This window comes from Hordeum vulgare, chromosome 3H (genome assembly GCF_904849725.1).
Source record: "Hordeum vulgare subsp. vulgare chromosome 3H, MorexV3_pseudomolecules_assembly, whole genome shotgun sequence".
Lineage (NCBI taxonomy): Eukaryota > Viridiplantae > Streptophyta > Magnoliopsida > Poales > Poaceae > Hordeum > Hordeum vulgare.
In genome coordinates, this window is record NC_058520.1 from 404306846 (window position 1) to 404378934 (window position 72089).

General features: G+C 41.7%; 4 protein-coding genes across 7 annotated transcripts; 2 read left to right on the forward strand and 2 right to left on the reverse strand.

Moving 5' to 3' along the window:
- Positions 1-6008: 6008 nt before the first annotated feature.
- Positions 6009-12466, forward strand: LOC123443994 (CTP synthase-like). Its single transcript, XM_045120585.1, has 20 exons — positions 6009-6471; positions 7402-7568; positions 8278-8328; positions 8423-8540; positions 8699-8755; positions 8864-8928; positions 9455-9538; positions 9648-9698; positions 9777-9839; positions 9953-9999; positions 10087-10165; positions 10300-10362; positions 10510-10599; positions 10689-10727; positions 10813-11040; positions 11134-11219; positions 11338-11386; positions 11486-11566; positions 11642-11735; positions 11832-12466. The coding sequence occupies exons 1-20, from the start codon at positions 6354-6356 to the stop codon at positions 12047-12049; spliced, it is 1848 nt and encodes a 615-aa protein (XP_044976520.1). The 5' UTR covers positions 6009-6353; the 3' UTR covers positions 12050-12466.
- LOC123443995 (membrane-bound transcription factor site-2 protease homolog) lies at positions 12453-17531 on the reverse strand. Of its 3 annotated transcripts, XM_045120587.1 has the most exons (11): positions 17451-17531; positions 17217-17282; positions 16688-16754; positions 15964-16038; positions 15788-15891; positions 15456-15603; positions 14477-14557; positions 13941-14402; positions 13679-13799; positions 13467-13546; positions 12453-13037 (listed from the first exon to the last, which is right to left on the reverse strand). In XM_045120587.1, the coding sequence occupies exons 2-11, from the start codon at positions 17246-17248 to the stop codon at positions 12867-12869; spliced, it is 1341 nt and encodes a 446-aa protein (XP_044976522.1). In that variant the 5' UTR covers positions 17249-17282; positions 17451-17531; the 3' UTR covers positions 12453-12866. The 3 variants fall into 3 exon arrangements, with proteins under 3 accessions (XP_044976522.1, XP_044976523.1, XP_044976521.1); XM_045120588.1 differs by lacking the exon at positions 13467-13546 and having other exon boundaries at positions 12453-13024; XM_045120586.1 differs by having other exon boundaries at positions 13467-13799.
- Positions 17532-17733: 202 nt separating this feature from the next.
- On the forward strand, positions 17734-22083 carry LOC123443996 (actin-related protein 2/3 complex subunit 2A). 2 transcript variants are annotated; one of them, XM_045120590.1, is made up of 10 exons: positions 17736-18050; positions 18132-18198; positions 18721-18928; positions 19637-19806; positions 20010-20087; positions 20351-20483; positions 20589-20680; positions 21023-21079; positions 21658-21729; positions 21823-22083. In XM_045120590.1, the coding sequence occupies exons 1-10, from the start codon at positions 17989-17991 to the stop codon at positions 21853-21855; spliced, it is 972 nt and encodes a 323-aa protein (XP_044976525.1). In that variant the 5' UTR covers positions 17736-17988; the 3' UTR covers positions 21856-22083. The 2 variants fall into 2 exon arrangements, with proteins under 2 accessions (XP_044976524.1, XP_044976525.1); XM_045120589.1 differs by having other exon boundaries at positions 17734-18198.
- An 11921-nt stretch (positions 22084-34004) lies between these two features.
- Positions 34005-34479, reverse strand: LOC123440050. The gene has a single exon (XM_045116643.1). The coding sequence runs from the start codon at positions 34391-34393 to the stop codon at positions 34145-34147; it is 249 nt and encodes an 82-aa protein (XP_044972578.1). The 5' UTR covers positions 34394-34479; the 3' UTR covers positions 34005-34144.
- Between the last annotated feature and the right edge of the window lie 37610 nt (positions 34480-72089).

Sequence of the window (72089 nt, forward strand, 5' to 3'; positions counted from 1 at the left end):
GGACGCAACCAACACATTGGATCGGCCCACTAGGGCCTACGCCGCCCCCAGTGATCTCCCAAGAAAATCCCGCCCGGCCGAACAAATCCTAATCGAACCCTCTGAACTATTCCTCTCAGCTCTCCTCGTCATTTCCGCTCCTTCTCAACTTCATCCCCTCCTCTTTGCGATGGCTAAATCCGGTGTCGGCTCCGACAGCGAGCCAAATCTCATAGACTTGGATGGCTTCGTCAAGGAGGGGGAGGTCGAATTTCACAGGGACACACCCGACGATGAGGACCTCGCACTCTGCATCGCCATTGAGCGGTCGTGCATCAGAACAGAAGGAAGCACGAGCTTGTCGCATCCCTCAGCTCATCTGTCTCTCGCCAGCATAATGCAGGCCGCGATCGCCCATCCAGCCCGCTCCACGTTGCCTTGAATGCACGTTATAACCTACACGTGGAAAACGGACTAAGGGCTATCGAGGAATGCACCGCTGCACTTGAATAGATGTCGCAGCCGCCCTCAAATGATCAGACATGGGCAGAAACATCATCTGAATCCGTCGCCGCAGAAGGCCCCTATCCTCTCACTCTGGTTCGGAGGGTGCCGCATCGGCAGACGACAGATCGGTTCTCCCTAGAACCCACATAGATGGCATCCAAATTGCCAATGAAAAGAAACTGGAAAATAATCATCAAGCCCATACCGCAATACTCAAGAACACCGTCGTCATCTCCGACACAACCACGCCGTCGAATGAGAACAGTCCGCCGAAGTCACGAAAGCAAGGATCTACACGAAAAAGTAGCACCAAACAAAGGGCCAGAAGCAGGACTCGTCGAAGCACATCGCTCCCATCAAATTGGCATACCGCGGTCGCCGTAGAGGGGTGGTTGTGGTGAGGCAAAATGACAATCGCGCCGGCAGACGTTTGGGAGCTGCAATTTATCAATCATGACTGTAGATGTTCTAAAAAGTTTTTGTGCATTGGATCGGTGCACCAACTTGATTCTTGACCACTAGTCCACAGGCTCGATTGTTAACGTCCTATCTTGTAGACCAGTGTGAAACTCTACGGACGTCAGAAGAGGAAAAGTAGCGTTGAAGCAAGATTTCGAGCTGTAAAAGTGATGGTTGAAAAGGAAAATTTGAGCAGCGAATTAAAGAGAAATAAGCCTGACCGAACGCCAGAGATTATGACTTGCTTCAAGCCTTCAATAATAACGACCATGACGCTTAGTCGGCATGTTTCAGCCTAGGTAGCATCGGGTACCTTTAAACAGGGTATGTCTATGGGAAATATTTACCACTCCCTTTTGTAATATAAAAACGTTTTGAACACTAATATAATGTAAAAAATACTTTTATATTATGAAACAGAGAGAGTACTACTCCCTCCGTTCCTAAATATAAGTCTTTTAAGCGATTTCACTAAGGGTCTACATACGGAACAAAATGATTGAATCTATACTCTAAAGTATGTCTATATACATCCGTATATAGTCCACTAGTGAAATCTCTACAAAGACTTATATTTAGGAACGGAGGGAGTATTTGTTATCATAGTAATTTTTTCTTGATGTTTCCTTCAAATTTTATCAGGCCCTTAGGTGCAACGGAAAAAACTGCATCCAACTGCAGAACAGCCTCGTGTCCACGCAAAAGAAGAAGAAAAAACATACACGGTTAGTTGATTTCACAAGCAAAACAGAAGAAGAAAAAAAACTTAATTTGAGACACTAGATTCTGCTCCTCTTGATAGGAGTTGAACACGCAAATTTTTCGAATATTTGTCAGATACCGTGTTGTGCATCTATACAGTTTTGGAATTTAACTCAACATGTACTGTAAAAAAGAGAAAAATGGATAAACTGGACAGCAAATTATATTCATGCCACGACACTAAGTTTTGACACAGTTCTTTTCCGGTGTATTGTTTTGCAGAAAGAAGGATGTTCACCGCCTCTACATCGAGCAATACACACAACCATTTTGGGTATAATTATAGAGCATCTATAGCCGGATCCCTTAAATCCGACTCAAACGTCCGGACGGCTTGTCCCTTCACTGACCGGTTACAAAAACTCGACCCAACCGGACCCCTCGTACCCATCTCAAACGTCCGGACTAACCGACACCCCTCGTATTCATCTTAAATATGAGGACGATACGATGCCTCGTGGATGTGCCTAGACACGTAGGACGTGACCCCACCCCGGACCATCCTTTATCTATCTTTATTCATTTTTTCTCTCTCTCTTCTTCTCCATCAATTACGAGCAAGTGATTGGACATATGAGAAAAAATATAAGAGGTGCGGCTGCACGGATGAAGAAATAAGGGTTTAAAACAGACACGTCCGGTCACTGACCGGTCGTGTACGCGGGCATTTGAGAGGCCGGATTTGCAAGGTCGTGTCTGCGGACGTTTGATGAGCCGGATTTGCAAATTTCGGTTGTAGATGCTCTGAGCAATTGTTATACCATACTTAAATCCGTCCTTCGTATGTGGTGTTAGTTCTTAGGCTATATATAAGAGGTTACTATGGCTCAGATGTCCTGCCTTACATTTAATTTCACTATAACTATGATCAATAAGAATTCTATTTACATAGTATACAATGAAAATTCAAATGTGAGTTTGAACTTACATGCTTCCACGTGAACAGTAACATAAAATAAAATGTTTTCCTATGATTATGTATGTGTGTGTTTTTTGTGAGAAAACATCCGATCTATTCATCTTCAATATTGGGAGTACAACGAACACCAAGAATAATAAATATTATATCCATATGCATAGACCATCTAGCAACAACTACAAGCATTGTAGCGAACCGAAGGCGCGTCGCCGTCATCGTCCCTTCGTCATCGAAGCCGGGCAAAACTTCTTATAGTAGACAGTCAAAAAATCATCGTGCTAAGGCCCCATAGGATCAACGCACCAGAACAACAATCACCGCCGATGGAGAGTAGCATCGGAAGGATCCAACCTGAAAATATACGAACGTAGACGAAAGACAAACATATCCGAGCAAATCCACCAAGGACAGATCCGCCGGAGACACACCTCCACACGCCCACCAATGATACTAGATGCACCACCGAAACGGAGGCTAGGTGGGAAAAACCTTATTCCATCTTCAGAAAGTCGCCACCATTTCGCCTTTCTGAGCAGGACACAAACTCTAACAAATTACAAAGACACATGTAAAAAACAGAACCCTCCCATTAGCAAGGATCGGGATCCACCATGTCTCCATGACCCTAAGGCCACCCAAGACGAGGCGGACCGGCGGCGGCGCCAGCAGGAGACAAAGAAGCCCTAATTGGGAGGAGGCGACTGGTATAGGAGAGTTACGGACGTGTCTTATCCTATGTATGTGTATTCTAACCGCTTGCAAATTTTGACATACATGGTGGTCTAGAAAAAAAAACTATGCTCTAAAGGATTTTTAGAGCATTTTTTTGCATGGACAACCATACCTGTCTTTTCATGACAAAAAAAATGAAAGTTGTTATATGTCATTTTTTGAAAAGGATGGCCTCATTATCAATGCGATGCATGCAGCCAAATTATTAAATGACGATCCAACCAAAGTGTGTATTGTCATACGAAGTCTCAAGTGGAGATAAAAATAAGGGGACAGTCTATACACACTTTCCAAATTGTATAACAAAGCCAAGTGAAGTCTCGAGTGAATATATCTCAAAAGTCACAACCGCTAACCATAGAACTAGATGCATAGCTACATATTCTATTGTTGGACCGCTATTCAAATTGGTTGTAGGTATCCCGCGCGATTGTCTCCTATCGGTTGCACCCATAAACCATATGCTTCTTGGCTTCCGCACATCTGAGTAAGAACCACGTACGGATCGAGGCAGTTGTCCTGTAGATGACTTGAAAAAATTGGTGATAGTATGCTTATTAAAAATAACGACATTCCTACAATTTCAAATGATCCAAAGTAATGCACATACTCCAACTTGAATATGTGTCACTAACTTAGGCTCTACCTCGTTTAGCCAAGTTTCAAAAAGGATGTCAATGTTATCAGGAGGATTACCGTTAAAAGATGCCTCGACCGTACGTCACCGTAGCTTAGCCAGGGGAAAGTCAATAAATAGATGTTGAATTTACTCACCTCTGTCACAGAAGCAACACCATTTACTATCCTTTCAATTATGTTTTACGATATTATCTTTCATGAGAATTATCTGTTTGTGAACAAACCACATTTTTTTAATCTTGAGTGGGAGCGTCATTTTCCAAATATGTAGAGAGTTTGGAATTGGCCAAGTATATCATGTCCATATACACATACTTCACTGAATTACATCTGACGCAGAAAGTTTTCAACGGAGTGTATCTGGTTCATCAGAGTTTAACCTACTCACAAGATGTAACCATCTATCCTACGTCGGAAGTACTCCTTCCATCCCAAAATAAATGTTTTTGATTTAGTATAACTTTAGTTTATGGCTAACTATTATATTTGACAGCTATAAGATTGACTATGATTTTTTTAAGAAAAGGAGAAAGACCCGGCTGTGCATCTGGGCGATGCATGCAGACACTTTATTAATTATTCACAAAGACCTTATAAAGTGATACATCAGTAAGTCTGAAGCCACCACATTGACAACATCAGTCGCTACTCCTATCCACTTGACGAAGGAGTGTCGATAGTCCGAGTCAAATACCAAACGGACCTTGCATTATAGCCTAACATCTAAAATCGAAGGGTCCAACTAAGCCACATTGTCGGGTCTGGGACACACACCGGTCCGGCGCACTCTCATAGGCCGCCGTCCCCGTCTTCCACTGATCCCTCTTCGAAGAGATGTATTGACACATCGACCTTGCCAGACCTAGCTGCCGCCCACAACGTCGCCATCCTGCACTCGTCCATCATCGCGCGCCCATCACCGAGACTCCGCTGCTCCATGACATCGAGACTCGCCGTTGTCGACGTGCCATATGCAATACAACTCCTCCTTCGCGAACACCACCCGTTGCCCCTGGTCCCATCCCCTCCGCTTGCAGTTCCTCTAACCGAGCACCCGAACGCCCCAAGCGGCGCCTCCAAGAAGGACACGACACATGCAGTGTCGCTCCCGCCCAATCTGAGGAGATTTTGGGTCTTCACCCAGGCATGGGGTCGGGTGGAGGGAAGGAACCTCGACGGTGCCTGCAAGGAGGAGAACGACGACCTTGGTCGTCACCACCATAGGGACGAGCAAGTCATCCAGAATTTCCAATTTCCTCCGTTCCGATGTCATTTCTACCAGCCCCCGCGAACGCACGAGGTCGACGACCAGGACTGCAAGCCACCAAGTGCAGTGGGAGAGAGCCTGCAACGGGGAGAAGATCCACCGACAACTCACCGCCCACGCGGTCAAGACGTCGTCCATCCATTACGAGCGAGCGTCAGCCAAGTATGTCATCGCCATGCCTATTGGGACCGTCGCCCCAGGTCCAGAGATTCCACGAGGACCGGAGCGACGAGATCCGCTGCCGCGTGATCCATGCCGTCGCCCAAGCCAACGTCGGGAGTTAGCCAAGCGCAGGCCTTAGCGGCGCCTCCACGCGCAAGGAGGCCCACGCAACCTACTATTGTAAAGAAGGGAGGAGCCTTCGCCGCCACCGTCGGCCGCCTGGGCTTAGCTCGGTGGCGTCCTCCGGCAGCTATAGAGGAGACGGCGACCCCGGGCATTGGATTCACCCGAGTCGACGGCAGGGGCGATCCACTTTTCCCCTGCGTGTCCTTCTTGTATTCTTCTTGTACGATTGATTATAAATGACATAACAATAATATATAACCAGCAGCTGCTATACTATTACTATTAGCCATGCTCTTACGACATAGGCATCCGCGTGAAGGTCACATGAATGAACCAAATCAGCTGCGTCACAAACGAAGTCGGCCCTCGCTCACCATTTCACAACTACCAACCGCTAGTCGTTGTGCATTGCATCCCTCTCCTGGACATAAGTCGAATCCAATCCTATGTCGCAGCGAGCCCTCGTAGTACTAGTGCCCAGGCTAACCACAAATTTCTCTTCTGATTATAGTTAAATTCTGTGGGAACAGAGGGGGAGTTTTGAGCCGAGATCTGTTCCCTCGTCCCCAGGAAGCCTTTATTTAAGCCCTCGTCTCCCTCAGCTAACTCCCATTCCATTCCAGCCTCCTCCGGCCTTAAACCTTTCGAGTCTCCACCGCAGCAGCCCCAGCCCCAGCCCCATCCCACAGAGCAGAGCGAGGACTGGAGCTCAAGCCCGCTTGCTCCTCCTCCTCCTCCTCTCGTCCCACGGCGGTTGGTCACACAGAGCCAAGAACGGTACACACGGGAGGGGGGACGGCGATGAAGTACGTGGTGGTGACGGGCGGCGTCGTGAGCGGGCTCGGCAAGGGCGTTACCGCCAGCAGCATCGGCGCCGTGCTCAAGGCCTGCGGCCTCCGCGTCACCACCATCAAGATCGGTACCCAACCCATTCATCTCTCATTCCTTCCCATCCCCCGGGCTTTCCCTCAAGGCCAGGCTCTACCTGATTCTGGCCTTCCAGCACAGAAGTGACCGCCGCGAACCTCGACACCCAAGGATTATTAAAAAACGATTTTTCAACGCGGCTTTGATCCATCCTGCCTCCCGCATGTCGGAGCCCAGAGGTCCAAAAACAAAACACCACCCTTGTTTTCGTCGCTAGAGTTCGTGCAACAAGCTGGTCTACCACTCCTAGTAGTAGTGTAATCATACCCGGATAAGGATTAAGGAGGAGGCAGCAGCATTCCCAGATGTCCCTGGGGCCTGCTCGGGGGCGCGTGGCAGCCACCTGTGCCAACGCGCTTGCTTGGTTGCCTTCAGTCTTCTCTTTTCCACAGGTGGTTCTAAAGAAAGCTAGCTGAAACAGAACAAACGCCCTTTTAATCTCGCTTTTAACAGCGCTCTTGTGTGCCAGCCTTTGCATTCTTCTTCTAACAATCGGTAGTTTTCTTCGCCGTTCATCTTGACTCAGCGGATACCCGACCTTTATGCCGGTGTCGCGGTCTTCGGGTTCCTTCCAACCCACGAAATCCTCTCTTCGTAAAGCCAACACTGTCATCTCATGCATTAAATTTGCCCGGCTAATTTCCTTGTACCTTTGCATTCTCCTTTTTTTTCTCCCTACGAAAAGCGCGGTTGTTTCGGTTCACTCGAGATGACTCGGCAGAGGAGAAGAAAAAATGACTACTAATACGTGTTGGCCTCTTGGTTCAGCTCAAGACTTTGGTTGCAAGGTTTCCATAATACAAGTTGGTGCTGAAAGGGGTTAAAGAAACCATTTATTCGGGGTTTTATGTTAGGTGGCCATTATTTGTTCTTGTTAATTTCCTCTCATCCTTGCTCATCTGCTGTGACCGCTCATCTGCAGATCCGTACCTCAACACCGACGCCGGCACAATGTCTCCCATCGAGCACGGCGAGGTCTACGTACTGGACGACGGCGGAGAGGTGGACTTGGACCTTGGAAACTATGAACGTTTTCTGGATATCAAATTGACCCGCGACCACAACATAACCACAGGAAAGGTCTATCAGGTAACTTATAACTAACTAACCGGATTCGTCAGTCCTAATGCATGCGCAGTTAGAGCCTCTGTGGGAGATTGTGATAGTATCAAGTTAAACAGAAAAAATCGTCTATACGTTCTTTTGAAGAAAGGGAAAAAGTGGTTTCCGGCAACTTTCAGGACATCCGCAGGTTATGTTTGAGCATTTGATTCACCGAATATCATGCATGGAACCCACAAATCCTTATCGATTCGCTTTATGTTTCATCGTAAGATCTACTGCGGTACAATCATATGCATGTGCAGAATCATCCGGTCCTCCACTCTGCCACCCTTGTCGGGGGCCGCTGATATAAGATTCAACCTGTCACATGGTGGCTTAATTGCAGAGACGATGCTCTGCAGGCTGCTGCTCCTGTCAATTTTACTACTCTAGTATAGCGAATAAAAGAATCTTTCCTCTGTTGACCACCTGAGTTTTCTACGGGTTTCACACATACAGTTGAAACCTACACCAGTATGACGGTTTAAGTTACCCGGCCGTTTACAGTTGAAACCTACACCGGTATGTTGTCTTAGGAACCAAGTGAAGTAACAGTTCCACAGCTTTCACACGTGATTTCCGTCTGATTGTTTGTATTCAAAAACTTTCCGGGGCTATTTTAATATCAAATGCAGGGGCTGATTCCATCTTCTGGATCTTAATAGCATTTTTCCTTGTAAAATCCTCACACCAGGCTGTCATTAACAAAGAAAGAAGAGGAGACTACTTGGGGAAAACCGTCCAGGTTTGTCCTCGGTATACAGTGTGTAGCTGGAGCATTCATCCAAAAAAGTACATGTGACAAAGATTACTGACTGTTGATTTATCTTCCTTTTCAGGTTGTGCCACATATCACAGATGAAATTCAGGATTGGATAGAACGCGTGGCGATAAAGCCGGTCGACGGTAAAGAAGGGCCTCCTGATGTTTGTGTAATAGAGCTCGGTGGCACCATAGGTAAACAAAACAATTTCATGTGTAGCACAGCTTGCAATGCCGCCTTCTTGAAGCATAGATGTGGAAGTAGTTTAGCCTACTAGTATAGCTGTGTAAAGCCTGACAGTGCAGGGACACAATCTTTTCGCCGCATAATGACAGTGGCGCTCTTGATGCAGGGGATATTGAATCGATGCATTTTATTGAGGCATTAGGTCAATTTTCATACCGTGTAGGTCAGTAAAGATCAGCTCTTCCCTGAATGTCCATATCTGTTTTGGCAGTTGTTTGCTTTTATGCATTTAGCTTGAGTTGACACATAATTTCCTTATTCTGAGTTGTAGGACCTGGAAATTTCTGCCTGGTCCACGTCAGCCTTGTTCCAGTGCTAAATGTAGTTGGTGAACAGGTATTATTTTCTCATTTGAACAAATAGCCAAGATAATGAGAAGTTGTTCCAATGCTTGCAGCTCTGTTGACGTCCATGTCATGTAGTACTGCTATATGCGAAATAGGAAACTTTTTTCTGAAAGATATGAACTATTGAAGTGTAATTGTACTTGTAGTAGTTTCTGCTGAGATGCAATTTGGCTTAAGCAAAGTGGCACTTTGCTATTATGGTAAAAAGGGAAGGAGGGGACGAACATAAAAAAATATTGAAATACTGATGGATCTCTCAAAACAGTCTTTAGCTGGTTGTAGGTTGTTTGGTGAGGTTGGTCGTGTTTTCCTCTCTTTTCTTTTCTGGCCTTGTCATTGGTGGGTGCGGTGCTCACTGCAAATCTTTGTAAACCATGGTCGCTCATGCTTCTTTGGCGCTTTCTTCTCAATGAAAATGAGATGCTCGGGGACGTGTTTGAGAAAAAAAACAGTTATCTGAGTTTATTGCATTCTATATTTTCTTGCGAATCATGATCTATTTTCCATTTATGCAGAAAACTAAGCCTACCCAGCACAGTGTTCGTGGCTTAAGGGGACTTGGGTTGGCACCTGACATTTTGGCATGCCGAAGTACCGAGGTGCGCAATCTAACCTTCATTCTATCATTCCTTTATAGCAAGCACTCTATGGTCCATTACCCTTTGTGCTCAAAATTGCTTCATTCGGTCATCTGTGTGCTTTTGACAGCCACTGGAGGAACATGTGACAACCAAGCTATCACAATTCTGCCACGTGCCGGTAATGATTATTAATTTCAAGGCTATTTTGAGTTTTGTCTCTTGCTGGCATGTGTTGACAAGGACCTATTTGCTGCAGATCTCAAGTATTGTGAACCTCCATGACGTTACAAACATTTGGCACATCCCCTTGTTGCTAAGGGTATGATGAGTTTCTTTGAAATGCATCTGCTCCAAACTTGAGTCTTACAAAATTACAACCGGCGCCTTGGAATTGCCCCTGGTTTAACCATGTACACTTGATTGTTTCTATAGGACCAGAAAGCACATGAAGCCATTCTGAAAGTTTTGGATCTTCAGCTGTATGTGTCTTTTATGTTATTCATCACCTGATAGTATGAAGAAACAATGGTGACATTTCAGTGTGTTTGTTCCGCTCATGTATGCAGTGTTGGCAAAATACTTCGAGAACCTAAGTTAGCTGAATGGACCGAAAGAGCCAGCAAGTTTGACAGACTGAAAACTCCGGTAGGACTATTTTTCTTTTTTTTTTTAGCTCATTCTCTTTTATTTTTGTGATGGGTAGCGTGTTGCATTTTGTCTATATACTTTTATTATACAGTTTTTGTGTAGCTGATAATTATTGCACAATTTGCTTCCAGGTAAAGATCGCCATGGTTGGAAAATATACCACCCTGTCGGATTCTTATCTATCTGTTTTAAAGGTGAAATTATCATATAGTACTCCCTCCGTTCGGAAAAAGTGACGCTGTTTTAGTTCAAATTTACAAATAGAAATATGTCCCTTTAGTCCTGCTGCTACCTTAGAACTATAGGGTTCACTAATTTATCTTGTTTGACCCTTGTTTCAGGCTCTCTTGCACGCATCAGTTGCTATGGAAAGGAAGCTTGTGCTGGAGTGGGTTCCTTCCTGTGATCTTGAAGATTCTGCAGCCAAAGAGGTCGGTGTTGTTGAGTATGGGCTTCACATCAGTTTGTTTTCCTCCATGAACCTACCACTGATGCTTTGGAGGTGCTTGCTTTTGTGTAGACCCCTGAAGCTCACCAGAAAGCATGGAAACTACTGAAGGTTAGCAGATTTGACATTCTTGACTACTGCCATGGTGCAATTCTTGATACTTCTGTCGAGTCATCTGAAGAAAATTCTGCCTCAGGGTGCGGATGGTGTGCTTGTTCCTGGAGGCTTCGGAGATAGAGGAGTTGAAGGCAAAATCCTCGCCGCAACATATGCACGGGAAAATAATGTTCCTTATCTTGGCATTTGCTTGGGTATGCAAATCGCAGTGATCGAGTTTGCCCGTTCGGTCATGAAACTAGGTGGCGCAAATAGCACGGAGTTTGACCCCGCTACAACATCACCCTGTGTCATCTTCATGCCAGAGGTAGATTGTGCATGCTAACTTCATACAGTTTTGGCTGTTCTTCTATGTTAAGCATCAGCTTTGAATACATTACTTTGGACAACACCTCAACAGGGCTCCAAAACCCAAATGGGGGCGACGATGCGTCTTGGATCAAGGAGGACGTATTTCCTAGCCAATAACTGCAAATCCGCAAAGCTGTAAGAAAACACTACCGCTGGTCGTCTTCCTGGATCATACTGCATATAACTTTGCATTTTATCGTTTGATATTCACTCCTATTTATGTGTGGAATATAATTATGATGAATTATCTCAGGTATGGCAATGCTACCTCCATCGATGAAAGACATCGACACAGATATGAGGTTAAACACATGGAACTATTTGACGACACGGATCATTCCATGTGTTCCCTTGTTCTTCTGTAAAATAGTGGAGATGTTACAATTTTACTGTTTTTTCAGGTGAACCCTGAAATGGTCCCAGAGCTTGAGAAGGCCGGTCTTTCATTTGTTGGCAAGGATGAAAGTGGAAGGCGCATGGAGGTATATATATTAGTTAAAACAGTTGCTTTGTTCTTCAATAAGAGCTTAAGAATAAACTTTATCTACTGGATGCAGATCATTGAGCTACCGAAGCATGTGTTCTTCATCGGTGCACAGTTCCATCCCGAATTCAAGTCAAGGCCAGGAAATCCCTCTCCACTTTTCTTAGGTAACACACAACTCTAATCTTGATACATCACTTGTTCATTGAGATTAATCTTGGGCATCTGCATGTTCTGAGCACTAATGCATCTAATGATCACAGGGTTAATTGCGGCAGCATCCGGACAGCTAGACCTGCTGCTCCAGCGCAGCTGTGGCGTCGTCAGTTTGAAACCGGCACCCAGATATATCACCAACGGCACCGGCACCGGCACCGCAGTCCTGGCCATAAAACCTTACCCGAACGGGCACGCGAAGAAGAAGCCGCTCACCAGCTTGGTGAACGGATGCTACGCGAATGGCAACGGCATCCACATCTAACTGAGCAGTCGCAGCATCACGCAACATTCCTCTCTGTTGCTTTGCTCGTACCGTCTCGTATCTCTTTTTTTCCAGGATTTCTTTGGTTTTGGATTTGGAACTGCTCAAATGAGGCAGAGGGGTGTTTTAAGTGTCTTGCATGGGTCCTGCTCTAGGAAAATCTACTCTCCGTTGGAGCAACTCCATTGAGGGTCTGGAGCTGCCAGAGAAAGTGTTTGGCTAGCCTACAAGGTTAGCTTTTGAAGCTCCAGCCGGCAACACGCGTTTCTGATATTTTTTCGAGGAACGTACTCCGGAGCTGTTGAAGCAAAGGCTGTTTTCTCTAGGGTCTAGTACGGTGTATTCCTTTTGTTTGCCCAAGACTGTTTTGTATCTTCAATGGACCGAATGAACGGAAACCAGATTTACTTGGTCAAATAGCTAGTATCTTTCTAAATCAACAATATATACGACTTCAATGTTGAGTGCTAGTAATAATTTATTTCCAATAAATCGCACTAAATCCTATAGTGTACTAATGATTGACAGTTATGGATATTAAACTGAGCTCCTAATGTACCCACTCTATTCCTTGTCTCCAAAATTCCTACAAGCCGCAAAATTATCCAAAATTTTGCACATGGAGTGTACTGAAGTACTTGTACTACTTCTAAGGACCATATTGCATCAACTTGTAGCAATCTCAGACTGCCATTGTTTCATAAGGAGGCATCTTGCAGGCCAGTTTTGTGATGTCTCTCATACAGCTGACTGGTACTATGTTAATGAATCTTTGTAAGCACAATTAAGAGAGAACCCCATGATACAGAGTTGTACATTAGCCATAATATATTGTCATGGAATATAAGAACCTTGAGAACATGATGATGGATAGGACGGTCCACAGAAAGCGGCAGACCTTAATAATCACCCGCTGCTGTCTCCGGTTAAACCAAGCAACGTAGCGTAAGGCAGTCTCCAAAATGGCATCCCCGTCTAGAAAGTACACCTGCTCATCCTTTACATGGTTAGGTACCAGAAGAGTACTCCTGTCTCTTAAGACGGAGTAGGCAAACATTTTTTAAGTTCAAACTTGAGACAGGTAACTACAAAACCGGACGACCACAGTACTTCCCCTGTTTTGTAATGGTATCTCTCTTTTCCCTTGAGGGTCTTTGTTTCTAAATAGTTGTCCATTTAGGGAATCAAGGGTGTAGTTATTGAAATGTTTTCACTCCTACCCCTACTTTATGCACTGAAAAGGATTACATTGTTGTTGTAACTTGTAGGTCCTGTTTTGTAATTCCTTTGCTTCATGTGTCAGAGGGAGTATACGAGAAGAGTAGTGTCCAAAAACCAACTTGTTTCGTACGCACAAAAAAGAAATATATACGGTAATCCCAATATCAAAGAAAAGTTCAGTAAATGAAGGACTTACCGGTAGGCAGTTGACGGCAGCCAATGCCGCAGACACATGAAGCAAACAACTTAAACATTTTTCCAAGATATAGGGAACATCTGCAATAAAAAGGAAGAGTGCCCATCGAGGCCTGTAGGGGGATAACTTAACAGAACTTGCTGCCGATGACAGATCACCAACATAAACAAAAGTTCCCCCACAGGAACTCGGACTGAAGTTATCATTTGTACCATGTGATGACGATAAATTTCCTTCTTCTTTCCGTAAACACTCCAAAGAATATGGTCTTGCGTATGAGATCTCTATCCATGAAAATCCAGGGGTAAGAATAGGTACCAAGCAGTACTCATCCTGCCAGCATTAATAAAATCACAGTTGGTAAATCATACAAAAAGGATTACTGTTACTACAAGGAAGAAATTCCTCAAGATTATGCATGAAGGCTCCAAATCATTACGACAATGTAGTAATAAGACACAACAAAAATCTCACCTCCAAACAGGTACAGTTACTGTCATCATCTTCTGTACCCCGCCATCCATTTCCACATTTTTTTAGCTTAACTACATCTTTAGCAATCAAGCAATACATGTCCTCAGTTAATTTCTTATCACTTACTCTATCAGTCCCAGGAAAATACGTTGAGCCATTACAGGTAAATTTCCCAAACACTATCAATTCATCTGGGCAAGATAGCTTGTCATTTATCTGCCAGAGATTCTTGCTTGCATCGATCCATGAGTTCGGGACACAATAACCTTTGCCAGAATTAGTGGCACCATAGCTCTGAGAACCATCAAGAAACTCAGGACTACTGGTTTTCTCTACAGTGCCTTGAGCCAACATTTTCATCCAATCATCAGTTTTTCTTATGTTCAGACCATCCACAGACAGGATAACATCATGAACAGACAATGACCTTGACAGAGAAGATGATTGTGAGACTCCCGTGACCTGTTATGCAGCCATTTAGAATCACAAGATTGCGGAGATAAAAAAAGATGAAAAGTGAAAGGAAACAGACTTACAATAAGGCCATCACCACTCATGTAGAGAGGACAGAGGACCAAAGGAAGTAATAATGCCATCAGCACACATGCTGCACAAAACTATTTAACATGAAATCATAACAGCTACATCATTATGAGGCTTATGAAAATAGAGTTTTAAAGTAAACAGATTAATATTGCAGAAATGGTACTTCTAAAATATGATAAGGTATACAAGTATACAATTAAAAACCTCCATGGTTCCACATCTAAGATTGGAAGTGTTGTCACAAAGCTTATGATCTAGTACACCTTAACCTGTATCACCATGTAGTTAAATGCTCGTGCAGAAGTTTCTAGCTAGTGTCACTTCTCTGACCCGAAACCTGATGTCAACTATCACTATTATACAAGCAATTATTGTTATCCGGTTCATACTTCATACCTCTCAGGCCCAGGTTAATCATAAAGTATACCAAGAAATGTATGGTAAAACAACCTACTAGTAAAGATCAATATCAACTATCAGATGTTTCGGTCAAGGAAATTTTCCCCATGTTTACTATAGACATATATGCGCTGATTTATTCAACAACAAATTTTAGGGATAAATCTATTTATTACCAGTACGAGGATATTAGTGCATGATTACCCACTGTAGGATACTAAATTTCCAATATCTGTTGGGCCATCGTCTAACTGAAGCATCCAACGGTATCTTATACCAATCAACATAAAGCTAATTGTTCTTATTTCTTGTTTGATGTCCTCGTTACTGCAAGAATACAAGTTATATGTGCTTCTCTTTATCTGAGCACCAAGGGTCTCTACAGTATGACATACCACATATATTGAAAATAGATGTTTGCAGGAAGAATACAAGAGTACAAGCTGCATTTGATTCTTTTTATCTGAGCACCAAGGGTCTCTATAACTTAGCATGGCATACCACATATATTGAAAATAGATGTTTGTGGCAAGAGTTTGAAATTAATTCATGCAAATCAGGTTAACTTACCATAACATTATGCCAAATTCCCGCGCAATATATCCGAAGCATTGAAAAGAGGGGTAGATTCTCAAGCAGGTCATAGTTCAGAGCAACTAATGCCCCAGGAAAAAGTACAGCCATGAATATTGCAACATACTCCATCTGTACACCCTCGCTGTTGCATATTGAGCAATGAACATACCAGCAATTCACCGGTGTGCCAAAAAGATTGCATCAGTAGGTGGAAGTGATATTATGAAACAACAATCGGAGTTTTAGAGCATCAAAGAACGGAAGATAAATTTAAGCACAGGCAACACATCTCACAAAAAAAGTGCAAGAGCAGATGAGGGACAGACCTTGCAGCTGCAATAGCATGTCCGAATTCATGGAAAGCAATAGATAAAATTGTTGATGCTATGATGATTGAGGTGTCCATTATTGATCCGCTGAAGCTGGGAGCCTACAATGAGTGAAATGCGTGTTGAGTGGTTGATTTGAAAAATTGAAAGAAGAACGAAGCATGTCTCCTCACCAGTATATTTGGTAACCAGGCGCTAACGGATCCGTGTCGAAAATATAATGCACCAATCGGATCCCACAATAGCAACTGAAAATTGCAACATAACAATATAACAATCCAAAATTGTATAGAAATGATATGTTAACTACCTTCTGTAGCCATCTCAGGAACCAATGAACTAGAAGATACAGATTAACAGCAGTTAATGAATTTATTAATATAGTCAACATTTTCAATATTCTTGTGATGGCTACTAGAGCTGCAATGAAATCTTTGTGTGGAAAAGGCAGGCCATGAAGGTGGAAAACCAGGAACCAACTCCCTTTTGGCGGGTGAAGAAAAACAAAGCATTTTTCTATGATTTTCTGAATAGGATCTGGATTATCGGAGGGGCCAATTTCAGCTCTATTCACACACTTATGTGAACGCTAGTTACCATAAAGAATAGCCGTTAAGTATTCAGGGAACCGGGTGAAAAATCTCAGTGCCCTATCTGCCGTCTGAAGTAGGTATCAAGATACCAAGGTCACATACAGATGAATATATCACATAATCAGCAAGTATCATAAATTTGTCAAGTCAAACATAAAATTATTTAAGCAGCAACATGCGTGATATCGTGAGATTCATGACACAGAGGTATACTATCGAACTTTGGAATTAGTATATGCACTAAACAGACATAATAATCGGAACAACTACATTTCATTATTTGCCATAATGACAGTTAACTTACCAAAGATATACCAACTAAAGCAACCAGAGAGAAATAAACTCCTACGGAAAACCATGCTCTGGTGTATCTGCAAAGAAGAATTAACTCGGTATAACTTTAAGTACAATCAATGACTAAGCTCTACATTGTGAGTATAACAAGGAAATTATGTGATGTTCATAGTAAGATGGCTCTTGAATATTATTCTCAGTCAACAGAATAAGTGCATCATATATGCTGAAAATTTTAACATGCCAGATCTGCCAGAATATATTTTAACTTTTGGTGTGGTCTATGGCCAACATTCTTCCAAAATGACTTGATGCGTAGTAACAACTGTTTATCTACACATTTGGATAGCATGGGTGTGCCGTAAGACAGATAGATGATTCAAGCCACGCAAAAGAGATGTCGCAAACAGATACAACGTCTTGACTTAATGTAAATGGTACTTATCTTTATACAGATGCTACACTATATCTGTCTTACGGCACAGATGAGAAAAGCTCAAGAATAAAAAAAAACTTCAAAGGGCTAAGATAAAGCATACCTAGCATGTTTCCGCCCCAAATTGAATATCATGTCATTGAAGACATAAATTTTGCAGTCACAATACCTAAAGTTGGCATAATAAGCACAATAAGTGAACATAACAGATACTTTCTGTACTATTAATACTTAACACAAAATAACGACAACGAAATAGGAAGCTAAATAAAACCTGATTTAGATCGAGTGGATAATCGCGACAGAAGAGAGAGAGAGGCCGTGTGGATTTACTAACCAGCAGGAGACGGAGCTCTCAGTGCGGCTCGCGGCGGGGCCCGAGGGCAGGGTCGCCGACGCGCGCCCGCGCCGCCTGCTGCGTCCGCCGCCGCCGATCATTCGAGAGCGGAGAAGCGCCGAGCCGTCGGCTTGGCCACCGCGGTTATTATTCAGGAAAAATAGTTGGATGCTCGGCCGTCGGATCTACATCGGACGGTAGATTTGGGCGGAACTCTCAGTCTCAGGCTGAACTGAAGGCTCAGACAGCTTTTTTGCAAAGAAGCCCCTTCGGTTTCTCACATTTGCATCTCCGCTCCCTGTCCACTTTCCTTCTTTCCCTTCTGCCCGTTTGTCTCCCCATTCCGAATCGCATCTCGCGGCGGCCGGCGATCCCCCAGAAGCGAAGATCTATCGGGGTTGCGCAGCGCCACCGCCGACGGAAGCCCCCAGCGAGCGCGGCCGCACCACCGTGACGCGCCTCTTTCTCCACCCGTTCGATCAGATTTCGGTAGGCGGGGTCGAGCGGGGCTGGTTCGCAGGAGAAGGGATACGGGAGGATGATACTGCTCCAGTCCCCATCCAGGTTTATACTCCAGATCCTGAAGGATCGCGTCTCCAGGTACGCCGCTGCTCAGCCGATCTTTCTTTGTGGACCTAATGGTATATCGCATGTGGCTCATGCGGAGTATTCGCGCTGCAGCGGCGACAAGGGCGTGGACATCGATTGCCACACGGTGGAGTTCGACGATGTGCGGTATCATATACAGGTTAGTGCTTAGTATCCTCCTGTCGAATCTGAATACCCATTTCGGTTTGCTGTCTTTAGATTCAGTATTGAATTCGGGTTTTGCTTCAGCCCAAAAGATTGTGTTCCCCATGTTAAATCTCGCAGACTACAGTTTTCCTTTATTTTATGTGTAGTGGAACAAATAATACTAGGAACAAGTCTGAACAAATAATACTAGGAAGCTTATATGCCTGCGTTCTTTCTTTAGATTACCTGGCGTTGATTTTTGTGTCGTTAGTACTCAAATTTAGGTGTGCTAGTAGTAGTGTGGGTTGCTTTGCTGTTTAATTTCTTATTATGTAAATCCTGACTTCCTGTTCTTCAAGCACTACAATTTTAAGCTGAAAGTAAAGTTAACTTTGCTGAATAGTGGAGTACTTCCATTGCTAATCAATCGTTTGTTTTGCTTATGAACATTGTGCCATATTCATGATTACTTTCATATGTACATAAAAATTTAGCTTATGCTCTGTATACTGATGGGCACGGACTTCTGTTGCAGTTTTCAACGAGGAATCCAAAGGTAATGGTGCTATCAGTGGCATTGCCCCTCGCACCACCTGAGGCTATTCTCTACGACGGGCTTCCTCTTGGTGCTATTGATGCTATAAAGGCGGCTTATGGGACAGTGGTTCAAATTCTTGATCCTCCAAAGGATTGCTTTGATCTCACAATGAAGATAAACTTAACAAAGCTTCCGACAGATGAAGGTTCTAGAGTTCCCTTTCCAAGGTTATCATTGTCTTGTCGTGCTACATGATCATTAGCTGGTGGTGTCTATCTTAGATGTTCTCCATTGGCGAAATGTTACTTTTGGTGCAAGTCATGGTTGGAAACAGATTCAGCTTTTTACATGTAGATGTAGATGCCCTGGAGAATAATGTTCAGTGATATGTCAGATATGTACTGTATTACACACTTGGTTGCCCAAGACTCGGACAGGGATGTTGTTTGCCTAGATCATGGAAGCAGTTTTATTTTTATGTGTGCAAATGCCTAAATGGAAGGAATGTGGAACTCCCCTTGGTTAATATGGAACCTTAACTTTCCTATGATCTTGTTTGCAGGAGCTTGGTATTAGGTTCTATATATCAATTGTATCTTTCCACCTAAGTTAGCTCATTTGCATTTTAAATTTTGTGGTGTAATTTTGGTATAAGAGTCCCTTGTTATAATGATGTCGAGTCTCTTTAGTCATTTTTCATTGTTGATGATTTTTTTGCATGCTTCTTGTGCCAATCACAGTGTTGGTTTCATGATTAATTGCTTATTCTTCGGAACAAGGGAGTTGGCCAAAGTACAATCTGCAATTTTTTGGTTTTGGTCAAGCCTGCCCGAATCATAACATTCTATTTTGTCTAGTTCATTCTCTCAATTGAAATTGTCATCTGACTACCTATTACTTTCTTATGTTCCAGAGCAGCGGAATGTTGTCTTGACACAAATTGCATCTGTGAGGGAGGTTGTGCTGGGTGCACCGCTGAAGCTTCTGCTCAAGCATCTAGCTTCAAAGACAGTGGCTCCTAACGTGGATAAGCTGGTTGCCCTTGTTCACCGTCCTAATGAATCCTTCTTCCTTGCTCCCCAGGTATGACTTTCATATTAGACATCTCAAATCTGCGTATATTATGCTGAAACATCACCATTTTGTGGCTACTTACTCGTGGCTGCTTTGTGAATCTGTTGGTAGACATATATTATTATTTCAAATTATTTGTGTATTTGATGTTTAGTGTTGGTTCTTAATTGTATCTTCTGCATGTTCACTCCATGAAATTATTTTTTTCCCAGGCAGACAAAGTTACGGTTGTGTACCCAATGAGGTTCCAGGATTCAATTGATATTGTCCTAGCAACTTCGTTTTTGCAGGTATTGTGGACACTTATAGCTTTTATGGCTTCAGTTTCTTCTTTTGACCTTTTATGTTAATCTATATTAGACTGATATTTAGGCTTTCAGCACGGCTATCATTTTATGATTAATAAATATATTTGGCGTACTAGATCCATGAGTTCGAAGCTTCAGTGAATTTCAATGTGTACATAACTATCTTATGCCAATCTATTTGGTAAGCCACAATTTGCTGGAGCATTCTGCTGAATGTGCTTAAAATTTGGGATGGTTATGTGTAGGAATTTGTAGAAGCAAGGCGGACTGCTGCACTTAATAATGCTCCTTCGTGTATGTGGTCTCCAGTACCACCTCTTGAGTTAAAAGGCGTGAATGCTGATGCACTTGATGCAAACGCTGGTTTTGTTACTTTTGGTAATGTGTATTTCTGACAAAAAATTCATGTTCTTCCAAGATATCGGGTTCTACCCTAAAAAATAAAAAGATATCAACTTGTCTCACAGCCTTTCTTTATGGCAGTTGTTTTCCCTCGGCATGTTGAGGGTAGAAAGCTAGACAAAACAGTTTGGAGTTTGTTAACCTTTCATGCTTATGTAAGCTACCATGTAAAGGTAACGTCCTTGTTTTCACGCTCTGGTTTCATATTTATTAAGTTTGTGATTCCCTGAAATAGCTGTGAACCAGTCAGCAGTAGCCACTTTGCAGATTTCCCATCAATCTTACCTTTACAAGTAGGAAACTGCAAGTTGGTCCTTCAATTTATTGTTGACTAAAGAGTCCAAGACCTGCCATGTTTTCTTATTTAAGCTAGTTTGGGTGAGCCAGCCATGGAACCAACTGGGAACAGTTTTATTAAGCCTGCTCCACCATGGTGTCAATTTTGTGAAGCACTTTTCTTCTGCCTTAGTCATAACTTTCCAAGCACTCAATTATTGCTATTTGGTGTATCACAGTGTTCTGAAGGATTCATGCACACTAGGATGAGGCGTAGAGTTGAGTCTCTGATCCAGGTAAATATAAACATTGTTTCACTGAATCAAAGCATTTTATATACCTTGTAAAATCTTTCCTTCAGTTATGCAATAAGTTTGCGGTTTATTCAAAACTCTCATTATTCAGTATAATTGAACAGAGAAGACTATGATCATGATGTTAGCCTGCTGTCAATTATATGATCATGATGTTAACCTGCTGTTAATTATATGTTTAAGGCAGGTAGGAAAATTGGATATCCAGTAGTTCACCTAAGTTTGCAAGAAGGAAGAAGCTAATGAAAATAACAATAACGGAAATGTTGAAAATCATGAGACTCCCTATATGGAGTGGCAACATGATTAAATAGGTGTGGTCTCGAGTCAATGGGTGATGATCTTCCAATTGTTATTGACTCTCTTTTTAAAAGGCGAGAATGAAACTGAATTTGAATTGCCCCCATCTAGCAGATGCTAAATTGGAAAAGCACACTGAGAGTTAGATCATGTGGTATGAAGGGATCATGTTAATGAAACAAGATAATTGTTAAACATGGAGTATCCAGTAAATGAAAGTGCTATGGAATTATGTCTTAATGACTTGCTTATGGCTGCAGGCTTTGGACCGTGCTAAATCGGATGCAGAGAAGCTGAAGAAGTTGGTACATGGCGGGTCTTTTCGGAGACTGGTTTGTGCAAATACTGAACTTGTATTTGAAAAGAAGGCATCTATCGTATTCGCATGTGGGCATATTTCACTGATTCAAACTCTCTCCCCACAGAGCATGAAGCACGAAGGCGACTCTCGTCACTGAAGGAAGACTCGGACAAGCAAATATATGAAGGTTTTGCTCAACTTTCCATCATGGGTGCTATTGGTAGAACACTTGTTTCAACTTCCGGTAAGACTGGGGTGGCAACCGTTGAGACAACATGAGCACCCTACTGTTTGCCCGTCCCTTGTTTGTTTGTTCCGGGAGGATATTGTATTTTGGTCGAAATTCGACTTGAGGAATAGGCGCAATTTAATTGGTCTTTGTAAATCTCAGTGCATATGTCCTGACGCTATTTTTTGCATAGTTCCAGAAGAAGACACTAAAGTACGCAGGTTGCATATGATAATTTTAGGACTTCGCTACAAATCTGATGACCATAAATCGAACTTTTCCATGGCAAATTATGTTCCTGAGTATGGCAAGTCAGCCACAGTTTATTTTTTGTCACAAAATTGCCATACTGGCATACTAAATTTGCCCCTGTTGTGCGAATATAAATTGCCATGAGAAACATCAGATTCCCCATACTAAAAATCAATTTTTTAGTGTTTCTGTAGTTTTATGGTAGAAAAAAAAACCTCTTTACAGAGGGAAGGGCACCAAATTAGAGAAACACCACTTGGGGCGTGTTTGGTTACATTTCTCAGCAGGGTCTGGCTGAGAGATGAAAACGAGTCAGGCTCAGCAAGGGTCTGGCTGGGAGATGAAAACGAGCCAGGCTCAGCAGTGTTTGGTTACATTTCTCAGCAGGGTCTGGTTTCGAGAAAACGAGTTAAAAAAATGATATTGTCAAGTTGTTTTGATTCCTGCATATGATGTTTTGTCATCGTGAATCAATTTTCATTCGATGTTTGGTTGTCCGGCTCGCATGATGATTATGAATTAACAACTATACTTAAATCAGAGCACCTCGGCCAGCATGGCGGCCTCCTTGGCGGGCCGACTCTCCGCACGCGCGGGAGTACCTTCAACCTCGGCGCGTGCTTATCCCGTGGACGACGTCGGCTTCCCCAACGCTCTTCGCTAGGGAGCAGGGCACGTATTGGCATATTTGAATTTCCAGTCATCCGGGGTGTCAATGAAGTGTAGGGAACTGGACCACCCGATTTGGCGTTCGGCCGTGAGCACACCGTCGCAAGGCTTGTCGTCCGCTGTTGAGGCGGGGGGGGGGGGGGGGGGTGCGTTGCCGCAAGGCGCCTCGCCCATGCCCGCCCTTGCAGCTCTCGTGCCTGCGTTGCCTCACCGTGCTACCATGTCTAGGAGCTTCGCCGCGCTCCTCTACATCGTCCTCGCCCTCAAGTTTGAGCTGGGGAACTCTTCGTCTTCGGATTTACCCCACCCTTCCTCCTTCAGCCGTCGTCGCGCCCCTGTCGGATCTCCACCATCTCGACCACCCAACGCCGCTGAACTGCCCTAAGCTAATGGGTGACCTCCCCTTTCAATTTCATTGTGCTCCCTATGGCTGTCACGGTGAGCGCGCGCTTTGCCTCCGGTGTTGCCGTCCCTACATGAGGCATTTGCGGTGGGAACAGGCGAATGTCACCAGGTCGGGGAGCACGGCGATGTGGGAGTGCACGGCAACGTCGGCGACGAGGAGGAGCATGGAGAGGAGGAGGAAGGCGTAGAGGAAGTCGTAGAACCCAGTGAGCAACGAGGGGCGCAGAGGAAGTACTACCTCCTTTTCAGATTATAAGGCTTGCACGTATCCTAGATTTATAATTTGACCAACATAAGATGAGTTGTATAGTCTAAAAATTATATCATTAGAAAGTAGACGGTTTGAAGTTTCTAATGACATAATTTTTGTGATATATAACTTGTATTATAATGGTCTATTTATCAACCTAGGGATACGCGTAAGCCTTATAAACCGGAAAGGAGGTAGTAGTAGCATAACATTTAACATGTTATGATATCTATGTTACTTTAACCATCTCTCTCTCCTTTAATTATCTGCCACATCAGCATGTTTGCTAGTCCCAAGTATATGATACCACCTAAGTTATTCCCACTATGGGCAGCCTAATGCAAGCAAGCAAACACACCATTGACTACACGCTACAGAATTCACCCCGACCACTCGTACGGTCTTGCCAAGTTGCCGAACTTTATTGACCAACCGAAGTTGCGATGTGTTTACCCAAAAAGAATCATCCTGCTGCGGGACCACTTGTGCGAGGGGGGGAGGGGTGGTAATTGACCGCGCGACATGGCACACTTGACGATGGGAATACATGCATCGAGTGAGGATGTGGTCAGTATTATCCTCCTCTTGCAAACCTAAGTGCTCCCTGAGTAATCTAAACGCTTTTATATTTTTTTACAGAGGGAATAACAAACAAGCAGACCTTTGATTGGAAATTCTTGATATCGGACACACATGCAAACACTTAGCATAATATCGAGACGGAAGACACATAGATATAACAATGAATCGATCATTTATAGATAAACCTTTTGATCAAGCGGTTTCCTTCTTGATGAGGTCAACATGTCCACATAGACATAGGAGATTTCATATCTTTACACTCTTGCATGTTAAACTTCTTGATCAAGTTCTTGATATACTTGGTTTGAGAGATAAATGGTCATTCTCTCGTTTGCTTCATTTGCAAACCAAGGAAAAATTGACGCTCACACATCATAGACATCTCAAATTTCTCGGACATCAACCTTCCAAATCTCACTAAAATGTGGGTTAGTAGATTCAAATATAATAACATCCAATTTGGCACATACATAATTCATCATTAACTCTTTTAGTGAACAAGGTTGTGTCAATTTTATCGATCTCAAAATCCTTTTGAATGAGAAACTTCGTTAGGCATTTGTACCAAGTTCGAGGGGCTTGTTTAAGACCATATAGAGCTTTACGAAGTTTATAAACATGATTAAGTTTCTTAGGGTTTGTTAGAGCATATATCTCCATATGCGGTTTTGGTAATTGATGACAATTCCTATGGATTAATGGTTGCCTTAAGTTATATTTATAGGATTTGTCCATAGGCACTTCTTGAAGTCCATCTGTTGGGTTCAAGGAGTTTATATGATGACCAAGGTGGTATTCAAGGTATTATCCAAAGAATGGTCATAGAGACACAAGGTTGATCAAGATCTCAGACAAAGAGTAAATCAAGACGATCAACACACAAAGCGTACAAGATGTACCGAGAGGGATCAAGTGATCCCATGGTATGGTAAGCATTGTCCATTACGTGTTTGTGTACTAACCCATGGTCTTCGTGAGAGTTCTATGTGGGGGTTAGGTGTGTTTCCATGGGCTTGCGTCAAAGAGAAGATCTCATACAACCCATGAAGTATGACGTCAAGTTGTGATCGTCATCAAGATTGCGATATGCAAGTTCAAGTGGATCATCACGAAGATATCATGCTTGAAGCTTGCCGTCCATTGTGGTGGCAATGGACTTGTGAAGATATGCTAAAGAGTGGCTCACCCATAGTGAGTATGGGGGAGCAATCAACTAGTCTTCATCAAGCCAACGCAATCAAGAAAGGTGGTCCATCTTGAGGAAGCCAAGATCGTCATCATCTAGCTCAAGAGGACGAGGTGCAAGGTATAGGTTTGCCCTTGATAGGTTTTTCGTTTAGGATAGATTGTTGTACTATCAAGGGGGGCTCTCAAGTGAGTAGCTTGATCGTATCGTTCGTTGAGAGCTCAAACCATTTGCATCCTTGCATCATACTTCTTGGTTCTTGTTTGGTGTTTCTCTTTGTGAGTTTTAGAGCTTATGGTCATCTTCGTGACAAGCTCGAGTTCATCGAAACGGAGTCCATATGCATCTACTATGATGTTTTCGATGTTGGAGTTTTTTGCCGGTTCTTCATTCATAGATGACTCACATCTCTATATCATTGGCATTTTCATATCTGCATGGTCCTAAGATTTCCAGTCGATGTTTGGATAGCTCTTGTTGTCCTGAATCCAACAAGCTTGGGTTTGCTCGATTCGGAGCTCGTATGCGAAAGTTATGGCTGTTTCAGTGGCGAGCGGTAGTACCGCTGGACCTAGCGGTAGTACCGCTAGAGCTGGGACGAGCGGTAGTACCCCTGGAGTGCCAGCGGTAGTACCGCTAGCTGGCGGTAGTACCGCCCCTGGTCAGCGGTAGTACCGCTGGATTGCCAGCGGTAGTACCGCTGGGCTCGGGCTGTAAGTGGGGGGTAACGGTCTGATTTCTTCCCCCACTATATAAAGGGGGTCTTCTTCCCCCTTGGCCTTATCTATCCGTTGAGCTCTTGTTCTACCTCCATTGTTGACATTCTTAGATCTTGCTAACTCTCAATCCCTCCAATGATTCTTGCTTGTTCTTGAGGGAAAAGAGAGAGGAGATCTAGATCCACATCTCCACCAATCACTTTCTCCTCTATGTGAGGGGAACCCCTTGGATCTAGATCTTGGAGTTCTTTGTGAACTCCTTGTTCTTCCTCTCATATTTCTCCATAGCTTTTGTTGTTGTGGAGGGATTTGAGTGTGAGGGACTTGACCACTTCGTGTGTTCTTGCCATTGCATTAGTTGCATCGGTTTGAGTTCTCCACGGTGATACGTGGAAGTGAGAAGTTGAGAAGCTTACTACCTTTGGTACTTGGTACCCTAGATATTGTTCTTCGTGGATGCTTTGGCATCCTAGAAGCTTGGTGGTGTCTCGGAGCTCAATCATTGTGGTGTGAAGCTCCGGGCAAGCGTCGGGGCCTCCAATTAGGTTGTGGAGATAGCCCCGAGCAATTTGTACGGGTACCGGTAACCGCCCCCAAGGGTTGCCACGTGTACGGGTTCGGTGACCGCCCTCAAGGGTCCCTTAGTGGAATCACGGCATCTTGCATTGTGCGAGGGCGTGAGGAGATTACGGTGGCCTTAGTGGCATCTTGGGGAGCATTGTGCCTCCACACCGCTCTAACGGAGATTAGCATCCGCAAGGGTGTGAACTTCGGGATACATCATCGTCTCCCCCTGCCTCGGTTATCTCTTACCCGAACCCTTTACTTATGCACTTTACTTTGTGATAGACATATTGTTTATTGTAATATATCTTGTGATAGACATAGGTGAGCCTAGTTGTTTGTAGGTTTTGTGCTTGACATATTAAACGTTAGTTTTATTCCGCATTTGTTCAAGCCTAAACCTTAATTATTTTAAAGCGCATATTCACCCCCCCCCCTCTAGGCGACATCCACGTCCTTTCAGGGTTCACAAAGCCGGAATGTTGTTTAACATAACTTCCTCCTTAATTTCACCATTTAGAAATGCACTTTTGATATCCATTTGGTAAGAGTAATATCATAGTGATTGGCATAAGAAAGAAGTATACGAATGACCTCAAGTCTAGCAACGGGAGCGTCAGTCTCACCGTAGTCCATATCTTCAACTTGAGTGTAACCTTGAGCTACAAGACGCGCCTTGTTGCGTACCACTTGTCCATCTTCATCTTGCTTGTTCCAAAACACTCATTTTGTACCAGTGATGTTGTGTTCATCCTTGAGCTTATCCACTAGTGTCCACACTTCATTCCTCTCCAAGTTGTGTAGCTCTTCGTGCATGTCATTTACTCAATCCGGGACTTCTAGTACTTCGTGTACCTTCACAATATCAATGCTAGAGATAAATGAGTAATGCTCATAGAAGTTAGCTAAACGAGTTTTAGAGCGAGTGATTCTCCCGGTTTGTATGCCGTTGAGAATTTATTCTACAGTATGATTCTTGTTCACTCTTTCTCGAACTTGTGGTAGCTTTTGCTTGTTGGATGGTGGAGCTTCCTCATCATTATCATCTTCTTCTTCATTGTTGTTGAAGGTGTCATATCCTTGAGGTGGTGGTGAAGGAGGTTGAGGTGGATCATCATGATGTACTTATTCCTCCTCTTCATCTTGTCATGTACCGTTTGTGGATGTATCCATGTAATTTTGTGGTTCGCCTTGGCGCGAAGTAGGATCTTTCACTTGTTTTGATGAAGTACTTACCTTCACCTCCTTGGGACATATTTTGCCGATGGACAAGTCTTGAATGCCTTCCGAAGTTTCCTTATCTCCTACATCATTTGGCAATTGTTCAATTTGCGAACCATTAGACTCATCAAACTTCACATCTACCGTCTCTTCAAATTTTCGAGTGAAGTTCTTGTACACACGATAAGTGTGAGAGTTTGATCCATAGCCAAGTAGGAAACCTTCATGAGATTTAGGAGAAAATTAGAACGATGATGCTTATCAAGAATGTAGCACTTTGAGCCGAATATCCGAAAGTATCCATCTTGGGGTTTGTTACCGGTGAGTAGCTCATATGTCGTTTTACCGAGAAGCTTGTGTAGGTAGAGTCTGTTTGTTGCATGACAAGTTTTTTCCCCGACTTCTGCCCAAAAGTATCTTTGCATCTTGTATTCGTCAAGCATCGTTCTAGCCATCTCTATGAGAGTCAGGTTCTTCTTCTCAACAACTTCATTTTGTTGAGGTGTGTATGTAGCCGAGAACCCATGTAAGATACCTTCTTCATCAAGAAAGGTATTCACATTAGTGTTCTTGAACTCCGATCCGTTGTCACTCTGAACTTTCTTGATCTTCACTTCAAATTGATTTTGGGCTTTGCGAGCGAAGTTCTTGATGATCTTTAGAACCTATGACTTGTCATAAAAAAATAATACCCACGTAAATCTGGAAAAATCATCAACTATAACTAGACCAAGAGAATTTCTACCGAGGCTCTTGTAAGCATTGGGACCAAAGAGATCCATGTGGAGCGGCTCGAGTGGTCTCCTAGTAGTCAAGATATTCTTTATGGGATGACTACCACCCACTTTTTTCCCGCTTGACAAGCACTACAAAGTCTATATTTATCAAAGATACCATCTTTAACACCAAGTATATGATCAGCTTTGATAATCTTGTCTAGATTATGCATACCTACATGTCTTGGACTTCTATGCCATAGACAACCGTTAGATGATCCTGCAATAAGACAAGCACGAGGTTTGGCTCTTTTAGTGAAATCGACAATGTATAGATCTGTTGGAAATATGCCCTAGAGGCAATAATAAATTAGTTATTATTATATTTCTTTGTTCATGATAATCGTTTATTATCCATGCTATAATTGTATTGATTGGAAACACAATACTTGTGTGGATACATAGGCAAAACACTGTCCCTAGTAAGCCTCTAGTTGACTAGCTCGCTGATCAAAAATGGTCAAGGTTTCCTGACCATAGGCAAGTGTTGTCACTTGATAACGGGATCACATCATTAGGAGAATCATGTGATGGACTAGACCCAAACTAATGAACGTAGCATGTTGATCGTGTCATTTTATTGCTACTGTTTTCTGCGTGTCAAGTATTTATTCCTATGACCATGAGATCATATAACTCACTGGCACCGGAGGAATACCTTGTGTGTATCAAACGTCACAACGTAACTGGGTGGATATAAAGATGCTCTACAGGTATCTCCGAAGGTGTCCGTTGAGTTAGTATGGATCAAGACTGGGATTTGTCACTCCGTATAACGGAGAGGTATCTCGGGGCCCACTCGGTAATACAACATCACACACAAGCCTTGCAAGCAATGTGACTAAGTGTAAGTCACGAGTTCTTGTATTGCGGAACGAGTAAAGAGACTTGCCGGCAACGAGATTTAAATAGGTATGCGGATACCGACGATCGAATCTCGGGCAAGTAACATACCGAAGGACAAAGGGAATGACATACGGGAATATATGAATCCTTTACACTGAGGTTCAACCGATAAAGATCTTCGGAATATGTAGGATCCAATATGGTCATCCAGGTCCCGCTATTGGATATTGACCGAGGAGTGTCTCGGGTCATGTCTACATAGTTCTCGACCCCGCAGGGTCTGCACACTTAAGGTTCGGTGACATTTCGGTATAGTTGAGTTATAGGTGTTGGTAACCGGAAGTTGTTCGGAGTCCCGGATGAGATCCAGGACGTCACGAGGAGCTCCGGAATGGTCCTGAGGTAAAGATTGATATATAGGAAGTCCTGTTTTAGTCACCGGAAAAGTTTCGGGCTCATCGGTAGTGTACCGGGAGTGCCAGGAGGGGTGCCGGGGACCATCGGGAGGGGTGTCACGCCCCATGGGGTCTCATGGGCTATGGGAAGAGATAAACCAGCCCCTAGTGGGCTGGAATAAGTTCCCACTAAGGCCCATAAGGTTTGAGAAGGAAAAACACAAGGTGGAAAGAGTTTCCAAGTGGGAAGGTGGAATCCTACTCCAAGTAGGATTGGCGTAGGACTCCTCCACCTCCAATTTCGGCCAAAGCTTGAGGGTTTGAGGCTGCCTCCTTCCCTCCCTCCCTCCTATATATACTAGAGGTATTGAGGGTTTTTGAGACACAACTTTGCCACGTGTTGCTCGACCCTATACCACGCAGTTTTTCCTGTAGATCGTATTTCTGTGGAGCTTAGGCGAAGCCCTGCCGGAGTAGATCGTCACCACCACCGGAGCGTCGTCACGCTGCTGGAGAACTCTTCTACCTCTCCACCCCCTCTTGCTGGATCAAGAAGGTGGAGATCGTCATCGAGCTGTACGTGTGCTGAATGCGGAGGTGCCGTCCGTTCGACACTAGATCGGAGCGGATCGCGGGACGGATCGCGGGACGGTTCACGTGGTGGATTGAGGGACGTGAGGATGTTCCACTACATCAACCGCGTTTCTTAACGCTTCCTGCTGTGCGATCTACAAGGGTACGTAGATCCAAATCTCCTCTCGTAGATGAACATCATCATGATAGGTCTTCGTGCGCGTAGGAATTTTTTTGTTTCCCATGCGACGTTCCCCAACAAGATCACCTCTACGAAAACTAGTAAATACCATGTTATGATTGTCTTGACGAAATACTTGGCAATCTACTTTAGTAAATAACACATTGAAACCGAAGTCGGCTAGTCTAGATACGAAAAGAAGATTGTAGCCAAGGGATTCAACAAGCATGACATTTTGAATAGAACTATTGTTAGAGCATATTTCTCCATATGTGGTTTTGGTAATTGATGTCAATCCCTACGGACTAATGGTTGCCTTAAGTTATATTTGTAGGATTTGTCCATAGGCACTTCTTGAAGTCCATCTGTTTTTTTCAACGAGTTTATATGATGACCAAGGTGACATTCAAGGTTTTATAAAAGTATTATAAATATAGTGTTTTTTGACCAAAGGACCCACACTTTTCCATTAGATAAGCATCAACACATATTTTACAACAGGACCCAAAAGAAAACAAAAAATACAACTAAGTCCCTGAACTTTCAAAAAAGGACCCCCAACAGAGAATAGAAAACGTGATCGGGTCCAAACCAACTCCTTCACGGTTGCAATATCACCATCGACGGGGAGTACGCCACTTGGAATGACGAGACCTTCATAGCTCCTGTTCCGACAGCGGCACACGCGTGAGAACGAGACCATGGACACTGGGTCGGAACTCCAGTGCCTCCCCTTAGGCATCAAGGCCGGGAGGAATAAGAGTGGCCGCCCTTCGGCCAGAAGAGTCGATGGCGATGTGGAGGAGGCCGACAGCCGGCAAGCGTCGTAGCTCCGCCACGATGACCATTGATAGATAACACCAACCTCATAAACATCTTCCATCTCCCTCCTCCTCTCCATCTTATCCGCCACCTTGGAATTTCCATTCATCATAGACGCTTGACGAATAGGGAATGGAAATGTATTGAGGTTAGGTTTGAAAAGAGATTAAGCTGCTGAAAGGACAAGCTGATGTCGTATGAAGGAAGGCTGGTGCTGATAAATCCGGTGTTATCAAGCCTGTCGATGTTTCTGTTGTCTTTCTTTAAAGTACCGCTGGGGTACGCAAAATATTAGACTTCTATCAATCTGATTTCTTCTGGCAACATGATGAGGCTAAAAAGAAATATAAACTAGCTAAGTGAAATATTATTTGCAGACCTAAAGATCAAGAGGGATTAGACATAGGAAATTTAAAGGTTAAAAATAGATGCATGCTTCAAATGATTATACATATTGTCTACTGAGACTGATGGGATGTGGATACAAATTTTAAAAAATAAGTACCTACATTCTAAGTCTCTGACTCACCTTTCTAAAAAGGTTAGTGAAGGTGAAGGTAGCTTTCTTTTAGACGGTCAAGTTTTTAGTTAGCAATGGAGCCATGACCAGATTCTAGGAAGACACATGACTGAGAATACATCGCTGGCTTTGCAATATCCTTCCCTTTAATATTGCACAACATAAAAAAGATTACGTTACGACAAATATTTCAATAAATACTTCTAAATATTCAATTTAGGCGAGCGCTAGCGGAAGAAAGATGGACTGTCTGGATGCATTTATCAAACGTTTGATGGATGTTCAACTGCCAAACCAGGTAGATTCCATTCACTGGAAATTAACTACGATTGGTTAAATTTTGGAGCACTTTTGAGAACTTTACATATTTGAAAGATGAAGGTACCGCTCAAAATTAATATTTTAATGTAATTTATACACAAAGGTTTATGTTAATCAAAGATAACCTAATAAGATGACGATGGTTAGGCAGTCCTAAATATTGCTATTGTGATTAAAATAAAATAGTTAAACACCTATTTCTTGATTGTCTTTTGGTTAAACTATTATGACATATTGTACATATAGCTTTTATTGAGATGTGGCTTAACAGAGTAAACGTAACTATAACGAATCGTATTGGGATTGAAATAAGTGCACTATTGGATTATATGAAACACGTTTTTTTATGTTATCCATGGAACTATAATTTTATGATAAAACTATAATTTTATGACCGTTATCACTTCAGAAAACTTATGGCTATGAAAACTTATGGCTATTGAATGTACCGATGAAAGACGGTAACACGGGCTATGTTCAACCGGTTTGAATGATGAACTACTAATAGACTAAATGTATATGCACGTAGTCTATTTGTTTGTTTCCGATCAGATGTGGCAGTTATTTTTCAAAAAAAAAAATAACTTAGATCTTAGAAAGCGTGGATGTAGTGAAAGAATGGGAGTACATCTTAGGTGTTAGGAGAAAGCGTGGATGTAGTGAAAGAATGGGAGTACATCTTAGGTGTTAGATACGTTATGTAGAAGTGCGGATGCACTACATTATGGAAGGGAAGTACGTCTTAGACGTTAGATAGACGACTGGTTTTAGTTGTAAAGAATGGATCAAATTTGTAGGTATGATGGCTACACAGATATGTTATGTAGATGGATCGAGTGGTTTTAGATATAAGGAATGGATCAAAGTTCGTAGGTGTTATGATGGCTCGATGTAGGTTCTCCCTCTGTTCGTCCCTCGTTTTTTAATATAAGATGGCTCGATGTAGGTTCTCCCTCTGTTCGTCCCTCGTTTTTTAATATAAGACCCTGGTTTTAATATAAGATGGCTCGATGTAGGTTCTCCCTCTGTTCGTCCCTCGTTTTTTAATATAAGACCCTGGACAGTGCTCTACGCCCACGCGTCGGTTAAAAGAAAAGTTTTCGGCCGGCCCATCCGACCAACCTCGCGTTTATACCGTTGGATCTCCATGCACATTGTTGGATCTCCATGCAACAATTTTCTTCATGCACACCGTTGGATCTTCATGCAACAATTTTTTCCTGATGCAGCAAAATTCTAATCTTTTCAACAATTGTAACAAAAAAACAAAATTTATAGCAATCGTAGCAAAAAACGAAGCTTGTGCGTGATAGCAAAAGTCGAACGCCGGTTGTAACAAATATCTACATGAACGTGTATGTAACTTTTTAGTAAAAGATTGCAGAAAAAATGATGCCGGTTGTAGCAAAAATTAACAGAGTTATAGCAAAAGTAGAAAACATCGATTGTAACGAAAAATCCGACGAACTGAAGTTGCAACCAAACAAACATGCAACTTTTTTACTGGACAAATGTAACAAAAAAATGATTGCAACAAATATGACGCTGGTTACAACAAATTTAAACGAAAAAAGTTGCATGCCCAGTCAGCGGGGTTACAACAAATTTAAACAAAAAAAGTTGCATGCCCAGTCAGCGGGTCGCGCCCGGCCGAACCATTCGGCCGGCGCACCGGCCAGAAATGTTTCCCTTAGAGATTTGATCTTATACTTACTTAGGAAGGGAGGGAGTATCTCATCTGAAAAGGTCGTAGCAGAGTGTTTGCATGAACAGGAAATTAATGATCTCCTCGAACAAACTCGAAAGCAGCTCTTATTATTGCGATCTCACACGCACACTGTCTTATACAGAAGCAACACGACGCCACCGCGCGCAAACCGAGCTACCTCATGGTCGTGCGACGCGCGCGCGGGGCGGGGCACTACAGAACCCGGATCACGCGCCGGTGCCGGTGGCCCCGGCGTCGCCGGCCTGGCCCGGCTCCTTCCTGGCAGCGAAGGCGCTGTCGTCAACCTTGCGCGACGCGGCGTCCTCCACCTTGTCTTGCACCTTCTCGATCTGGATGTTGCCCTGGTCCTCCCGCGACCGCAGGTCCGTGCGCGTGCGGTTCTCCCCGCCGCCCACCGACTCGTACGTCGTCGCCGTCGTCTGCCCGACCGGGTGCGCCCCCTGTGCCCCCGACATCCTTCCTACCTGCTTGCACTTCACACGCTCGTTCCTGGCTAATTCGACGTGGTCTTCCTGCTCGGTTCCGGTGTGTTTCGGAGGCGGCGGGACGGCGTATAAATCGTTGAGCTGCAGCGAGCGCGAGCGGCGCGGTATGGGCGCGTGGCATGGAGACGTGGTGTGACGTGGGTAGTGTGGGCGTGACACATGGCTTGGATATCTCTGCCCGGGGCGTCTAGATTGGACTCGTGTCCGCTGCCGCGCGCAGCTCAACGCTGGAGGCTTCGTGCTGTACTCTGTGTGTGCGCACTGAGCAATGATGGACCTCGTTGGGGATAAACATCAAAAAGGATGAGCTGGCGTCTAGGATGATAATGGTCGGCGTGCCAGTCAAAACCATTTTTTTTAAAACATAATACAGACGCGAGCATGTCAATCAAAACCAATTTGTATTTCTATGTTTTTTGAGTGCAGTGGTATCCGCACACATTTAATATTGATGCCTGTATTTTAAATTTATCGTACATCTAGCTTGTATTTTTTGATTTTTTTCTACATCTAACGGTCATGTGCATTTTTGTGAAGAGATGTTTTCATTTATTATAATAACATTTGTGTCGATTTTATCAATCTCAAAACGTCAATTCACCTTTTTAAAGATGTTATAGGATATGCGTATGTGTGTTAATAAAAATGAATGTATATTTTAACTGTATCGTGTTAAAGAAAGAAAAAAATCACGTTGGCCTGGTCGACTTTGCAAAATTGAACCCATCAGCAGAAATGTGTTTGTGATTATCCTTTCGTGTCCACACTCTGTTAGGAAAAAATCAACACCGTCTTTTTTCACATTAAAGATTATTGCGGGGGTGAAACACTTGAGCAAGATCTGGGAGAATAATTTCGTATGTATTTTTTTACGAAGTTAGGTTAAGAAGACGGTTTCACGTACTTTAAACTCTTTTTGTTAATTAATGAGGCAAGTGTTTAGTCTTGGTTCCAAAACAAAACTGTGAAATGACCATCGTTTTGCTGGAACTGAGTTCAATATATATACGATCTCTACTCGATTATATTTCAGTGGTGTACTCAAGATTTCGGCCGATATTATCCATGTGTAGAGAGCTATTTTTAATCATCGTAGAAACAAACCATACAAATATGTCATGTGATGGCTTTTTAAAAGCTTGATTTTTTTTAAACTCAACCTTGCCTTCATACTATAGAATAGAATTTTCACAAAATGATTTTATTTTTGGTTTGCATTAACCATGTATCGAGGAACATCTTTCAGCTATTTTGCAGATAAAGTCATACTCGTGGGCAGGGCACGAGATGAACCTAGAGGAGTGAGTAGGATAATATAAAAGGTATACTTTGATTATTAGCAATTTAGGTTATGTGGAATATGAATGTGAGCCTAACGATACTATGGTGAGATAACAACCTATATGATGTTTGCAAATGGTTTACATTATATTTGTTTCTGCTCATACTCAAATACACAATGTCTAATAGTATCATCTATTCTTGTTTATATAGATGTGGATCATCCCTAAAGTAATGTCTTAAATGAAATAAAATCTTTTTTGTTGATATACGCAAAACTTAGTGAAATATATTTAGCAATAATATAACTAGTATAAACAACATATCAAGGATTATCGCGGGAGGAATAAGTATTCACAACAACTAATTGCTCATGAGGAAAACTATCATTAACATGTATTGGGTTCCATCCTAGACAAATTATCTCATACTGAATTATCAGCCCCCTTTCTATCAACAATATGCAAAAAAACTCTTGTAATAATAACACCCACCTAAACCACCTAGGCTTAGTATTTTTCTAATCCATAAGGTACTTGATGCCAACATGAGACTTTAGAATTGGCAATATAAGGTCTAAATTTATCACACACAAACACAACTGTAAAAATCATTTTCAGTAGTAGCATAAATTTTTTAAACACTGTCCAAGGTCTTACTAGCATAATGAATAATATTTAACTTCTTATCAACTCATTGACGAGAACATCACCTACAACATAATCACTAGCATTACAGATATTTCTTAAAAATAAATTCCAATCAAGTGGTAGGACAATAGGAGCAGTGATGAATGCTTTCCTAAGTATCTCAAAGGCTTCTGCACAATCATCATAAAAAACAAATGGAACATCCTTTGTAATAAATTGGTAAGAGGCCTAATTTTTTTTAAAGTCCTTAATGAACTCCCTATAAAAATCGTCATGAGCTAGAAAACTTCTTATACCTTTAATATCTTCAAGGCATGGTATTTTCTCAATAGAATCAACTTTAGCTTTGTCTAACTCTATTCCTCTTTTAGAAATCTCAGGGCCAAGGACTATAGCTTCGTTTACCATGAAGTGGCATTTCTCCCAGTTTAGGACGAGGTTGATCAAGACTAAGTCAAAGAGTGGTTCAAGTTGATCAACACACAACAGGTAGAAGATGTATCGAATGGGGTCAAGTGATCCCATGGTATGGTAAGAATTTTCCATTGTGCTACGTCTACTAACCCAAGATCTATGTGAGGTTTCTATGTGGGGTTAGGTATCTTTCCATTGGTTTGTATGAAAAGTAAAATCTCATATAACCCATGGAGGATGACATCAAGTGGTGATCGTCATCAAAGTTATGGTGTGCAAGTTCAAGTGAAGCATCATGAAGAGACCATTCTTGAAGCTTGCCGTCCATTCTCGTGATAATAGACATGCGAAGATGTGCCTAAGAGAGTCTCACCTACAGTGGAGTATGTGGGAGCAATTTACTAGTCCACATCGTGCGTGCGCAATCAAGAAAGGTGGTCCAACTTTAGGAGGTCAAGACTGTCATCATCTAGCTCAAGTGGACTATGTGCAAGGCTAATGTTCAACCTTGATAGACTTTCTATTTTATCGGTATCATAGTGTTAGTTGGGAGACCGGGTTATAGGTTTGATTGCCATACCATCAAGGGGGGCTCTCGAGTGAGTAGCTTGATCGTATCGTTAGTAGAGAGCTCAAACCACTGCATCCTTGGCATCATATTTATTGATTCTTATTTTTCTTTTCTCTATGAGAGGTTTTAGAGTTTGTGTGCATCATCTTTGCATTTTGGGTGTTGGAGATTTTGCCGGCTCATATTTTGGGAAGTAAATCTTCCTTATCCTATTGGCATTTCTTCTCCATTGGTAGTTCTTAATATATCCAATAAGCTTGAGCTTGTTATTGGGTAGTTCTTGTCGCCAACTATCCAACAAGCTTGAGTTTGCTGATTTGAGAGTTCATTTGCAAAATTTATGGCAGTTTTAGTCTTACTTGATTTATCTGTTCTGCTCTGGCTTTCTGGCATAGGCCAAGCGGTAGTACCACTGGTGCCCATGACAGTACATATTAGACAACACTTCCACTGGTGCCCACGATAGTCCCACTTAGGTGGTTCTTCCGCTGGTTGGTACTGTGGCTAGTTCCACTTGTATTTAGCCTTGTGTTGCCTCCTCAACATTTCGCGGTAGTACCGCTTTGGCAGTACTTCCGCTGGTTAGTACCGCGACTACTTTTGCTTGTGGTGAGTTTTATGCTGCTTTCAAAAAATTCGTGGTAGTATCGATCCGACGGAACTACCATTCTAATACTTCAATACCCATTGGGTTGCGTTGACACAGCTAGACGGTAGTACCGCTCCCCGGAGCGGTAGTATCTCTTAAGGCATATTAGTGCATCACAGTTGGATTTGAGCCCTAATACTTCTCCATCGTACCTATATCTATATTTTTTGATTGTTTGATGCTATTATACAATCAATCTTGTTTTTTCTATATGACATTTTATGCCATTTTTGGTACTAACTTATTAATTTAGTTCCCAATGTTAGTTTCTACTTTTTGCCTATTTTTTGTTTCGCATAAAAACTATAGCAAACAAAGTTAAAACACGACAAAACTACAGGTGTTTTTTCTGGACTACGAGAGACCCTAGAAGCTTAGGGGGGGCACGAGACGATGCCCGAGGGGCTCACAAGCTCAGGTGGCGTGCCCCAGGGCCCAGGGGTAGGATGCATCATGTGATCTTGCGGGGCCCCTTAGGCTCTCGCTCACCTAATTCCAACTCTAGGGAGAGTCAGACCATTTTTATCGCCGCTGCAAGCCTCTATTCTTACGCAATACAATCTGGAGGCCTTTTTTGGTGCCGTGCCGGAGGGGGAATCCATCACGGAGGCCATCTTCATCAACCATGATGCCTCCATGATGATGTGTGAGTAGTTCCTTGAGGACCTACGGGCCCTATCAATAGCGCTCTCTCTCTCTCTCTCTCTCTCTATATATATATATATATATATATATATATATATATATATATATATATATATATATATATAGGGTTTAGGGTATCATGGTTGATGAAGATGGCCTCCGTGATGGATTCCCGGTATATATATTGTCTATGGAGAACATACATCATACAAAATGCAAGTGGTGGTAACTATCACCGATGGTAGATAAAATTTGTCATATGTATCATATTTTGTGTATGTTCTTTTTTACTTAAAAAGTATACGTATTTCACAAATATAATAAAAACTATGGGCTAACTTGTAATATTTTAATGTTACTCACTTTGATTTTTTTATATATAATATATAAACATAATTAAAATGATAAAATAATATATATACTACCGCATGATAGTATATGAACATGTGAGGTAACTACCCTGGGTGGTAGGATGTATTTTTCCTATATTTACGACCGTTTGGGGCACCTAGGTGTCCAGACATCTTATCTACCTGCCATTAGATTGCTTTAGGATATGTGCTAGTAATGGGTGTACATAAAAGCGCGTTAGCATGTTTATAGTACTATATGGAAAGAAGCCAACACGGCCATTAATTCATGGAATACTAATTAATTCTTTATTAATTGTCTTATTTAATTAGGTATAAATTTGATTGGTCCACTATAATAAGGAATAATCGTGACTTTCATTTTATACATGCATTTATGGAGATCAAATGCATGGTGTACGTGACTTCTATACGGAAATTGCTCAATTTTATATCGCATATAAACTCTTCATGTACGACAAATTAATACATTCACATTTCTCGCCATACTATTAAATTGTGCATATACATCTTCATTTCTTTAGGAACATATCAAATAGAACATAACGCTTGTTAGGTATATGCTCATTGGATTGAATATATACCTTATTATGTCATGAAATATCTTAAGTATATATCTTCTTTCTTAGGAATGTAGCATTTATTGTGTCTGAGGTATGTAAAGTACGTACATGTATCCCCCTATTAAAAATGTATGTACCTATAAATATAATTGTGTATTCTCAGGTTTCATGTATCTAAATATTATAAACACGCATAAAAAGTTAATCGACTATGTCGTTTTAAGTTTGTGAAAGTACATAATTAGTCGTAAGCATGTAATAATAAATCCCACATACCCAAAAAATCCAATATATAGACATAACATATAATATCTTGGGTACAAGGAAAATTCAACTACTCACGAATACTATATTTTCAGGTACATACATATGAAATTTGTGTACATACTCAAGATATTTCATGGTATTCAGATACATATGTATGTCATAATTCACATAGTCGAGTATATATGTAGCCATATTTTATTTTATATACGTTGACGAGATACATACAACAATTTTCTACTCTATTCCATGTAGTCGGGTATATACGTGTGCATACACATTGGGTATATTGCTTTACTTTTAAGTACACTAGGTATATAGTAGGATATTTAGTCGGGCTGATATTTTAGCCATATCTTACGTAGCCTGATATATACGTTGCTATATTTTACATAGCCAGTTACATATGTAACCATATTTTATAAATAAAATTCACATCAAGGTACACACTATTTGTTTGTGGGTATTTGGATATAGTCGCCTAAAAATATATAAGACTGCGTTTATGGGTATCTAAAGTCTAGAATAAATTATTGGATATACACGTATCTAAGTACGAGTGTTTATATTATTTTTAATGAAACTACAGTATAGTTATTTATTAAGGAAAGAAGTCATTTATGAGGCGGTCAATACTATGCATTCGTTTTGGAAACCCATGTGCAATCAATGGCGGTGAGTAATAGTGCATGCAAGCAAAAAATAGAAAGTAATTATTTACAAGGCACTAGTGATTATTTATATGTAGAAAATACACTAACGGGTAGGATCCAAACAAGGTGCCCAGGAACCTAGGTGTCCTAGATAATTTACCTATATATATATATATATCTTCATGTACATATCCGATGTAATTCTCGTGGTGTGTTTGGTGGGGTCCGATGAATTTTGGGTTTATGATCAATATTATTCATGGGCATTAAGTGAGTCGTTTCAGGTCTATTATGTGTGATTTTGTAGCTATGTATGCTTTCCGATCTATGAGTTTTCTTCAGCCAAGTTAATCATTAGATCATTAGACGTAGTGGTGCATATTATTCGGTTTAATCTTGTGGTGTCCTTAGTCTCTGACAGGAGGGGTAGCAAGGTGCATATTTTATTGTTGTTAATAAGGGTAAAACAATAGGCTTTGAACATATTTCCTGATCTTACCTTGTCTACATTATGTCATCTTGCATAAAGCACTACTGTGTTTGTCACGAACTTAATAATTTGAGATGAATGCTGGATAGCAGTCTTGGAGTGGATTAATAGTAGTAGGCTTTGCTACTTTTGATAGGCGTTGGTATTTCTCCGAAGAGGAAGGGTGATGTAGTACAGTAAGAGAAAGTATTATCCTTAGTTAAGAACCAAGGTTTATCAAACCAATAAGAGACCACGCAAACCAATGTTCGAAAGTACATGGACACGCACAAACAAATACTTGCACCCAATGCAGGCAAGTAGGTTGTCAATCCCCTTATCCTCGTTAATTGCAAGGATTAATTATGATAGTGGTAGATAGATAAATTGTAAAACAAAATAAAAGTAAATAAATTACAACAAGTAATTTAGGGTTTTAGTCATATGAAGTGAATGGACCCGGTGGCAGAACGTTTACTCGAGGCATCTCTCTCATGAACATAGCAACGGCGGGTAAACGAATTAATGTTGGTCAACTGATAGAAACACGAAAAATTATGATGATATTCATGGCATGATCAATATATAGGAATTACGTCTGTGTCAACTAGTCTCAAACAATTCTGCATCCACTACCATTACTCCACCTCTCGAGTGCTCAAGAGTATATCTTATGGTATTAAGTTCATAACAAACAAAGTAATGCTTGGAGCATGATAACATAATGTAGACAAATTAAGATCAAATAATATGTTTGAAACTTTTTGTTTTACCCTTATTAGCAACCATAAAAATATGCCCCTCACCACTCCTCGTGTCATAGAGTGAGGACACCGCAAGATTGAACCTATTACTAAGAACCTCTCCCACTAAAGATAAGTCAATCTAATTGGCCAAATTAAACGGATAGATAACAGAGAAATACAAGGCAATAAAATGACGCATAATAAATCTCACGGAAGACTTAGTTACTTTTGATGAGTAATCTGATCATAAACGCACAATTCATCGGATCTTAAGAAACACACCGCAAAGAATACATAAAATAGGTCTCCAAAGAGATCATTGCATTGAAGATAAAACGAGAGAAGAGAGATATCCATCCAGCTACTGCTATGGACCTGTAGGTTGTGTGAGAATTACTCACACATCATCATGGAGGCATCAAGGTTGATGAACATGGCCTCCATGATCGATTCCCCTCCAGTAGAGGCTTGCGACGATGATAAAATTGTTTCGGGTCTTTCTTTGAGGTTTTGGAATATTTTAAAATATATATAGCATTGGAATTAGGTCAGGGGGGCTCCGAGGGGCCCACGAGCTTAGGTGGCACGCACTACCCCATGGGTTGTGTTGTCTCAGCTTGTGGCCCTCTCATATCTCTTGTGGCCCACTCCCGAAGTTTGGACTTTGGTTGGTATAGTTTTTGTGTGAAATCAAAACCAAGCAGAAAACATAATCCGACAATGGGCACTGAGTTAATAGGTTAGTTCCCAAAAATGATATATAAATGCATATAAATCATACAAGATTGATAATATAATATCATGAAACAATAAAAAATTATAGATACATTGGATATGTATCATGAGTGAATAAGTTAAAGTTCTACTTGTCACAGACGTAATGACTATATATGAATCATGTCATGAAGAATCATAATCATAACTATGCGTTATTTTATCAATTTCTCAACACTAATTTGTTTACCTAACTATTTCTATGCTCATGAGAGACAAAACCTATAATTGCTTGTTGTTTTATATTATTTTATTTATGTATCAAGTACTCTCATATTTAATCCTTACAATTGGTGAGAACAAGGGGGTTGACAACCCTCTTGGCTTTGTTGGGTGCAAGCATTTGATTTGTATTTATGTACGTACTATAAACATTGCTTTTTTGTCGTCTCCTTCCGGTTCGATAAACCTTGATTCTTAAGTGAGGGACATACTATCTGCTAGTATACTACACCCTTCCTCTTTGGGGGAACCCAACAACTATCACGAGTAGGAGAAGAATATATGGCGCTCTTCGAGGAGGCTTGACAAAATAACCTAGGTGCTTTCGCACACATTTTTAAATTTGCTTGTTTCACTTTATTTTTCTTTTTCTTTTATTTTCTTTATTTACAAAAAAGTAAAATACCAAAAATACTTGTGTTACTATCCTTGCTTGAATTGTTATCATGTCTACTGCTGAAAACACTAAGTTGTGCAACTTTTCAAATACTAATAATAATGATTTATTAGTACACCTATTGCTCCTCCCGCCACTGGTGTGGAGTCATATGATACAAAGTTGCCTTGTTAAATCTTATTGTGAAAGAACAATTTGCTGTAAATCCTTATGAAGTTGTTGCATCCCATCCTAATACTTTCGTTGAATTATGTGATGTGCAAAAGAAGAAATATGTGGATAATGATACCGTGAAAGTGAAATTATTTCCTTTATCTCTTAGAGGTCAAGCTAAATCATGGTTTTCATCTTTACTGAAAGATAGTATTGATTCAATGTCAAAGTATGAACATACCTTCATTGCTAAATATTTTCCTCCCTCTAAGATAATATCTCTTAGAAATCAAATTATGAATTTTAAACAACATGAGCAAGAACATGCTGCACAATCATGGAGAGAATTGAACTGATGATTAACAATTGTCCCATGCATGGATTGAATTCATAAATGATAGTGCAAAAAATTTATGCGGGACTAAACTTTGTTCCATGAAACCTTCTAGATTCATTTGCAGGTAGAGCATTTATGTGAATACCACTTGGAGAAGCCACGAATATTCAAGACAACATGATGACAAATTACTCCCAATGGCACACCAAGTGCGCTCGAACAGGTAAGAAGGTAAATTCTATTGAGAAAGTGTCCTCCTCAAGTGAGAAAATTGATGCTATCGTGACTATGCTTGCTACTAACAATGCTTAGATAGATCCAAATGATGTTCCTGTATGTACATTGATTTAGAAAAATAATGATGCTATATATGTGAATTTTATCTCAAGGAATAATTTCAATAATAATGATTATATCGGAATTCAACAATCCTAAATAATATCCTAATAATCCCTCTAATAATTATGATAATTCATAGTATAATTCATACAATGTTATCATACCTCCTAAACTAGAGAATAATATTAAACAATTTATGATTTCTTAAAAGGTTTTCAATACTATGGTTGAAGAAAAATTGAGTAAAGGTGACGGTATGTCTAGAAACATGGATAGGTTGCTGCATGATGTGAATATTCTTAAAATTAAAAAAATCCACCTAATAAGTATGAAATGGTTGAATCTTTTAAACCCATTCAAGTCTCCAATTATTATAATAATAAAATGGTTGACATGCTTAGAGCTAGAATAGAACGAGAGGAAAATGATGCTGAATTGCCATTTCTTGCTAGTAATGATGAAGATGTTAAAATTATTGGTGTGTCATCTATTGCATATCTTTTTATAAATATGAAATTTTATAATTAATGGACTTAAGATGAGTCAACTTTAATGAGAAGATGACCCAATAATTTCAAGGGTGAGGATCATAATGCTATTCATGACAAAAGTGGGTTTGAAGAGGTTAAAACTTTAGATAGTGATGTGCCCACTACTTTGGATTACAAGGACTTTAAATTTTATAGTTGTTATTTAATTGAATGTATTTCCTTGCGTCAATCCATGATCAATTCACCTAATTCCTATGAACAAAATAAAGCTTTTACTAAACATATTGTAGAAGCTCTTACCAAAGCTCGTGAAGAGAAACTTGAACTAAAAATCTCTATACCAAGAAAATAAAATGATGAATGGGAACCTACAACTAAAATTAAAAGAAATATTATGAATGCAATGCTTTACGTGAACTAGGAGCTAGCGTTTCGACCAGGCCAAAAGCTTTATATGATGTCCTAGGTTTCACTAATATGAGTGAATGTTCTTTAAATTTGCAGTTAGTAGCTTCTACAATTAAAAAGCCTATGGGTAGAGTGAATGATTTGCTTATTCTTACTAATATAAATTATGTGTTTGTGCATTGTATTGTGCTTGATAGTGAATTAGTATGTCTTGTCCCATTATACTTGGTAGACTGTATTTAAGAACTATAGGTGCGATAATTGACATGAAAGAAGGTAATATAAGGTTCTAATTTCCTATAAAGAAAGGTACGGAACATTTACCTACAAATAATATTAAACATCCTTATGAATCTATAATGTGATCCACCTATGACATTGCTTTGGAACATGACAATACGTGTTATAGTATGCATGATGCCTAGTTAGTAGCATTAAACAATGTCGCTTGTGGGAGGCAGCCCAATATTTATCACTTTTTACTTCTATTAATATGTGATTAAAAATTATTATTGACTTTGTAGTAATTGTGTTTGTATCTTTTCTTTTATTTTTGTGCGAGTTAAAGCCTTTGAGACGTTGAAAAATATTTATTTACTACGTTTTGTGCAGAAACAGAAACTTTGTGTCGAGAGATTAAATTATTACTCTGTATTGGAGCATGATAAATTGTTGAATTTATTAAACAAAACTTAATTATAAATTTTCTACAACATCATCAGTTTTCATATTTTTTGTAGTTGTACAAATATGATTAATAACGACACCATGTTGTCGTGTTTTAGACATATTCTGTTTTAATTGCATCATGGGCTTATTTTTGAAGTTTCTATGAATTGAACAAGGGGGTATAAGTCATGGAGATGATAGAATACAGTAGATATTATGTAAGAACAATTATGAATGTTGATTTGACAATACCAAATTTAATTGTTTATTTTATTATACTAATGGATTTCATGAGATTTTGTCAAGTTGTGTGTGGTTGAAGTTTTGAAATTTTGGGTGAAACCACGATGGAGAAAATAATAAGAAGCGGAAAGATACTTAACTTGGGGATGCCCAAGGCACCCTAAGGTAATATTAAAGGAATATGCACGCATGTAAGCTTGGGATGCCCTGGAAGGCATCCTCTCTTTCGTCTACATTTATCAGAAATATTATTTAAAGCTATATTTTTGTTCATCACATGATATGTGTTTTGCTTGGAGCGTCATGTGTTTTTATTTTATTTGTTTTCTTGATTCCACAATCATTGTTTCCTGATCACACCAATTATGAGAGTCACATATTCATCACAATTTAAAGAATGATCAATGAACTTCACTTATATCTTTTGAGTTGAGGCAAGTGCTCATGTACTTCACTTATATCCACTGAGGGCGACGATACATATATTTTATAGAAATGATAGGTATAAAAGGGTGGTATAATAAAACTTGCATGTGGATCAGTGAATAGGTTGTGTGTGATAAACAATATTGGAGTTACAATATGTAGGATGACTAGTTAATATTTTTTATTTAAAACTATACATGTTAAAGTTTTTGATGTTACACTCATTAAAACGTCGATCATGGTACGGCCAGGAAGTTGGAGCGTAATTTATCATTGATTAATATCCTTTGTGTTGTCCAAATTATGGCCTGCGATGATTAACTCCTCCCAACCTCCCTCCACGGGGCATGATAGTAATACTTTGCTTAGAGGGCTTCTAAGGTTTCACATTAAATACTTGAGTTCTTTATGACTAATATGAGTCTGTGGACTATAAGGACTCCCACCTATTCATAGTTTGCTAGCCTCTTCGATATCGTGCATTGCCCGTCATCTCCTCGAGAGTAGGTGCAACTTAGTTAGTGCATCCAAACCCCGTGTAATGATTCACTCTTTCACACATAAGCCTTACATATCCTTCCTCAAAGCATCCACCATAGCTACCTATCATACACTACTACAGGAAGGTCCTAAGATGACACGTGTATATGATACACTTCGACAAAAGCGTGTATGATGCACGAATCGCAAACGTATAGTTATACAACCATCACAAATAAAAAGAACTGTGTACGATGGCCGATCCATCACTCACGATACTGGTAAGAGCTACATGTGCGATGCATGGCATACAATTGTTCCATACAAACTGTTTGCAATGAGATAAAATAACACATATGATTTGGCATAACAAGGTGCGTGTGTGATACCCGACATACATGTCACTCAGACGAACTGTTTGCGATGAGCCAAAATAACACAAACAATTTAGCGTAAGAGAATGTGTGTGATACCCGACAAACAGGTCACTCCGACGAACACTTTGCAATGAGCCAAAATAACACAAATGATTCAGTGTAAGGGGATGTGTGTGATTTCCGACAAACTAGTCATTAATCAGATTGTGTGGAAATATCGATAATAACACATAAGATTCCTGCTAATAAGTTGTGTGTGATGTGGGCACACACTTGATGGTAAACAATTGTATGTGATTGTTCAAACCATCACCGAGGTGTTCCTTAGTTTAATCATCTGCGATGTGATTTGCTCTATTTTCACAACATCTATGCTCTGTCTATAGAACAATAACATAAATAATTATAACAACAAGATTGCATAACCAAATTAAACATCCAATTACATAAGTGACTACATGCATGACATTTTGCACACCTCAATAAACAATTACATGCATAATAAACTAGCTGAAACAATCATCAAATTGTCTTCTTACTGTAATGCTTGCTGCCATTGCTCTGTTTGTGGCTCGATCCCTCGTTGTCTTCACGATGGAGGAATTTCCTCGTGTCAACGATTCGCTAGTACATCTCGTAGCATGTGTATGCGTCCTTGACAGCATGCTTGAGGTGATCTTCATCCAGTCTCTTCACCCGGGCCTTGTGCCACGCAGGCTTTTCCTTGTTGCACTCAACCTTCCTGTCTCTACAGTAAGGGTAGATGATGGACACTGCAAGGTCAATCAGGGAGTCCTTCTACTTCTTCTCCACCCCGTGTCAGAGCCTTTACTGGCCTTGGATGTCGACAAGCTCCTGGCTGGCAAAGCCCAAAGTCTTGAGAACCTTTAGATCATTGGTGGCATCCACCGTAGCAAACCTATAGTTGGGGCTGTTGACAACCCTAACAAAACGCTTGCAAGGCTTTGTGTCTAGGAAGTAATGGTAGACGAGAATGTGGTGGCGCACACACGACTAGGCAATGGCAACCTTCTGATCATGCTCGACACAACTGTCGGTGTACTCAAGGTCGAAGCCGACCACTTTGTACTTGTCATCCTCAACAAGAAACTTCCCCATTGGTGTAGATGGAGTTCTCCACCTCGACCGGTTTGTTGGTGTGCACCACCTAGAGCCATGTTCCTAATGTCGGTGTCTACACGATACACGTCGAACTCCATTGAAATACCCCTGGACATCCTCTATGTATGTGTTGTACGTCGTGGGTGTGATTTGTGTTGTGGGGCATGATCGAAAGGTAGAAAAGACTAAGGTTAATGGCTGCGGCAATAAAATCAGGCCAGACGACATGGGAATCTAGGATATCAATCTACATGATTGGAAGGTTTAAGAGATCAAAAGGTAAATCTCCGTGGAGTGGGCGCCGAACGGCCTGGAATTTCGGCACATCCAGATGGAAATTTTTGCAGCACGTAACTCCATCAATGCACATGTAACTGCATGGTGGCACCCCGCGTGGCACTATGTGATACGTCTCCATCGTATCTATAATTTTTGATTGTTTCATGCCAATATTCTACAACTTTCATATACTTTTGGCAACTTTTTATACTATTTTTGGGACTAACATATTGATCCAGTGCCCAGTGCCAGTTCCTGTTTGTTGCATGTTTTTTGTTTCATAGAATATCCATACCAAACGAAATCCAAACGTAATAAAAACTTACGGGGATTTTTTTGGAATATTTATGATTTTTGGAAAGAAGAATCAACACGAGGCGATGCACGGAGTGCCCACAAGCCCTGTCGCCGCGACCAGGGGGTGGGCCCGCGGTAGGCAGGCTTGTGGCCACTACTTAAGGCGGTTGGATCCCTTCTTTCGCCGCAAGAAAGATAATATCCAGAAGAAAATGTGTTAAAATTTCAGCCCAATCGGAGTTACGGATCTCCAGGAATTTAAGAAACGGTGAAACGCAGAATCTGGGAGCGCAGAAACATAAGACACAGAGAGAGAGATCCAATCTCGGAGAGGCTCTCGCCCCTCCGCCGCCATGGAGACCATCGACCAGAGGGGAAACCCTTCTCCCATCTAGGGAGGAGGTCAAGGAAGAAGAAGAAGGAGGGGGGCTCTCTCCCCCTCTCTCCCGGCGGCGCCGGAACGCCGCCCGGGACATCATCGTGTGACGGCGATCTACACCAACACCTCCGTCATCTTCACCAACATCTCCATCATCTTCCCCCATCTATATTCAGCGGTTCACTCTCCCGCAACCCACTGTACCCTCTACTTGAACATGGTGCTTTATGCTACATATTATTATCCAATGATGTGTTGCTATCCTATGATGTCTGAGTAGATTATTGTTGTCCTATCGGTGATTGATGAATTGCTATGGTTGGTTTAATTTGCTTGTGGTTATGTTGCTGTCCTTTGGTGCCCATCATATGATCGCGCGCGTGGATTACACCATAGGGTTAGTTGTATGTTGATAGGACTATGTGTTGGCAGGCTAGAGTGACAGAAGCTTCAAACCTAGCATAGAAATTGATGCATATGGGATTGAAGAGGGACCAATATATCTTATTGCTGTGGTTGCATTTTACCTTAACGAACGTTAGTAGTTGCGGATGCTTGCTAATAGTTCCAATCATAAGTGCATAGAATTCCAAGTAAGGGATGACATGCTAGCAGAGGCCTCTCCCACATGATACTTGCTATCGATCTAGTAACGTAGTCAATTTCTTAGGGATAATTCCGCAACTCCTACCACCACTTTTCCACACTCGTTAGACACTCGCAATTGTTTCTTTATCTAACCAACCCCTAGTTTTATTTACGTGTTCTTTAGTGTCTTGCAAGCCTATCTTATCACTCCTACAAAGTACTTATAGTTTCATACTTGTTCTAGGTAAAGCGAACGTAAAGTGTGCGTAGAGTTGTATCGGTGGTCGATAGAACTTGAGGGAATATTTGTCCTACCTTTATCTCCTCATTGGGTTCGATACTCTTACTTATCGAGAAAGGCTACAATTGATCCCCTATACCTGTGGGTTATCAAGACCTTTTTCTGGCGCCGTTGCCGGGGAGCAATAGCGTGCGGTGAATATCCTCGTGTGTGCTTGTTTGCTTTATCACTAAGTAAATTTATTTGCTGTTCTAAGTTGTTCTCTATCTTTAGTTATGGATATGGAACACGAAATACAAAAAAAATTAGGTGTACTTGGTACTCATGGAGATGGGGAACCTCCTAAAACCCTCGAGGCTCGTTATGTGGAAAATATTATGCACTTCTTTAATAATCCTGAGAAAGCCCCATTCAATTATATAATGGGATACACGTTGGATCAACGTGAATACTTTAGGGATTATTGCTTGACTAAAAAAGGGAAACTTTTATGGGATCAAATCCATTTGTTGAAATGGTATGATTGGGAACTATGCAAGAGATATGGTGTTACTTGTTGCTCTAGGATGAAGGCTCCACACCTTCCCTTTTCTTGTGAATTTAATGATCATATAACCTTGGCTTCTTATGCTAATGGTATATATGATTACTATTATGTGGATCAAATAGAAGAGTTTGTTGCTTTTATGGGTGCTTATGAAATTGTGGCTCTGTTTAAAAGGTGTGATGATAATGATGATGCTCCTTACCGATCTGAAAATTTGGCTATGCTTCGTTATTGGTATACTAATTATGAATATAATGCCCATATTGAACGATTTAAGGAGAAATCCTATGCTGCCCAAAAAGAGACTATTATTTTACAGGAAACTATGGAAGAAGAAAATGCTGAAATTGTGAGCTCATTAAATGAAAAAGATGAAGAGGAGAGCGAAGAACAAAAGGAGGAAGAGCGGAGTAGCTACCCGTGTTCACCTTCTAATGAGAGTAACTCTTCTACTCATACATTATTTAATTTCCCTTCGTTCTTACCGAAGGATGAATGCTATGATCCCTTGGATTCGTTTGAAATATCCCTTTTTGATGAACTTGATGCATGCTATGCTTGTGGCTATGTTGCCAATATGAATGATGCTTATGAAGATGAGATAGCTATAGTCGCTTATGTTAAACATGATGATTTTGATGAATATAATATGCATGTGCTTGCTGCTCCTACTTGCAATTATTATGAGAGAGGAACTACATCTCCACCTCTCTATGTTTCCAATACGATAAAATTGCAAGAAACTGCTTATGCTATGTATTGGCCTTTACTTGGTGTGTATGAATTGTTCTTTTATGACATGCCAATGCATAGGAAGAGAGTTAGAGTTCGTCATTTCTTGATATATGTTACCTTGTGCTCACTACTAAATTTCAAATCATTGCTAATTAAAATTGGCTTTGATATACCTTGGGATCCGGGTGGATCCATTACTTGAGCACTTTATACCTAGCTTAATGGCTTTAAAGAAAGCGCTGCCTGGGAGACAACCCGGAAGTTTTAGATAGTCATTTATTTCTGTTGAGTGCTTTTATTTAGTTTAAAAACAAAAAAAATATAGAGGGGAACTTAACACTTTTTCAAAAAGAGAAGCGATTGAAAGGTGATGCATTGCGGAAGTGAGGGTCGACCTTGAACACTTGTGTTCATGCTCATGGAAACAATGTAGAATTTTTCATGGAAGTTTCTCACAAAAATAATTATCCCCTTGTACAATTCCTTTGTGTTTAAAAAAATAATAATGTGCCAAGCAAAGCCTTTACGATTAGTTTGGGTGATAGTTGTTTGATCACGTTGAGAAAAGACAGAAACTTTATGCTCACGAAATTAATTTTTATTTTTATTTTGGAAGAGCTTTTGAGTTGATTCTTTTTGCTGCTGATTGATATGCAAATTTTCGAGACGTTCGTAATTGTTCAGTTTTTTTGAGATATCAGAAGTATACGGAATATACAAATTGCTACACACTGTTCTGTTTTGACATATTCTGTTATCTATGCATTGTTCTCTTATTTTGATGAATCTATGGGTAGTATCGGGGGGGGGGGGTATGAACCATGGTGAAGTTGGATTAGAGTAGATATAATGCTAATATGAATTTAGAATGAGTTCACAACAGTACTTGAATTGGTGATTTATTTTATTATACTAACGGATCTCACCAAGTTTTGTTGAGTTTTGTGTGATTGAAGTTTTCAAGTTTTGGGTGAGAGCACGATGGATGAAGGAATAAGGAGAGGCAGGAGCCTAAGCTTGGGGATGCCCGAGGCACCCCAAGGTAATTTTTAAGGAAGACTCAAGCGTCTAATCTTGGTTATGCCCCGGAAGGCATCCCCTCTTTCATCTACAATCTATCGGTAATTTTACTCGGAGCTATATTTTAATTCGTCACATGATATGTGCAAATGCTTGGAGCGTCTTTTGTGTTTATTTTCTCCTTTTTCTTTTATGCACCATGCTGGTATGAGATAGTCCTTGGTTGGCTTTATAGATTGCTTCTTGTGCTTCACTTATATCTTTTGAAGTTTGGATTGCCTCTTTCCCTACACATAGAAAACCGCCATTTGTAGAATGCTCTTTTGCTTCACTTATATTTGTTAGAACGGGGCATATCTTTTGTAGAAAGAATTAAACTCTCATGCTTTACTTATACCTATTTAGAGAGTTAACAGGAGTTGGTCATTCACATGGTTAGTCATAAAATCCTACATAAAACTTGTAGATCACTGAATATGTTATGTTTGATTCCTTGCAACAGTTCTGCGACATGAATATGTGATATTAGAGTCATGCTAGTGAGTAATTGTGTATTTTTAGAAATACTTGTGTTAAGGTTTGTGATTCCCGTAGCATGCACGTATGGTGAACCGTTATGTGATGAAGTCGGAGCATGATTTATTTATTGATTGTCATCCTTTGTGTGGAGGTCGGGATCGCGCGATGGTTAACTCCTACCAACCTTTCCCCTAGAAGCATGCGTGTAGTACCTTGTTTCGATGACTAATAGAGTTTTGCAATAAGTATGTGAGTTCTTTATGACTAATGTTGAGTCCATGGATTATACGCACTCTCACCCTTCCACCATCACTAGCCTCTCTAGTACCGCGCAACTTTCGCCGGTGCATTACACCCACCATATAGCCTCCCTCAAAACAGCCACCATACCTACCTATTATGGCATTTTCATAGCCACTCCGAGATATATTGCCATGCAACCACCACCATTCCGTCTCATGACATGTGCCACCACTTCCATATTTCCATTGCATGATCGTAAGATAGCTAGCATGATGTTTCCATGGCTTGTCCGTTTTTTGATGTCATTGCTATGCTAGATCATTGTCACGGTACACTACCGAAGGCATTTCATATAGAGTCATCATTTCTCTAAGTATTGAGTTGTAAGTGTGATGATCATTATTAATAGAGCATTTTCCCATGAGAGGAAATAAAAGAGGCCAGCGAAGCCCATTTACAAAAAAGAGGCCAAAGATGCCCACCAAAATAAAAATATGTATAAAAAAAAAGAGGCCAAAGAGCCCACAAAAAAAAGAGAAAAGAGAGAAGGGACAATTGCTACTATCCTCTTTCCACACTTGTGCTTCAAATAACACTATGATCTTCATGACAGAGAGTCTCCTATGTTGTCACTTCCATATACTAGTGGGAAATTTTCATTATATAACTTGGCTTGTATATTCCAATGATGGGCTTCCTCAAAATTGCCCTAGGTCTTCGTGATCAAGAAAGTTGGATGCACACCCACTAGTTTCTTGTGTGATCTTTCATACACTTATAAGCTCTAGTGCATCCGTTGCGTGGCAATCCCTACTCACTCACATTGATATCTATTGATGGGAATCTCCATAGCCCGTTGATACGCCTAGTTGATGTGAGACTATCTCCTCCTTTTTGTCTTCTCCACAACCACCATATTCTATTCCACCTATAGTGCTATGTCCATGGCTCACACTCATGTATTGCGTGAAAGTTGAAAAAGTTTGAGAACACTAAAGTATGAAACAATTGCTTGGCTAAAACCGGGGTTGTGCATGATTTAAATACATTGTGTGGGGAAGATGGAGCATAGTCAGACTATATGATTTAGTAGGGATAACTTTCTTTGGCCATGATATTTTGAGAAGACATGATTGCTTTGTTATTATGCTTGAAATGTTATTGTCTTTATGTCAAATGATAGACTATTGCTTCGAATCACTCATGTTTTAGTATTCATGCCATGATTAGATTATATGATCAAGATTATGCTAGGTAGCATTCCACATTAAAAATTATCTTTTTTATCATTTACCTACTCGAGGACGAGCAGGAATTAAGCTTGGGGATGCTGATACGTCTCTGTTGTATCTATAATTTTTGATTGTTTCATGCCAATATTCTACAACTTTCATATACTTTTGGCAACTTTTTATACTATTTTTGGGACTAACATATTGATCCAGTGCCCAGTGCCAGTTCCTGTTTGTTGCATGTTTTTTGTTTCGCAGAATATCCATACCAAACGAAGTCCAAATGTAATAAAAACTTACGGGGATTTTTTTGGAATATTTATGATTTTTGGGAAGAGGAATCAACGCGAGGCGATGCATGGAGTGCCCACAAGCCCTGTGGCCGCGGCCAGGGGGGTGGGCCCGCGGCAGGCAGGCTTGTGACCACACCTTAAGACGGTTGGAGCCCTTCTTTCGCCGCAAGAAAGATAATACCTGGAAGAAAATCGTGTTAAAATTTCAGCCTAATCGGAGTTACGGATCTCTGGGAATTTAAGAAACGGTGAAACGCAGAATCTGGGAGCGCAGAAACAGAAGGACACAGAGAGAGAGAGAGATCCAATCTCGGAGGGGCTCTCGCCCCTCCGCCTCCATGGAGACCATGGACCAGAGGGGAAACCCTTCTCCCATCTAGGGAGGAGGTCAAGGAAGAAGAAGAAGGAGGGGGGCTCTCTCCCCCTCTCTCCCGGCGGCGCCGAAACGCCGCCAGGGACATCATCGTGTGACGGCGATCTACACCAACACCTCCTCATCTTCACCAACATATTCCCCCATCTATATTCAGCGGTTCACTCTCCCGCAACCCGCTGTACCCTCTACTTGAACATGGTGCTTTATTCTACATATTATTATCTAATGATGTGTTGCTATCCTTTGATGTCTGAGTAGATTATCGTTGTCCTATTGGTGATTGATGAATTGCTATGGTTGGTTTAATTTGCTTGTGGTTATGTTGTTGTCCTTTGGTGCCCATCATATGATCGCGCGCGTGGATCACACCATAGGTTTAGTTCTATGTTGATAGGACTATGTATTGGCAGGCTAGAGTGATAGAAGCTTCAAACCTAGCATAGAAATTGATGCATATGGGATTGAAGGGGGACCAATATATCTTATTGCTATGGTTGGGTTTTACCTTAATGAACGTTAGTAGTTGCGGACGCTTGCTAATAGTTCCAATCATAAGTGCATAGAATTCCAAGTAAGGGATGACATGCTAGCAGAGGCCTCTCCCACATGATACTTGCTATCGATCTAGTAACGTAGTCAATTGCTTAGGGAAAATTCCGCAACTCCTACCACCACTTTTCCACACTCGTTAGACACTCGCAGTTGTTTCTTTATCTAATCAGCCCCTAGTTTTATTTACGTGTTCTTTACTTTCTTGCAAGCCTATCATATCACTCCTACAAAGTACTTCTAGTTTCATACTTGTTCTAGGTAAAGAGAACGTAAAGTGTGCGTAGAGTTGTATCGATAGTCGATAGAACTTGAGGGAATATTTGTCCTACCTTTAGCTCCTTGTTGGGTTCGACACTCTTACTTATCGAGAAAGGCTACAATTGATCCCTTATACTTGTGGGTTATCACTACCGCATGCATATGACGCCCCAAACGTACATGATCGTGCTCCATCATCAACCACTGGCAGTGCATGCAGAGGGACGCGGACAGAGTGCACCACGACCACCTCAACCACGAGCAACTACATGTAAAGAGCAGTTGAACACGCAGGGAATGGCCGGCCAGTGGTTGCGAGCCGATGACATCCAAATGAGTTGTTTTTCACATCACACCTTGGGACAAAGATCGTTCATGATGGAGTGTAGAGAACAGTCGTTAGCTATGTAATAAAATGCTAGTAATTTTTTATTATTAATCGTTGTGTACTGATAATTTCTTCCTCCTCTCTTACCTCTTGTCACCGCGTTGCCACCTGAGGATTCTAGTGCAAGCTTCAGCACTACACATGCGTTTATCTTGTCCATGCATCAGCTTGAAGAGGTGTGAGTGAGCCCATCCCCGCGCACAACTATGCAGGTTCCTGCGTGCAACTGCACAAGCTTGCCGACTGTCTCGGAGAAATCCCAAAAACCCCACTGCTTGCCGGCCTACTATATAAACCCTCGTGGTCGGTAACTCCATGCTACTTGTAAACTACCTTGGGATTTGAACCAAAGAGGAGAGGGGATGCAACATAGTAAAGATAAGTATTTCCCTCGGTTAGAACCAAGGTTATCTAACCAATAGGAGGACCGCTCAGATGCCCATCTTCAGCACCTACACAACAAAATAGCAAACACTTTCACCCAACGCGGGCAAGAGGGTTGTCAAGCCCATTGAACTCATTACTTGCTAGCGATAAGTAGTGATTAGATAATATAAATATAAAATAAAATAATAGAAGTAAATGACCAGCAATATTTTTAGTGTTTTTGTAATAAGATTTATGGAGTCCCTCGGGGGGCATAGTTTTTGCTAGATGCTTCTCTCACTCGAAGAAAACATACAATGGCTAAAAAAATTACTATTGAGCAACTCATAGAAAAGTGCATAGTTATGTAATATTTATTCACGGCAATGATCACACATATAGGCATCATGTCCATAAGAAAGTAGACCGACTCGTGCCTGCATATACTACTATTACTCCACTCATCAACTGCTATCTAGCATGCATCGAAAGTATTAATTAAAAAAAGAGTAATGCTTGAAGCAAGATGACATGATGTAGACGAAGTAAACTCAACTAATATGAATGAACCTCATAGTTTTACCCTTAATGGCAGAAATACAACGTGTGCCATGCCCCCTTCTGACACTGTGATTGAGCATCGCAAGATTTAACTCATCACAATGCACCACTCCAACTAAAGATAAATCAATCTAGCCGGCCAATCAAAACTGATAGATCAGAGAGAAATACGAAGCTATCATAATCACGCACATAAGAATTCAGAGATGCTTCAAATACTTTTCATGAATAATCTGAACATAAACCCAAAATTCATCGATTCCCAACAAACACACCACAAAAGAGGATTACATAGGATAGATCACTGCGGGAATCGTGGTGATATTCACATTGAAGAACATAGAGAGAGAGATATCCATCTAGGTACTAACTACGGACCCGTATGTCTGTGGTAGACTACTCACACATCACCATGGGAGAAACAAGGTTGATGTAGAGGCCTTCCTTGATCAACCCTTCCCTCTGACATGGCATTGGGACAAGGCTCTAGTTGGGATCATGGTGTAACAGAAGCTTACGGTGGCGGAAAAATTATTTCGGGTGGCTCTCTCGTGTTTTTCCAACATATTGGGATTTATAGGAGTGGAATTAAGTCAAGAGGCGTCGGTAAGTGGTCCCAAGCCATCAAAGTGCGACCACTCTGTGGGTACGCCCTGTTGGCTTGGGGGCATCTCGTGTGGCCTCCGGTCTCCTTTCGGAAAAAATCATCAATTTTTTTGTTGCATTTGGACTCAGTTTGATACCGATTTCCTAAAAAGCCAAAACACGCAGAAAACATCAACTAATACTAGGCAGTGGTTTAATAGGTTAGTTGTCAAAAATTATATAAAAACATATAAATGCATATAAAGCATCCAAGATTGATAGTATAATAGCACAAAACAATCAAAAATTATAGATATGTTGGAGACATATCACCCACATCGCATTCATCCCCTCACTCCACATAGCTTACCTAGTTTGTTTCTCCCCAATCAACAATGGCACCGACCCGTCGTTGTTGCTGAGCCAGTCCGCCAGAGGACAACTCCAGCTAGCAGGCTACACCGCATCAACGACACATTTCCTGGAAGCATGTAGTGCACGTGGCATCGTTGTTGCGTGTGTGCACGCCACGCCACGTCACTGTTCCATGTGCGCACACCAACCACCACACTTTTTGTTGCTTCTGCCCGAAGAAAGTTGCTGTCGACAGCCGCCGTGGATGCCACCCCATCACCAAGGATTATAGCTTCCATTCCACTAGGGGCCGACTTAGCCACGACCACACCTTCGTCCGCCTTGGCCGCCACCCCACCACTAGCTGACGGGGATATCACCCGATCTACGACCACGACCCGAAGAAGGGAGGTGGAGGCCTCCATAGGCCAGCCATTTGACTTTTACATCAACGAGATTGCACACTACATCAACTTTCGAGAGGAGGAGGAACGCCAGGTCGCGCACGCAAAGAAGCTCACCTTTGTTGTGGCCATAGAAGAATCCGAAACAATGACACGGAATGTGGATATCTATGCAGAGTCCGTTGCTTCGAGTAGGCATGCCAGGCGGCGGATTCGACTCTTCAAGCTCGTCGGTAGGATCCTCCTCATGTGCCTCTTACTGAGCGCTCGGTAGAGGAGAGGTTGCTCGAAGTAGTGCAAAGCCCATCTATTATAGTATTTGGGGGCTATTTTGTTCAGTTCATCTAAATATAGATAGGGTTGAACCGTACCACGTACTTTTAGTTAGCTACTATATATACTTGAAGTAGCTATTTCAGTACGTGCTTGGCAACAATTGGGATAAAGTATGTTTGGTTCAGCTATCGAGTTGAACTTCTTTGTATAATGAAATCTATGTTTAGTGAATTTCAGTTGCAAGATTAGACCGTACTAGTGATTTTAGATGCAAAATTTGACAAATGTCAGTGTTACTATGTTGACAAATGGAAATGTTACTAGATCGACAAATGGCAATGTTCCTAGATTTACAAATGCCAATGTTTCCAATTTGACAAATAGCAATATACCCAATATTTTCTTTGCGGGGGGTGCAATATACCCAATATGACATATGCAAACCTTACCAAATTGTCTTTAGTAAGCACATGGGTCATCATACAGAATTGTTTGCAATGATGTGATGGACCAATCCTTCACGCCAAATTTTCACTTGGCTAAGTGGTGAATGAACCATAGCTCTCGATCTGCACACGGGTATTCAATCTGAAATGTTTGCAATGAGTTTTTTATTCAGAGAAAAAACATTGATGGGTAGCAACGGAGGTCAAAGGAAGCCTATGCAGCGTACTGCTCGCACCTCTCCCAATGAGCCTGCATAGCAGAGAACAACTCACATGCCTCCTGGTCAGCGTGCGCAACTGAGGACTGCTCACATGCCTCCAGTCTACTCAAACAGCTGCCCGCACGACACCTCCTAGCGAATAAAGAGGGCAACGCATGGTAGGACATAAATGGTTAGTAGAATACCCACCATTTATAAATAATACATCCGTTTGCGATGGAAACATGCCATATTTTTGTTTCAAAATTCCTATATTGGTTGTTAATGTGTCCGTCTTCTCTCAAAATGGACACGAAAAATACAACAATATATTTGTGATGTATGTGAAACGATGTACAATTTAATGAATTTTGTGTGACTTTTGGAGTTACTATAATTGAAAGTAATATTCTCAATGTTGTCTCTAGAATAATAAAATAACAAACGTGTCTCAAATTGGAAAACAAAATCATACATGCCTTTATGTATCTCCAATTGGTCTATGTTGCCTCTACCAAAAAACTCAAGGAAAGAAATGACATCGATGCCATATTGCCCACAAAGGTGACATGTGTTCCCTATCGGCACCATGATGCTTGTTCTGAGATGCTTCATTTTTGTAATAGTTGTCGGCGCTTAAACCAGCGGATCCCAGGTAGGGGCTCCCGAGCTGTGGATCTAGGATCAATGGTAATAAGGACAGTAGGGAGACAATGTTTACCCAGGTTCGGGCCCTATCGAAGAGGTAAAACCCTATGCCATGCTTTGATTGTATTGATGATGGGGGTGCCAAGTACATGTTGATGATCTACCTCGAGATCATTGTATGAGCTCCAAACCCTAAGGAGAATAAGTTTCCCTCTACGGAATAAACCCCTGAGCTTATATAAATACATAGGGCAAGCTAGGTTACATGTTTAGGTCGGTTGAAGACATGTTGATCATAGAGACGTCTTTGGGGTACATGCCAAGTCTTCGGAGGTTTCCTTCTTTCATACAGGAGAATATCGATGATTCATCGTTCTTCATGAGGTGCCTTAATGGGCTCCCAATTTGTCACATAAGGACTAAACACGTCGGGTTAGCACCCCCTAATCCAGGAGACCCTCAGTAGCCCCTGAACTCGTCCAGGAGACCCTTTTATTTATTTTTTGGGACTAACTTATTAACTCAGTGTCAAGTGCCAGTACCTGTTTTTTCCATGTTTTTGACCCCTTTCAGAGGAGATTTTGAAACAGAGTCCAAATGGAACAAATCCCCGAAAAGATTTTTTCTGGAACGGAAGAAGATCGGGGAGCTTGGGAGCCAAGGTAGGGGAGCCCCAGGGGCCCCACAAGGCCCCACCCCGCGGCCAGGGGGAGGTCGCGCCATCCAGGCTTGTGGGCCCCATGAGCGTCCCCTGACCTAGGGGTTGCGCCTATATATTCCCTAAAAATCCCAAAAATTCGGGAGATCATCGAAAGTACTTTTCCGCCGCCGCAAGCTTCTGTCTCCGCAAGATCCCATGTGGGGCACGTTGTGGTGCCCTGCCGGAGGGGGGATTCAGACACGGAGGGCTTCTTCATCAATACTATGACCTCTCCGATGATGCGTGAGTAGTTCACCATAGACCTACGGGTCCATAGCTAGTAACTAGATGGCTTCTTCTCTCTCTTGGATCTTCAATACAAAGTTCTCCATGATCTTCATGGAGACCTATCTGATGTAATCTTCTTTTGCGGTGTGTTTGTCGAGATCCGATGAATTATGGATTTATGATCAGATTATCTATGAATCTTATTTGAGTTTCTTCTGATCTCTCTTATGCATGATTTCATATCCTTGTAATTCTCTTTGAGTTGTGGGTTTTGTCTGGCCAACTAGATATATGATTCTTGCAATTGGAGAAGTGCTTGGTTTTGGGTTCATACCATGCGGTGACCTCACCCAGTGAGAGAAGGGGTAGCGAGGCACGCATCATGTTGTTGCCATCAAGGGTAAAAAGATGGGGTTTTCATCATTGGTTTGAGATTATCCCTCTACATCATGTCATCTTGTTTAAAGCGTTACCTTGTTCGTCATGAACTCAATACACTAGATGCATGCTGGATAGCGATCGATGTGTGGAGTAATAGTAGTAGATGCAGAAAGTATCGGTCTACTTGTCTCGGACGTGATGCCTATATGTATGATCATTGCCTTACATATCATCATGACTTTGCGCGGTTCTATCAATTGCTCGACAGTAATTTGTTCACCCACCATAATACTTGCTATTTTGAGAGAAGCCTCTAATGAACACTATGGCCCCCATGGTCTACTCTACACCATATTTTCAGCCTTACACTTTTTACTTCGTTGCACTTTCTGCCCTCAGATCTCACTTTGCAAACAATCTTGAAGGGATTGACAACCCCTTTGAAGCGTTGTGTGCAAGCTTGTTTGTGTTTGCGCAGGTACTCTGGACTTGACGAGACCCTCCTTCTGGATCGATACTTTGGTTCTCAAACTGAGGGAAATACTTACTGCTCCTGTGCTGCATCACCCTTTCCTCTTCAAGGGAAAAACCAACGCAAGCCCAACCTATGTCAACGTGTCAATTTTTGGCGCTGTTGTCTGTGGGATAGCAGTCTACTCCCATGGATGGTCCTGGCGAAACCCAAAATCATATTGGGGTTATACCGGAGCACTGCAGCCACTGCCTGAATAGATGCCTCACAAAGACGAGCAGCCTTTGCCTCCCTCTCATACTCCTCTACCTCTCCACTGGTTATGTAATATCTCCGTTTTACCTGAAAGTCAAAGAAGGCAGGAGCAGGAAGGGTAATATGGAAAACACGATGCCAGTTAAATATCAAACGGTATAGGAGGGATTCGTCATCCCTCTCAAGGAACTAGTAGCGTGTCAAAGCGACGCGTTCAAGGAAAGCTGTATGGAGCGGGGGATCTCCTTCGCGGATGGGTACTCCAAGAAAATTTGCTATGCGAGTGGCATAGACCCCACCAAAGAAATCCCCTTCATTAGCATTCTTATTCAACTTCCTTGCTATTATATCTCCCATGTTGAAGATTTTGTCACCCATTACTGCGCTCTTAAGAATACTAAGGTCGGGTGCGCAGAGGTGACAATGCTCAATCTTGCCATTAATGCATCTGCCTGTGAAGAGGGCAAAATAATGCAAGGCACGAAAATGAATACTCCCCATGGTAGCTTGCGTAATGTCTCTAGTTTCTCCAACTGTAATACTAGAGAAAAAATCTCTAACCGAAGATTTAGGAGGATTATTGAGGCTACCCCAAATAGGTATTTTGCAAATTCTATTGAAATCCTCTAAATCCATGGTATACGATTTATCATAGAGATCAACAGTACCGATGGCTCACGGCCGGCTGAAAATTTGAATCTACGAACAAAAGAGGCAGTGAGAGCAACATACTATTCACATTTATCGGAGATGAATTCTTCGAGTCCGACGTTGTGAACAAGTGCATCAAACTCATCTTCGAAACCTGCCTCAATCATAAATTGATCAGAAGGCCATTCACATGGTTGTACCTGCGCGTCCCTAGGTTGGTAAGGATCAGGCTCCCGAATCGCAAGACGGGGACCTCTCTTGCTTGAGGAGCCACTTACCAAGGAGTAATTTCCCCAAAACAGTTCGAGAACGGTGCTTTGAGCAAAGAGATCGAAAATCCCAGCAAGAGGAGCAAGAACACGGGTTTGAGCTGCGAAACGATTTTTTCTGGAGGTAGGAGAACCAGATGAGAGCAAGAATGAGTGGAGGGGGTGCCTGTGGGCCCCACAAGCCTGGGTGGCGTGGCCAGGGGGTGCCCGTGCCCCAAGGGCTTGTGGCCCACTGGCGCAGCCCCCAGACAAACTCTTTGTCTCAGTATTTTTTAAAAATTCCAGAAAAAATCATACTTGATCTTCAGGACGTTCGGAGAACTTTTATTTTCGGGGTATTTTTCTACCGGACGATAAAACAGACAATAGGGAAAACTAAACTAAATCTATCATTTTTCTTCTAAGCAACCTAAAGTGAAAGCTTGGAATAGAGGTTTGTGACTCCTTGATTCATCCATCTCATGGTCATCCAAAGAAATCCATCAATGGGGTTGATCAAATCCCCTCAACAAAAAATTTCGAGTCGCAAAAGAGAACGGAGAATTTTCGAATAGTCACTAGGTCACCTCAATGGGGATGTGTATATCCCCAACAAGCAAGTCATACTTCATCTTGACACGAGGAATAGGGCATTCAAAGCTCCCAATAAGAATCGATGAAGTCTTTTCGATAGCATTGATGCAATGTACTCGATATTGTTTCTTCGGAAAGTGCACCGTATGCTCATTACCGTTGACATGGAAAGTGAAATTTCCTTTGTTGCAATCTATAACAGCCCCTGCAGTGTTCAAAAAGGGTCTTCCGAGGATGACAGCCATGGCATCGTCCTCGGGAATATCCAAGATAACAAAGTCTGTTAAGATAGTGGTGTTAGCAACCACAACAGGCACATCCTCGCAAATGCCGATAGGGAAAGTAGTTGATTTGTCGGCCATTTGCAGAGAGATTTCAGTGCGTGTCAACTTATCCAATTCAAGTCTACGATAAAGAGAGAGAGGCATAACACTAACACCGGCTCCAAGGTGGCATAAATAAGTTCTAACGTAGTTGCCTTTAATGGAGCAAGGTATAGTGGGCACACCGGGATCACCTAGTTTCTTGGGAGTTCCACCCTTGAAGGTATAATTAGCGAGCATGGAGGAAATCTCAACCTCGGGTATCCTCCTGTTATTAGTCACAATATCTTTCATGTACTTAGCATACGGAGACATCTTGATCATATCCGTCAAACGCATTTGCAGAAAGACGGGTCTGATCATTTCAACGAAGCGCTCAAAATCTTCATCATCATTTTTCTTGGATGGTTTGGGAGGAAAGGGCATAGGTTTCTGAACCCATGGTTCCCTTTCTTTACCGTGCTTCCTAGCAGCGAAGTCATTCTTATCGTATCTTTTAGTCTTAGGTTGTGGGTTATCAAGATCAACACTAGGTTCAATCTCCACATCCTTTTCGTTGCTAGGTTGAGCATCTTCATGAACATCACTATTGATATCATCATTAGGCTCATGTTCATCACCAGATTGTGTTTCAGCATCAGAGACAGAGGCATCGTTTGGACTCTCGGGTGTAGCAGCAACAGGGTTGTTAGCATGCAGTTTCCTATCATCTTTCTTCTTCTTTCTAGGATGACTAGGTGCATCAGTGCTAACTCCTTGAGAATCTTGTTCAATTCTCTTTGGATGACCGTCAGGATACAAAGGTTCCTGGGTCATTCTACCGCCTCTAGTGGCGACTCTGGCGGAATTGTCATTCAACTCATTGAGCAAGTCATTTTGAGCTTTAAGTACTTGTTCTACCTGAGTAGCAACCATAGAGGCATGTTTACTCAGAAGTTTAAGATCATTGACGTTTCTGTCCACACAAGCACTTAAATGACTAAGCATACGAGCATTCTGTTCCAGTTGTCTGCTAACATAATCATTGAAACTCTATTGTTTGGCAACAAAGTTATCAAATTCATCCATGCATAAGCTAGCAGGTTTATCAACAGGAATATCACTCTCATCAAACATATGTAGAGAATTTACTTCTACTACCTGTATCGGGTTATCAAGACCATGGATCTCTTCGATAGGTGGTAGATTTTTGACATCTTCAGATTTAATGCCTTTCTCTCGCATAGATTTCTTAGCTTCTTGCATATCTTCGGGACTTAGGATTAGAATACCTCTTTTCTTTGGAGTTGGCTTAGGGGGTGGTTCAGGAATAGTCCAAGCATTGGCATTGCACAAGATGTTATTCAATAGAATCTCAGCTTGTTTTACAGTTCGTTCCCTAAAAACACTACCGGCTGAACTATCTAGATGTTCTTTGGAAGCATCGGTAAGTCCATTATAGAAGATATCAAGTATTTCATTCTTCTCAAGAGGGTGATCAGGAAAAGCATTCAGTAGCTGGATGAGCCTCCCCCAAGCTTGTGGGAGACTCTCTTCTTCAGCTTGAGCAAAGTTGTATATTTCCCGCAAGGTAGCTTGCTTCTTATGGGCAGGGAAATATTTTTTAGAGAAGTAGTAGACCATATCCTGGGGGCTATGCACACAACGAGGAGCAAGAGAAGTGAACCAGGTCTTAGCATCATCCTTTAGCGAGAAAGGAAACAGCTTGAGCATGTAGTAGTGGCGGATCTTTTCCTCACTAGTGAATAGGGTGGCTATATCGTGCAGTTTGGTAAAATGGGCTACAACCGTTTCAGACTTGTAACCGTGAAAAGGATCAGATTCGACCAGAGTGATTAACTCAAGGTTGACACAGAATTCATAATCCTCATCGGTCACAAAGATAGGTGAAGTAGCAACCTTCGGGTCGTATTTCATCCTAGTGTTCAGAGATTTTTCTTTCCACTTGCGCAGTAATTTCTCAACATCATAGCTATCCTTACACGCAAGAAAATCCTCAGCTATCTCTCCCTCCATAACATAGCGTGTATCAGGCATAACAGGCAATTCAGGCATAGGAGAGCTAGTTCTAGCAGGCAAAATAGCAGGTTCTACTTCAATAGTATCATCAGTTTCAGAAGTATCATCACATCTCACAGCAACTCTAGCAATTTGTGCATCAAGGAATGCACCTAGTGGCAAAGCAGTATGAGGCATGGTATCAAGCATAGCATCATCAGGCATAGTATCAAGCATAACATCATCGGGCATAGTATCAAGCATAGCATCATTGGGCATAGTATCAAGCATAGCATCATCAGGCAAAGCAGTAGTAGCATCAGCAAGCATAGGCGACATATCAAGATTTCTAGCAGGAGGCGATGTCGCAAACTTACTCATAACTGAAGGTGAATCAAGTGCAGAGCTAGATGGCAGTTCCTTACCTGTCCTCATAGTGGAAGGCAAGATTTCAGTTCTTGGATCTTTCGGATTCTTCATAGTGATTAGCAGACGTCAATCCCAAGTGACTTAGAGAATATAGATGTGCCTCCCCGGCAACGGCGCCAGAAAATAGTCTTGATAACCCACAAGTGTAGGGGATCGCAAAAGTTTTCGAGGGTAGAGTATTCAACCCAAATTTGTTGATTCGCCACAAGGGGAAGCGAAAGAATATTCTCAAGTATTAGCAACTGAGTTTGTCAGATTCAACCACACCTGAAAGATTAGTGTCTGCAAGCAAAGTATCAGTAGCAAAGTAGTATGATAGCAATGGTGTCAGAAAAGATCTGTTGACGGCAGACTATTCCTAACTGTTGTATCAATGGCGCCAGTAAGTTGCACGTGGATGGGGAACTATTCTTTCCCGTCAACAGTGTCGGAAAAAGGGTCTTGCAAACAAGTAACAACAAAGGAGCAAGTAACATCAGTAGTGACAATAGTGGCAAGGAACAACAGTAGCAATAAAGTGGCCCAATCCCTTTTGTAGCAAGGGACTAGCCTGGACAAAGTAACATAGCAAGGACCAGTAGTAAAAGACTCATAGGCAGTGGATCGGTGATGGATGAGTATGACGGATGTGATTCATCATGTAACAGCTATAACACGGAGAGATATGTAACTAGCTCCCGTTCGTCAATATAATGTAGGCATGTATTCCGTATGTAGTCATACGTGCTTAGGGAAAAGAACTTGCATGACATCTATTGTCCATCCCTCCCGTGGCAGCGGGGTCCTAATGGAAACCACGAGATATTAAGGTTCTCCTTTTAATAAAGAACCGGACCAACGCATTAACACTTGGTGAAAACATGAACTCCTCATACTATGGTCATCTTTGGGAGTGGTTCCGGCTATTTTCACTCCGGGGTTGCCGGGTCATAACACATAGTAGGTGACTACAACTTGCAAGATAGGATCTAAAACACGCATATATTGGCGACCACATAATAGGTTCAGATCTGAAATCATGGCACTCGGGCCCTAGTGACAAGCATTAAGCATGGCAAAGTAGTAGCAACATCAATCTCAGAACATAGTGGATAATAGAGATCAATCCCCGTCAAAACTAACTCGATTACATGATAGATCTCATCCAACTCATCACCATCCAGCAAACCTACGATGAGATTACTCATGAACGATGAAGAGCATCATGGAATTGTCGATGGAGGAAGGTTGATGATGACGATTTCCCCTCTCCGGAGCCCAAAACGGACTCCAGATCTGCCCTCGAGATGAAGAACATGGGGTGGCGCCGCCTCCGTATCGTAAAACGCGATGAAACCTTCTCCCCGATTCTTTCCGGGCGAGACGGAATAAATAGAGCTGAGTTTGGGGGCGGTGGTGCCACGTGGGCCCCACAAGCCCTCACGGCGCGGCCACGGGGGTGGCCGCGGCCCAGGGGCTTGTGGCCCACTCGCACGCCCCCTCCGGTGGATCTTTGCGCACGTATTTTTCTTTTATTCCAGAAAAATTCTCCGTAAATTTTTAGGACATTCCGAGAACTTTTATTTCTGCACAAAAACAACACCATGGCAATTCAGCTGAAAACAACGTTAGTACGGGTTAGTTCCAGTCAAATCATGCAAATTAGAGTCCAAAACAAGGGCAAAAGAGTTCGGAAAAGTAGATACGACGGAGACGTATCAACTCCCCCAAGCTTAAAGCCTTGCTTGTCCTCAAGCAATTCAGTTGACAAACTGAAAGAGACAAAAGAAAAACTTTGACGAACTCTGTTTGATCTTGTTGTTGCAACTATGTCTAACTCATAACCAGAATTTCAGCAAGATCACAAGCAAACCACATAAGCAAATGACATCTAGGTCTCACGGTAAACTCATATCAATGGCATAATCAACTAGCGAGCAAATAATAACATCTCGAACGTCAACACTTCAATCAAAACAATCATGAAGCAGTACGAATAGATGGTATCTCGCTAGCTCTTTCTGAGACCGCAAAACATAAATGCAGAGCACCTTCAAAGACCAAGGGCTGACTAAACATTGTAATTCAAGGCAATGAAGATCCAGTCACAGTCATACTCAACACAGTTAAAAGCAAAGCATAAAAATGACAGAGGTGCTCTCTAATTGGTGCTTTTATAAGAGGAGGATGACTCAAGAGGAACATAAATAGACAGGCCCTTCGCAGAGGGAAGCATTGATTTGCAGAGGTGCCAGAGCTCAAGCTTTGAAAACAGAGATAATAATTTTGGGTGGCATGCTTTCATTGTCAACGCAATGACTAAGAGTTCTCAACATCTTCCACGCTACACATGCTATAGGCAGTTCCCAAACTGAAAAGTAAAGTTTTGACTCCCCCACCACCAATCAATCACACTCCACGGCTAGCCGAATCCTCGAGTACCGTCCATACCAACATCAATCCTGGGGGAGTTTTGTTTGCAATTATCTTTTTGATTTGAGCATGGAACTGGGAATTCAAATTACCGGCCCCTTTCTCATGCATGATAGTAAAGAAACACATATGGAGGATAACATGCCTAGCATGGAAGATACCAATAGCCCCCTGTCACCACATGAGCGGTTCGGGGATGCAAAACCGATTATTTCTTGAAGATTTTGAGAGTGGCACATGCAAATTTACTTGGAACGGCAGGTAGATACCGCACATAGGTAGGTAAGGTGGACTCATATGGCACAACTTTGGTTTTATGGAAGTGGATGCACAAGCAGTATTCCCGCTTAGTACAAGTGAAGGCTAGCAAAATACTAAGAAGCGACCAACTAGAGAGCGACAACAGTCATCAAAATGCATTGAGATTAACTAACATTGAGTGCAAGCATGAGTAGGACATAAATCACCATGAACATGAACATCATAGAGGCTATGTTGATTTTGTTTCAACTACATGCGTGAACATGCGCCAAGTCAAGCCACTTGAAACATTCAAAGGAGGATACCATCCTATCATACTACTCCCTCCGTTTCTAAATATAAGTCTTTCTAGAGGTTCCACTAGTGGACTACATACAAATGTATATAGACATACTTTACAGTGTAGATTCATTCATTTTGCTCCGTACGTAGACCCTTGGTGAAATCTCTTAAAAGACTTATATTTAGGAACGGAGGGAGTACATCATAGTCATCTCAACATTCATGTTGGCAACCAAGGCAAACCATTATAAGCTCCTAGCTAAGTAAGCATGGCATAAGCAACTATGATCTCTAAGTTGTCATTGCAAACATGTTTCTCTCACAACAAAGCTGAACTAGGAACAGTGAGCTAGTCATATTTACAAAAACAAAATAGATCGAGTTCATACCAGCTTTTTCACGCTCAGTCACTTCATCATATATCGTCATTATTGCCTTTCACTTGCACGACCGAACGATGTGAAAAATAATAAGCGTGCTCGTGCATTGGACTATGTTGGAATCTGCAGGCAAACACAAAGGATAAGACAAAGTAATATGGCTCTTTGAAAGCTAAACAGGTATGCATGCAAGAGCCACTAAACATTGTAACCATGGTCTTCTACCTTGACCCAAAGAAAAAGAAAACAATTTACACGGGAAAGCTCCCAACAAGCAAAAGAAGAAAAAGAAAATATTTTTGGGTTTTCTCAAACTAGACAGACACGCAAAAAGAAAATGAGAAAAAGAAAATAAAACTAGCATGGATGATACAGTGGCAAAGTGTGAACCCCGACGAACAAAGTGAAAGCATAAGAAGGAATGTAAAGTTGGTGAGAACATGTACTCCCCCAAGCTTAGGCTTTTGGCCTAAGTTGGTCTACTCCCATGGATGGTCCTGGCGAAACCCAAAATCATAATGGGGGTTATACAGGAGCGCTGCAGCCACTGCCTGAATAGCTGCCTCACGGAGAGGAGAGTTACACAGATCCAAGAGAAAGAGAAGATTCTCAAGCATGCGCTCGTCATGGACACACATACCTCATTCAGGCAGAAACCAATCAAGAGATTTTTCATATTTGATCTTGCCTTCATATGGCCTAAGGATTAATGCTATAACCATTGGTTTGTTTTCTCCCACATGAAATTTAGTTCGGCGGACAACGCAGCTTCATTCTTGCACGCAAAAACGATGACGACTTCACATGTAGCTACGAAAAGCAACGCTCCATCACGCAGGATTGATTCTTGTGCACCAGCGACGGTGACACGGAATGGCTGGGCCATGCAACCGGCTAGATGCCGATAACAAGTGAATCATTTGGACTCTTCATTGTCTCTTTTGCATTTGCTCTAGGTAGTCCGATCTAGCATCGCCTGCACGGTAAGGGACAGCCATGAATGACTTCATCCTCGACAAGGGCATCAATGTCAGGAAAAATCGACAAATTTGACCCCTAGGCGCAAAAAATTCACAAACTGGACTACGTTTGAAAAAAATCGCTCAGCTGACCCTTTTGTGTGGCGCCCGACACTTAGGCGCCACAGTACACTGTGTGATGTCTTAGACGTAGGCGCCACACCACCGGCCCATGCTGGCGTCCAACCCTACCCCGAGAAGTGTGGCGCCTTAGTCATAGGCATTGCACTTCCGATGTGTGGCGCCGAGTGCTTAGGCGCAACACTGCCACTTATCCAACCGCGGGCCATCCCTCCCCCCACCCCCTCCTCATTCACCTCCATCACTAGAATAGAGAGAGGTCTCCCTTGATTTCCCCTCTCCCCCTTCCTCAAATACCTCTCCAAATCGAGCCGATCTGGAGGTTTAGTCCGGGCATTTCGTCCCCAATCCCTCCCTTATGGTATTCTCCCCCGATCCGTCCCTTTCATCCAAAAAAAATCTCATTTGCTCACTGTTTTGCAAATGTGACCAAACCCTAGTTCTTCATGAAATTTGGGATGTGTATGATTTTGTTGCACTTCTTTGTATGTTAGGATAAGGGGTATGATGGGGTTAGGATAAGGGTTGTTTGGATGTTAGGATTATGGTTGTGTTGGGTTAGCGTATCATGGGGTTAGGATTAGAGTTGTTTGGATTTTAGGATTAGGTTTCTTTTGATTATGCATATTTTTTAGTATTTGGATGATTGCTTATACAAAATAGTGTATGTTGTGTTGTTTAGGGATGGGAAGAACATGTGTTTAGGTTCATCACGTGGACAAGGATGCCTTTTTAAAAGGCAATATTGATCCAGACCCGGATGAGCTTGAGATGGTGTTTGATTGTTGTCCTAGCTATGCCGAGTTGTTGGAACAAGTCCGAAAGGATTTGAATTGGATGGACCCAAGTGATGTTGTTGAGTTTGATGGTAGGCATAATGTGGGATCTGGAATGCACATTTGTTGGAATACCATGCATGTCAACTCCGAGCAACGTTGGCTTGCATACAAGGATACGGTGGCCGAATCACTAGACAAGGATCTAGAGTTATTTTCCATAAAAAAAGATGATCCTAACTTGCACTTGGATTTGAACCGGGTTGCCTCTGTGATTGTTGATGCTAGTCCTCCACGGAATAACAAAGAGGCCAACATTAAACCTCTTTTGACACAACAATCGAAGACAACATTGACTTAGAATTAAAAGATCCAACATGAACCATTGCTAGAGGAGAATAATGAGCATGATGATGATGAGAATGATGATGTTGTTCTCCATGAAAACAGCCTTGGTGATTTGGACAAATATAATTTGCAATAGACAATGGACCATTTAATTTTGTACTCACATGGCTATGCATCGGAGTCAGACGATGACGATGATGAAGAAGTTGATGAGGAAGGGTTCACGACAAAGGAGGTTGAAGCTCTCACGAAGGTATTAGGGCGGGATCAGCGGACACCATTATTCGAGGATCTTAGTCTTGTGGATGAAGCCGTGGTTGACGGAGG

Excerpts from the sequence above, each read along its gene's own strand:
- LOC123443995 (XM_045120586.1), bottom strand. The coding sequence starts at position 17,248 with ATGATATTCAATTTGGGGCGGAAACATGCTAG. Across the intron at positions 15,892-15,963 it reads CCTGGTTACCAAATATACTG|GCTCCCAGCTTCAGCGGATC; the intron begins GTGAGGAGACAT and ends CACTCATTGTAG. Across the intron at positions 13,800-13,940 it reads GTAACTGTACCTGTTTGGAG|GATGAGTACTGCTTGGTACC; the intron begins GTGAGATTTTTG and ends TAATGCTGGCAG.
- LOC123440050 (XM_045116643.1), bottom strand. The coding sequence starts at position 34,393 with ATGTCGGGGGCACAGGGGGCGCACCCGGTCGGGCAGACGACGGCGACG.
- LOC123443994 (XM_045120585.1), top strand. The coding sequence starts at position 6,354 with ATGAAGTACGTGGTGGTGACGGGCGGCGTCGTGAGCGGGCTCGGCAAG. Across the intron at positions 10,000-10,086 it reads AAAGTTTTGGATCTTCAGCT|TGTTGGCAAAATACTTCGAG; the intron begins GTATGTGTCTTT and ends TCATGTATGCAG. Across the intron at positions 11,220-11,337 it reads AACTGCAAATCCGCAAAGCT|GTATGGCAATGCTACCTCCA; the intron begins GTAAGAAAACAC and ends GAATTATCTCAG.
- LOC123443996 (XM_045120589.1), top strand. The coding sequence starts at position 17,989 with ATGATACTGCTCCAGTCCCCATCCAGGTTTATACTCCAGATCCTGAAG. Across the intron at positions 20,681-21,022 it reads ATGTAAGCTACCATGTAAAG|TGTTCTGAAGGATTCATGCA; the intron begins GTAACGTCCTTG and ends GGTGTATCACAG. Across the intron at positions 21,080-21,657 it reads GAGTTGAGTCTCTGATCCAG|GCTTTGGACCGTGCTAAATC; the intron begins GTAAATATAAAC and ends TTATGGCTGCAG.